Below are 64,769 nucleotides of genomic sequence, written 5' to 3'. Positions count from 1 at the left end.
CTCTGCCAAGAAGCTCTGAGGACTGGTGGACCCACCCCCAGCTACCAGCCTGCTGAAGGCTCAGGGCTGCATTCCTCACTGGGAACTGGCTCATGACTTTGTTCACCTCTGAGGGGAGCTGCTTGCCCAAGGTTCTGTCTCTTCCCAAGGTGCAGCTTGTAGCCAATGACTGGCTAATACTGGGATACCAGGTCGCAGCCTCCAGTTCTCCATTTGGTCCAGTTCTGAAGGGCCATCCCAGCTCCAGAGCCCTACATAAGATCGGCTAAGGCCTCCACTGGAACTACAGAACGGCTTGCCCTCTCTGCCCACTCCTGCTTGTCATCTCCTAGGAGCACTTCCAATCAACCTGCAGGCAGCTCTGTCTCCATCTGTGTCCAGGGAACCCAACCTAAGACAATGACACAGGTTTGTCCAGTCTTAGGTTCAAATCCATGCTCTGATACATCCTCGCTGTAAAATTGGGGGGCAAATTCCTTAACCTATCTGGGTCTCCATTTCTGCAAATGTGGAATGAAGAAATCAGAGGAAATTATTTCTAGGACCCTTTGAACCGCTTATGTGTGTGTCACACAGAAGTATCATGAGGCTTCGGAGATGCTGGCCCTCAAATAAATGGCTTAGGTAGGCTTTTAATTCCACCGTGTCCTGTGTTTTTGCTTAATTGCCATCAAACTGCTGTCATATGAGTGGGCTTGCAATAGTGAAGACTCTAGTGTAATCCTTTATTGATACACTCTTCAAACCTATTCAACAGCACGCAGGAAGTCAGTTTTGAAACTGCCTGTTCCAGGGTGACTGGTTCACTGGGGATCAACATTAAGGTAACATGAATTTCGTGGTTCTTAATATACAAATATGCAAAATACACACTCCTCACATATGGACCAGCTACCTCGGTTCACCAAGGGTGCAACAAGCTGCACCCACCCATCAACTGGTGGTTCATTTCAGTTCAATGTAGTTGCTCAGTCGGGCCCAACTCTTTGTGACCCCATGGACTGCAGCACGCCAGGCTTCCATGTCCATCACCAACTCCAGAGCCTGCTCAAACTCATGTCATCAAGTCAGTGATGTCATCCAACCATCTCATCCTCTGTCTCATCCTCTCCTCCTGCCTTCAATCTTTCCCAGCATCAGGGTCTTTTCCAATGAGTCAGTTCTTCTCATCAAGTGGCCAAAGTGTTGGAGCTGATCAGCTTTAGCATCAGTCCTTCCAATGAACATTCAGGACTGATTTCCTTTAGGACTGACTGGTTTGATCTCCTTGTAGTCCAAGAGACTCTCAAGAGTCTTCTCCAACACCACAGTTTAAAAGCCATCAATTCTTCGGTGCTCAGCTTTCTTTATGGTCCAACTCTCACATCCATACATGACTACTGGAAAAACCATAGCTTTGACTGCTATGGACCTTTGTTGACAAAGTAATGTCTCTGCTTTTTAATATGCTGTCTAGGTTGGTCATAGCTTTTCTTTCAAGAACCAAGCATGTTTTAATTTCATGACTGCAGTCACCATCTGCAGTAATTTTGGAGCCCAAGAAAATAAAGTCTGTCACGGTTTCCATCGTTTCCCCATCTATTTGCCATGAAGTGATGGGACTGGATGCCATGATCTTAGTTTTTTGAATGTTGAGTTTTAAGCTAACTTTTTCACTTTCCTCTTTCACTTTCATCAAGAGGCTCTTTAGTTTCTCTTTGCTTCTGGTGGTGCAACCTTCCAATTTCAGATAACCCCTCCCACCACTTCCCAGTAGCGCTAGTGGTAAAGAACCCTCCTGCCAATGTGGGAGACATAAGAGCCACTGGTTCAATCCCTGGGTCGGGAACACCCCCTGAAGGGAATGGCAACCCACTCCGGTATTCTTGCCTGGAGAATTCCATGGACACAGGCTACAGTCCATGGGATTGCAAGGAGTTGGACATGACCGAGCGACTAACACATTCCCACCCCTTCACAATCCACAAGCTGCAACCCTTCCATGTCCACAAAACATGTGTGTTTTTCAAGGTAGTGATACAGTGGTTGTACTATCTGTGTATTTAACATGTGTACAACTGTACACCCATTTAAAAGTGGTTACCATCAATACTGTACTGGTTCACTGACAGCGTGAGCACTCCCAACCTATTACTTTACACTGATTTCACAGTGTAAAGATTTTTAGGCAAGCGTGTGCCAAGTTCTAGCAAAACTGACTGTACATAAAGCAGGGGAGGGGTGCCGGGGGGGGTGGTGCGGTAGCATTGTGCCACTTGGGCAGTATTTTCCACAATGTGAACTTTTCATATGTTCTCAAATGAAGTTTTACACCCCCTCCAAGACACCAATCTAAAATACTCTAAACCCAGTTCCAACTGGGAGAACATGAAGGTAGCGTTAGCTAAACCAATTTTTAAGAAACATTTCAATATGATGCTTTTCTTTTGGACAACACTAAAGTTCTCCTCCCTCTCCCAGCAAGCTCTTTACTTGTATTCTTGTAGAATCAGAGGAGGAAGCCAAACTTCAAAAACGCCCTTGCTTTCTTTATTCCTGTTGAGAACAGTAAGACTATTAAGAGAGTAAATTTAAGTCACAGAAGTAACTAAAGCTGAGGGGCACTGCTGAGCAGTCATACAAGGTAATTGCCTAAGTGCATTAAGACTGGTTGGGCAATAAAAGCTGAGTGTGTGACTATATGTTGCACAAATTGTTAAGTTAAGAGCACCCCTGTAAGCTTAAAAGAATTTTAGATAAATGCAGAAATAAGTATGAAACTTTAAGCCACCCCCAAAATTTAGCTCCATGAGCAGATGGATAGTTTAATCTCCCCAAATTTAAAAGGTCTCCTAATTTGACTATGTCTATGCATGTAGAATATATTGAGACATGTTTACAATGGTGATGTCAAACATGTTTCTTCCTAACTAAGGCAAAAACAAGGATGGAGACATGAGAAGATGAAGTTGGAAAGTGCACAGATTAATAATTTAGCAGCTGCAGGAACCAGAATCCCAAACCAGGGACAGGGTGGGAGGTGGCAGGGAGTTGAGAGACCAAAAAAAAAAACAACCTCAAATTCCAAAACACTGCAGAGAAAATGACAGCAGATCCATCTGGAGGTAGGAGCAAAATGATGGTCTGCAAGTCTAAGCATTCAGTTCCCGGATCCCTTTTCCTACACTGCACAGCTGGGCAAGAGCCCACTCATTCATCAAGACTGGAGAGTCCTTGTCTCAAGAGGGCAAATAGGCCTCTGGAACAATGGACACGGAGCACTGCTGGGGGCAGGGGTAGTCCCCTACTGCACACTAAACACAGAAGCCCAATACCTTCAACCCCACTTGTCTTCTAGAATGCTGGCAGATGGCCCATTACTCCTCCAGCAGGGGATATGCAAAGTATTCACTGAGAATGGGCAAAGACTTCAGGGTGACGTAAGAGGTTTCCCCGCAGCTCCACTAGGACACAGCACATTGAGCTGACAAGCCACACTCATGTGCTCAGAGCTTCCTATTAGCTTTGTAGTCCCCACTCAGAAGGGTTACTACACATCTGAAGAATGCCTCTAATGATGAAAACATAACAGTCCAATCCAAAAACAGAGACAAAAAGACTATGTAGGACTGGGTTAGAGGGGAACTTATGAAATTCTTGGAGGCCATTAGCTTGTAAAAATTTCAGAGGTTAAAAAATAAGACTTGGAATATGGAGCTGAGAAAATCTCACAGAAAGTAATTTAAGAAACAGAAAATAGATGAGAGGAAATCAGTGAAATCCAGAGAATTAAAAATTTTCTGAACTTTAGCTCAGTTTTGTGTCCCCCCTTCCTCTGCATACTGTTGCTAAAAAGTGAGTGGTGAGAGCTGTGGGCACAGGCACACAGGATGGAGTCTGGCACCGTCACTTAGGAAAAGCTTTAACTAGAATCTGGGACTAAATTTAATCAAAATCAAAGCCTGCTAGTTCACCAGAGGATCTTCTCTTGCACTCTTATGCAACTCCTTTTCTATTGCCAATGCATTATCCCTTCATCTGTTAGTCAACTGTGGATTAACTTTCCAATTTCCCATAATTGACCCAGTGCTAAATTTCTCACTAAGCCATCAACTGCAAAGGGTTTTGACAGGCATGAGCAGTAGTATGGCAGAACTGGGATTTGAAAGATCGTTAAAATATAACTGCTTTGAAACTGAAGCCATACAGCTCAAGGAATTAAGCAGTCAGATGGTGCTTACCTGCTCCAAGCATCATACAAAAGCTGGGAGCTTATTCCTTTAAGTAGGAAGAGATCAGCCTCCAGCAAAAGCTAGACTACAACTAGTCGTGGTTTGTTAATCGTAAACCAGGTTTGTTCCCACAAAAGCCTGCAAGTGCAAGGACTGTACACCATACTTCTATTCCTACTTCAGGATGGATGAAGCAGGGATTAAAGTATTTGCAGGATTTATTCACAACCTGAATATGGAAAACTACTAAGAAATTTTTTCTTTCACTCTTCCAAGCCAATTAAGCAAGCATTCTTCACTATATTATTGGTCAAGTTACCTACCTGTTAACTACTGTGAGGAAATTGAGAGTAACTCCCCAGAAAGGGACAAAAAGACAACTGGTGTGACTTTTTAAATCTAAATTTGCATTCAATGATATCAGTGCCCATCTTATTTAGAAGGAATACCTAGCTTAATTTATACAGAACTATTTAAGTCTAAACACTGTTCAGAAGCTGGTGAATTAATGTGTCTAAAAAAATGCAACCCTAGAAAAATCTTTGTGACCACATATATATATTGATTTTATCAAAGACTTCAGTATTCCATATGTAATACCCAGAATCATTTTATCAGATTCAATTTGTTACTATGTAATAAAGTAAGTAAGATTCTGAAAGAATGCTTGCAAGTCAATGTACACAAAGCTGATAAGTAAAATTTCAACTCTTTCGCAACAGAAGCCAAAGCAGAACTAAAACATAAGGAGGAATTAAAAACATTTTATCTGTGTATTCAGAATCACACACAAGTTACCTTTACAGTTCAATTTACTATATAGAAATCATTTGGGTTTTATATTTTCAGTTAAATTCTGAACTTACAATATTGATTAAAAAAAAAAAGATTGTTACATTAATTCAGTACTTTTTTTTAGCATATCAAATTGAAATACATTAAGATCAAACTTTAGATTTATGGCAAACAGTCTTCAAATACAACACAAACATTTTTTAAAGTTACCGTATCGTTCACATGTGGTACCTGCAACTCTGAGCTGTTATACACAGAATAGCTCTCCTTTAAATACGGCAAAACTGACATGCCATGAAGCTCAAAGTTGTATAGTCAAGCCAAGGACTCAAAGTTGTACCATCTCTTAAAAGATTTGGCATTTCTGAACCAAAAAGCACAACATGTAAAGAAGGTTAGGAGCAATTCCTCCTCCTCATTACAGTTAAAAAAAGTTGCATGGTAGCTTGGAATTTTGCATAAAACCCCACATTATACCTTGGAAAATTCCAAGGGTAATTAGATGACAATGGACTGGAGTCCTTTTTCAATTAATAGAACCCATAAAATTCAAATGGGAATTAATCAAATCAAAAATATTAAGCACCTACTGGTTTAAGAGATTGAAATTTATTAGATTCATGATCAATTTCTTTTCACCTTGAAATCAAGGTGTAAAAACCAGCTATTAAGTGCATTCCAAACTTCTCCTATGTAACACATGCAGAATTTTCTGTCCATTGGCACCAAAGTGAAGTCACATTTCCTCTTGGAAGACAGAAATTCCGCATCTGAACATAGAACAAGTTAGGAAAAAATGACCCCTGTTGTTTACTTTATTACTATTGTGATTCTGAGATCTAGGATTACTAATATACTAGCCATGAACAACGCCTGGCAACAACTGTCAGGTTAGTGACTCTTAACTCACTTCCCCAATCACCATAAAATTCTAGTATGCAAAGAATGAAAACTAATTACACTAAGCTGCTGAACAAATGGGAAATAACAGGAAACTAAGTGAACAACAAAACAAATCCTAAGTTTGAAATCACTGCAATCGAGAAATTGAAAATAGGTGTGCTTCACCCCATCCCCCTCACAACTCTGAATTTAAATAATATTCCGTGCAAAGGAGCATCAGGTTTCTGGATATAGATGTAGCCCTTCTTTAAGATTTAGTGCGCAGCAGAGTTTTCTGCATTTCCCTCCCCAAAGTTTATTCCAAGTATTTAATAGAATCTTCCATTTCAGCCAAAAGATTTGCGACTCAAAGATTTACTAAGGTACTCTATGCATTCTATCTATACAGAAACACCTATTAATTATTACAATTGGTTTATGCAGGATTAACATTTTTGGTGTTAAAATTGTTAAACATCATGCTTACTGCACATCAACTCTCCATAATGAATCTGAACATCACAATGATTTACCAAACATTTTACTTAAATTACTAATTAAATAACTGAAAAATGTACTAAGCCAAACTAAACTTAAATGGGCTATAAAGGAAAATAACCTTCGAAACAGCCCAGATACATATCTATTTCAAAACTACCTTTGCTAGCTAGCCCCTTTCCCAAAATTTTAGCCTGAAAAAACAGTAAAATCTACACAAAATTTTATTGCAATCATACAAGGGTTACATTAGGTCAAATACAACAAATACTATGATGCAATTTTACATTTATTAAACTACAGTTCAAAGCACAAATTTACACATTCTAAATACACTAAACGTATCTAATGAAGTTACACTGGTCTTCCACTGACATTTGATATATCTGGGTGAAAGACATTAACTTTACAAGACTTTTTAACACGAATCCTTAGTATAAAAACTGTGTACTTGTATGTAAACGGTTTAATGGGGAACCCAATTAATGGGCTTCCATCTCCACTAAGTCATCCATTTTGTTGCATATTTTATTTTAAACGCTTAAGGGGTAGGGCAAACTGGTAGGTTTAAATCTGATTACATTATCTTAATCTCCCAATTACCCCCAGTGAATTATAGAGCTGATTTTGTCTGGTCCCAAATAGCTATTACTAGTAGTTTTTGTTTCCAAGAGAATTAACAGAATAAGATTGTTCAAATTTTTTCCACACTGGAATGTAGACCAGACAAGCTTATTAACCTGCAACTTCAGATCTACAGAAGCGTTAACGCCTGCTTAAGCTTCAGTGGGAAAGTTGTCTTCTTGGCTCAGCTGAATGCAAGAAGGCACAAAGAAAAAGCTCTTCATTGTTGTGTCTGAAGTTGCCCCAGCGTCCTGCATCTCATACCTAAGGGAAAAATCAAGACATCTGAGTTTAATCACAAAGACCACACAACAGACAATGAAAAGAACTATAAAATAACTAGTCTTCCAATTACGCTTAAAAGGTCATTCTGTTATTACTTTTAAGTTGTGCATTCATTATAGAATTAAAACCAGCAAACCCTGTCACCTCAAATATCCAATCTGCTTTAAAAAAATAATCCGTCTTACCAATCACTGTAGGACATCATGTAATAAATAGCTGGCCTCTGAAAATCATTGAAAGCAGATGGTTCATGGACAGAATCTGCTCCCATGTTATCAAAGATAAGCCAATCTCCCACATTCAGCTCAGGAAGAAGACAGTTTTCCACAATTTGATCAAGCTCATCACAGGATGGACCCCAAAGGCTGCTTGTAAACAGAGGCTCATCTGCCTTGTATTTCTGTAGGACAAAAAAGTATTTTTTTGTTAAGCTTTTAACTCAAGCAGGCAATGAACTTGAAGGTGGATAAGAGCGTTTTTTCACCATTTCAAATCAAATGTGGCCCTGAAGAAAGGCCTAGAGCCAAGGGCAGTGATACTCCTCCTTAACTCCATGTAAGGCAGCAATTTAGAGAACAAAAGACTTAATAGGACTCAGAGAAATACAAACCCTCAAAAAAGGGGCAACCTTCCCCCATTCTAAAATATTTCTTTGAAATTGGGATGAGGGCTTCCTGGTGACTCAGTGGTAAAGAATACCGCCTACTAATGCAGGAGACACGGGTTTGATCCCTGATCTGGGAAGACCCCATGTGCCACAGAGCAACTAAGTCCGTGCATCACAACTATTGAGCCTGTGCTCTAGAGCCTGGGAGCTCCTGGTTGCCACAGCTAGAGAAAAGCCTGTGCAGTAACGAAGACCCAGCATATCCAAAAATAAATACAATTTTTAAACTGGGATGCATCCTAAAAATAACAGCTCCATTCAGAAACTGCCAAATAAGCAGGTTTTATAATATTTGTAATAAAACTTGCCTTATGAACCTCTGGAATGGTATTTAAGTCCTCAGACAGTTTACTTGCAAAAGAACCATAAACACCATCATTCATATAATACATGAAGGCTGGTTCATCACTTCCGGTCTTTCCTACTGTTTAAAAAAAAACAAAACACAAAAACAGGAAAAGCAAAGATGAACTTACAGTAAAACAGCTAAAAGGCACATCAAAGTCTGAATTAGTATTTATAGAATTGACTCATAGGTTTCACATTCTTCAAAATATACTGATATATACTGACATAACTTAAAACTGTTAACTTAAAATATTGAACACACTTCACCAAGGATAACCAATGAACACATTAAAAAAAAAAAAAAACGGCTCTACATCATTACTCACCAGGTAAATGCAAATTAAAACTACACTGATACACCATAATACACACCTACTGAGTGGATAAAATTTAACAATGACCAAAAAAAGAAATTAGCAAAGGTGGGAGCAATCAGAACTTGCATATATACATTGCCAGCAGAGGAGTAAAATAGCAACACCATTTTGAAATCTTTGTGAGCACCTACCCTCTGACCCAGCAATTCTATTCTTACATCATTCACCTAAGAAAAATGTCCACAATACTTGTAGTACTGTATAATAATGTAGTAACAGTAGTTCTGCCCTTAATAGCCAAAAACTGGAAACAATCAAATATTCATGGCAGGAGACTGGAGACAAAGTATATGCATTCAAACAGTGGAATATTAATTGGCAATAAATGTAAAATGAAATGCTCTACCAAATATTATACTGAGCTGTCTTAAACAGAAGAATATACATGATCCCACTTACAAGAAGTTCAAGGGCAGTCCAAACTAATCTATGCTGCAAAAATAATAAAAATTGAACAAAACTAAAATAAATTTTAAGATATGAAAATTATTTTATTTTGATAGGGATAAGATTGTACTGGTTCTTAAAGGGAATCAATCACCTGGGGAAGTTTATCTAACATAAGCCTATCTAAACATCAGCTTTGAGGAAAATTATTTTATTTTGATAGGGATAAGATTGTACTGGTTCTTAAAGGGAATCAATCACCTGTGGAAGTTTATCTAACATAAGCCTATCTAAACATCAGCTTCGAGAAGAGTCTGATGGAGTGGAATGTTAGCTATGGCATTCAAAAGCTATAGCTTTTTGAAAAGCTCCCTAGCTCCTCCCTACAGATGGATGAAGAACACCCATAACATCAAAACCCATCAAATGTCCAAAATTATATTTACATGTGATAGTATCTAATGAACTCATCTTCAAACTAATTGGAATTATTTACTAACAGAAAACTATAAACTTTGTAACTTACCTCCAGAGGAAAACTTATCATTTTCAACAACTTTCTTTGCAACGATATTAACTGCAAGTGTAAATGCAGAAGACACAAAGTAGCTTCCAGGTTCAGAAATTATCTTGATGCCAGATCCTTCAGGAAAGTAGACATCCAACAAAGGGCTGATAACATGATTAACCTATGGATTTTAAAACCCATATTATGGTTTTAATATTGGATTGGTTAATTCACAACATTAAGAGATTAACAGCAATTAAATTTTTTAGGAAAATTAAGTAGCTGAATTATAGACTATGACGCTTAGAAATAAAGCAGGCTTTCAAGTCATCCAAGTTGATTTTCTAACTATCAGAATGGCATTAATTTAAAAAGTTATAATTCCAGTGGCAAATGGCTCCTGGTGATTGAAAAGTCATTGTTTATAGCTATATTCAATAACTAGTGATGAAGGAGCAAATTTCCAATCAATTTCTATACCAGAGGAAGGTGAGAACTGATGTGTACATGGATAAAACAATTCAAGCTCTGTAAGTGATGAATGAATGAATCATTGTCATCAAGCACTGAAAACACACTTTCCATGATAAAATTATGCTACAGAGTTTAAACTTTTCCAAGGTCTTCCATTAGCTCTTCATTTTCTTACAAATTTTACACAATGTTACAGCTTTAGTTCTGCTCTGAAAACTCTAGTCTACATATCCACCATGTAAGTAGAAAGGAAAGAGAGATCAGTCCAGGATGTCGACCCACTGAACAATGTTTACCTCTTCCAGTTGAAACTCAGTTCCTGTGAAGCCCCCACCAATGTCTAACATGTTCATCGTGAAGCCAAATTCTCCCTAGAGATGCAGGAGGGGAAAAAAAATCTTTAAACGCTTTTCCAAATTGTAATGCATATAGGGACATCACACACACACAAAAATCCTCTAAGGGAGGTAAATAATCTCTGTTCTGACCTTTAGTAAATTTATTGCTTTCTACTAACAGAGGCAGATTATTTCATTGTATTTTCCTGCTATTCTCTGTACTGTCTTTAGACACATACAAGTAAGTTAACTATTGCCTCTCTCTACACCCAGGTTTTAAAATGTGCATGTCTTAAATAAGTACAATCAGAATACTTTAGAAGTAGAAAAGAAGCTGAATATTTGTCTTAAATAACATCTTGGCTTAAATATCAAAATAATTTAAGCGAAAAACTTACAGCCATGTCAAACACACATCGCGCATCAGATAGAGCATGTACATATACTTGAGATTCTTTGCAAGCACTTGAAACATGAAATCTGAAAGACATAGAGTAATAAATTTGAAGCTGCAGCAAATTTTAGAGGCCGTTCCTTTCTAACTCACCATATTCACACAAAAAAGTATTCACATTAACTTTACTCAATATTTAAAGCTTTAGAAACATGAACCTCTAATTACCCAAGTTACAATACCAGCCTTTTAGAAAAGGTAGTGTTTGGGTAATAATTTTTTTAATAATAAGTTATCAGTTATATTTCACAGCTATCAGACAGGGACACGCTTTTCATATGGTAAAGTAACGATAAATTGTTACTTTACTAAAAGTAACAATCACCCAATAAAACTGGGTGACAAAATCTTCAATTTTGAATGCACAATATTACCTGAAAATATACAAATCTATTGTGGGACTTCCCTGGTGGTCCAGTGGTTAAGAACCCACTTGCCAACACAGGTTTGATCCCTGGTCCGGGAAGATCCCACATGCCACAGAGCAACCAAGCCCTTGAGCTGCAACTACTAAAGCTCACGCGTCTTCTGTGCTCCTCAAGAGAAGCCAGAGTAACCTCCACTCTCCAGAATTAGAGGAAGCCAGCTTGCAGCAAAAGACCCAGTGTAGCCAAACAAATCTTTTTTTAAAAAAGTATCTATTGAGAAATAAATACAAGTGAACATTAATTCAGTTGAGCAATACTGATAATTGTTAGTACTGCTCATTAATAGTGGTATTTATCAAAGATTCGGACTATTTAAATTTGAGGGAATTCCCTGGTGGTCCAGTGGTTAGGACTCTGCCCTTCCACTGCAGACCCTGCAGTGGAACCCTGTGTTTGAACCCTGTCGGGAAACTAAACTTTGACAAGCCATGCTGCAAGACCAAAAATTAAATAAAATTAAATTTAAAAGTTTAATTAAAACATCGTCCTTTCCGTATCAATTGTGGCAGTGGTTACAAAAACGTTAAAATTCACAGAATACACCTCAAATCAATTGTCCTGTGTGTTAACAATAAAATTAACTGAAATATGAAAACTCTCAAATACTGTCAATATTGTCAGCTAAGGTAGAATTAAGTTTAACAGTGGTGATTCTTTATCCATCTTTATGAACAATTTTAAAATCTGGCAGTCACTGCTCCAAATCTGATTCAGATTATGGTTCAGAAACTATTATCAAATCATTAACTCTCTGGGTCTTAGTTTCCTCATACATAAAAACTGAGAGGATAAAATAGTCTACTGATTTTTTGAAGTGCCTCTGAGGGATTAAACAGGGGAAAATAAAAAGTCTTGGGATGGGAAAAAGAAAAACTGAAATGACATGTCCAACAACCATTTTGGTATTCATCAGAATTCTAGTAAATCCTTCCATTCAACTTAAAAAGAAGTGATTTAAATTACTAACTGAACTGTTATTTACTATTTCCTCTCTTAACTAGGTGAAGGAGAGGTACATACAAGTACAAAATAGTATAAAGATAAACATTTATTTTCCTAAACTAAGAAAACTATGTATCGTAAATCAGAAATTTAATCTATTAATGTTTATACAAAAGAAAACTTAAACTGGTAAACAGAAAGACTAAGATTATCACAACAAAATGAAGTTTAAAACAACTACTCACTTAACTCCAATAATTTGGACATCAAGTTCCTTAGCACATTCCAAAAGATGCCTACAGTTCTTCAGGGTAGTGCCAAACTTCATGTTACCCTCTCCACCTCCAATACTATCTTCTGTTGCAATATGTAGTAAGACCCTAAGAGAAGGGGAAGATGATTGGGGCAGAGTTGGTTTACATCATCATCAGCACATGTGAAGCCTGAAGATTGTAGGAAGTGTGTTGATAATGTTGTCAGTGCTCCATAATCCAGCGTCGGATGAATCAAGTGAACCTAATGAGAAACAATCCTGTATAGAGAAAAAACTAGCAATTAGGGACTAAAGCATGACGCTTACAAGGATGGGAATTTGGAAAATGCAGGAAGTTAAGACTCTGTTGTAGCAGCAAGAGTTGGTTGGGCTCTGTAATGAAAGACGACATTACTTTCAAATGAAGTCCATCAGTCCATAAATCCACCTAGAAAGACTAAATTGAATAGCAATGCCATTACTGTCTTTCAGTAAAAACGATCAGGGCTTTAAACGCTTCAAACTTCCTAAAAAAGTTCTAGCTAGCTAACTTTCTACCACTTATTCGGAACCATTCCTCCAATTAATCATATAGATCTAACAAGAAAAAAAAATTTTTTTAACGTATCTTAACAGCAGCCTTTTAGACTACTGATTCAAATATATTTGGTATTTCCTTCCAAACCATGACAACCATGACAAAGTGATCAAGACTGTCAGGCAATCTCTGAGTAACCACAAATCACTTAAAAAAACAATTATACAAAACTGTTATTTGTAAAAGCAAAATTATTCTACCTATAGAATACCTTTCAAAGAATACCATTAAAGTCAGTAAGAAAATTATCAATATAAGGAAAATATGGACATGATACACATTTTTGGTAACATATAACACACAGTAACTTATTAAAAAGCAAACTGTGTACTAGTATACTTTTAGCATAGGCATATAAAATCTTCTTGATATACCAGTTCATGGTAATATTTATTTTGCCTTAAAATTTGTTTTTTGTTTAAAGCATGGCGAACTTACATTTTATTTATGTATTTTTTGGCTGCACTGTGTGGTACGTGGGATATTCCCCAACCAGGGATTAAACCCATGCCCCCTGCCTTGGGAGCTCAGTCTTAACCACTGGACCACGAGGGAAATCCCAAAGTTTTGTTTTTAAACAGTAAAGTTTTTAGTTGCAAAATAATCTTGGGACCCATGTAGGATACAAGTAAAAACGTTAAACTTCCTGTTTGAGGAGAAGGGACTTAAGGACTAGTTTCCTAAGACACTGACACAAAGGACAACCATCTAAGAAACCGAGGCTAAGGGCAGATTAAACCCTCAGTTAAAAGGAAAAAGGCTGAGCAGAACATATTCTGTTCCTAATATGACAAATAACTAGAATGGTTCATATAATTGTGAAAATATAGCCATAGCTTTAATTTGATCATTCTACCAACCAGATTTTCCTCCTTGAATTAAAGATTATACACAATATCCCAACATATCCTTATCTCATCCTAGTTGCCCATGAAGGATCAGAAGTAGCCAATAAAAATGCTAGTAGTATTTTCCATGTAGTAAGTTGCAATAATTACAACATATAACCACTGCTCTATATAAATGCCCCCTCCCTTTCCCAGACTAAAGACAACCCCAAATCCTAGGTAAAAAAATATGCCTTTGTACCTAATTTTTACACTTACTTGGCATTTGGGTGGTTACGTGCAATTTTCTTCAATTCAACTTCATTGTCACATGTCATGATATTAACTCCAACTTTTGCTGCATACTTTATCTGAGACACTTGCTTGCAAGGACTTATGTAAATGATGTTTTCTGGAGATACACCCAATTCTTGCACTAAAGCCATTTCAGTCTAAAAACAGATTTTAAACAGTGTCATCTAAAAGGTAAGCTTTCTATTACTTTTCAATCACTGCCATATACCTTTATTTTCTGATTAAATTCAAATTATGTAAGATTAAATTAGGATTACGTATATCACAGTTCATATTCTGGTAATGCTTGCTATATTACACTCTGTTAAAAACCTTTTAAAAGGTATACAGGCATATCTCATTTTATTGTGCTCTGCAGAGAATTCCATTTTTAAAATTGAAGATTTGTGGCAACCCTGTGTTGAGTAAGTCTGCAGGCACCCATTTTTCTCAACAGCATTCTTTTTTGAGGTATGTACATTATATTTTAGACATAACGCTACTGTATACTTAATAGGCCACAACATAGTACAAACATAACTTTTATACGAACTGGGAAATAAAAAAAAATTCACGGGACTCGCTCTACTGCAGTTGTCTGGAACTCAATCCACAGCATCTCTGAGGTACGCCTGTCACTACCATCAGAGAAATCTCCCAGTTTAGGATATTATCTTGCTGTCATCAGAAGTAACTTGATCAAACTAGCTCTAGGCTAAGAATGAGGAACAAATAAAAGTTTCTGATTAAAGATAAAGCTTATAAAGTCTCATCTCACCGTAATGTTCCTTTCATTGGTATACTTGAAACTTTGTAAATTTCCAGTATTAAATGGCAAATTTAAACAAGTTAAAAAATGCATCCACAAGTCAAACTTCCTTGCAATTGTTCTCCTACTGCTGCTGCTGCTGCTACTGCTAAGTTGCTTCAGTTGTGTCCGATTCTGTGCGACCCCATAGACAGCAGCCCACCAGGCTCCCCTGTCCCTGGGATTCTCCAGGCAAGAACACTGGAGTGGGCTGCCATTTCCTCCTCCAATTCTCCTACTGCTACTGGTGACCAAATGTTGTTTTTAGTTGCTAAGTCATGTCTGACTCTGCAACAGGCTCCTCTGTCCACGGAACTTCCCAGACAAGAATACCGGAACAGGTTGCCATTTCCTTCTCCAGGGTATCTTTCCAACCTAGGGATTGACCCCAAGTCTCCCGCATTGGCAGGTGGATTTCTCTGCCACTGAGCCAATAGGGAAGCCCCACCAAACACGGTCAATTTTAAAATGTTGCAGTTCAATAACAAAGTAATGAAAATGACTTACTTTACTAGAACAAGCAAATCCAGTTCCAAGAGCTGCCAAAATCTCAAGCACAGCTGGAGTGGAGTTGCACTTCACCGTATAGAACGGCTTTATCTGAGCCACTATGTTCTGCCATTGGCTGTGCTTCTTCACAATCTTTCCAAGATCTCCCACAAAAAATGCATTTTTCCCTGTCTATTATAGTTATGAAAAAGAAACATAAGAACCACTGAAAACAGAGTATTGTTAAGTAGGAAAGAACTCCCCTTTTCCTCCACAAATGAGCCAAGATAAATACTAACATACCATCACATTTAAGGCTTGTTTCTTTTTAAACTTGACTGTTTGCTGTGCTATGCTGACATAGAAAATATTCTTTTAGATTAAAAAAATAAAAAAAAACAGTGTCAATTAGAGTGACTTTCTACTTCCGAACTGTTCCAATTTTACTTCTGGTGAGTGGAAGGGAAGGAGATTACTTATATCGTTCCATGCATTCCTTAATTGTTTAAACCTACTTTAACAGTACAGGATCTAATTCCCTAAAAAGGTGAGTAGAATGAGGAATGCTAAACAAAAAGCTGTATCCCCAACATGAACTGCAGTTAAAGACAGTAAAAGGGAACAAAAGAAATCAATTTTTAAGGAGGTAAGTTGGTAGTATTTGTAGAGGTGACAAAACTAAATTTAAAAATACGGAAGTACACTAAATGCCAGATAAATCCAAGTCCAGTGTTTAGGACTCAGTTTTCACTGCCATGGCCTGGGGTACAATCCCTGGGTCAGGGAACTCAGATCCCACAAGCCGTAGAAAGAAAGAAAGAAAAAGTAAACTGATTTTAATTATGATCTGGGAAAAGATCATGATTGATTCTGAAGCTGGAGCTACCCTGGAGGTAGAGAGATGACTACACATACCATCCAGAGAATAAATTACCCAATGTTAGATGGCAGACAAAATAATCTTTATTTAAAACATACAACATTCAGATATTATTTGAAATGTCATGAAAATATTACTGTTTTCTATAATCCACATTATTAGAATATACTGACCAAAGACAGGCTGCCACCCTAATGTTCTGACCCAGGAAATGTACAATTGACTAAGACTAGTGACATGAGAGGCTACAGAATAGACTGAATGGTAGGACAAGTGTCATTCTTCCTCACCCCCCAAAAAAAGAATTCCGATGACAGAAGAGAGCAGCAGGATTTTGCTGGTGTGAGAGAAGACTTAAACATACCTGTAGAGGTCAAGAGAAAGCTTTTTGGGTATCCTGCTACTGAACATCACTAACCTGGAAACTTCTTCAAATTTGGGGAATATAGGAAATTAGCTCCAACAAAAACAAATTCTTTCCGTAAAGCAATAAACAAAAATTACTGTATCAGTAAGTACAAAACAAAAATGATCTTAAGTAGCAGTAATGATGCTTCATATTTCAGAAATTATTATAAACACTGTATTTTAAGAAATCCAATATGACACACTTACCAGGGTATGTTCATAAACATAGTTATCAATAACATTTCCAAGGTTTGTTCCTTCATCCAACAGGCCAACGGAGTAGTTTGCATCGTCAATAAATCCTTTCATCTCAGCCGTATTCCACAAAGCCGAAAGTCATAAACCAGGAAAAACAAGAGACGGGCCACCAAGCCTTACGTCTGGGTCCTTAGAATATGCAACAAACTGTCAAAATAGAAGTTATTTCAAAGTCTGTATTATTTCATTAGTTAAACCTAATATATGAGCTGTCAGTTGGAGTGTGCTAATAAGAGGAACCTAATTTAGTGAAGAATCTGGGTAATCACTTACCATTTTCAGAAACCCTAGATCACCAAAATCCTTTCCTTAGTGCCCATTTTAAAGCAAATGTGAATTTATACATAAAAAGACAAGCTTAACATGACAGTTTCTTGGGAAGGTAGCTGAAACATGCAGAATGTTACAAATCAACACCATCACCTTATTTACATAGAGTTGCAGAGCCAGTCTTTTTATTCATCTTGTTTGTGGTTCTCCCATATAACACAAACAACTTTACTCATTTTAAGTAAAGAAAGCTAGCGAAATAAATATCTGCAGCCAAGCAATCAAAACAGTCTGAACTTCAATACACTGCCAGTCACGTAACCAGTGTGATACCAGGTAACTGCAGATAAACGTCTTCTAAGTAAAATTCTAGAGTAGGTGATGTGTAAGCAACAGGAATGGGTAAAAGTGGAGGCTGACTTCAGGAGGACATCTGTAGCTCTGATCTGGATCCCACACCACAAGCTACAACAGAACTAGTTCAATCAAGTTAACAATTAAGTCTCTTTGAGGTAAGCTTATTTGGTGAAAATGTTTCTGGAACATAAGTCAGAAAACCTAGTCCTGGCTTTGTCATTTAATAGCTGTGCAATCCAAGGTCAACTACTTCAAAAAACTGCTGTTAAAAAAAAAAATTACAATCACTTGTTTAAGTACTGACTTGAAAGAGCTAACTGCCAGAAATCCAAGAATGTCACGGCAATTTGAAACTAGGTATAAGTTAGGGACCTATATATACATCATGAACATTTATTTACTAAGAACTCTGATTTTTAAAAAGGCATCATACTGAATCCAACTCTTCCCCAAATAAAGTTTCCCTCTTTCCCCACATCACCTCTGGAGCAGCCCATGCCTAAGTCTATCTTCTTTGCTGAACTTACTGGTCCTTATCCCCCGGAGAAGGAAATGGCATCCACTCCATAACTCTTGCATGGAGAATTCCATGGATAGAGGAGCCTGGCAGGCTGCAGTTCATGGGGTCGCAGAGAGTCAGACACGACTGAGTGACTGACACACACACACATACAAGGTTACTTTAGGCAAAGATTTCTTTTAACATAAAGTCTATAAACCTAACAAGTTCTCGAGACAGATGCTGTCGTCGCTCCTTGTCTGGGACTGATTTCTGGGTGCCACATTAATTTTAATGGACTTAGACCAGATCCTGGCAACATACACAGCTTTTCCTGCCTCTTTGATTACCCCCTTTCTCTTCCCCTCCCCATGCTCTATGCCAGAGTTCACCTCAAGTGGAGGCCCTTGTCCTAAAAATATACTTCATTTCAATGGTTCTCAAAAGTATCAGCTTTTTGGTTGCACCAAAACAATTCGTCAATAAGCCACAGCATTAGTCATTTTCATGAAATACACACAATATTTTAAAAACAGCAACAGCTGTATTTCCAAGGAGTCAACTATATTCAGTTTACTGAGAAAATCTTAAAATTGTTATACCAGAAATGATTTAAATCTGTGCCCATAAAGTAGACATTTAGGCTTGAGGATACATGTTTATTTTAAGCAATGTAAGACCAATCAGAACATCAATTTTAGGGGGATATTCAACTGCACTAATGCAAACAGAACGATAAAGGTTACACATTAAAAAAGATCACTTATCCTATTAATAATGAAAAATACTTAATCAAGATCTTTAGCCTAGTGTTTCAGCTCATCAGATTCCTAAGGAGTTTCTACTCTCTACGCAGTATTTACCTGGGAACCTTATCAACTATGGACCATCACAGGCAACTGCTACCAAGTAAAGTTCTAGTTTTTAAAGTCAGGACAAGAAGAACCTCAATTTCCTTCAGCTAGAGATGGTTGGATGGCATCACCGACTCAATGGACATGAGTTTGAGTAAACTCAGGGAGTTGGTGATGGACAGGGAGGCCTGGTATGCTGCAGTCCATGGGGTCGCAAAGAGTTGGACACAACTGAATGACTGAACAGGCTAATTTTCCTCCAACATTATGATCCTAAATAGTCACAAAAACATCAGGTCCATTCATCCCAGTCTTATCTGCTGAATGCCCACATTCTTCACAAATTTTTGTAGATTAAGTAAGGTTATGGTTATGTGAGTGAAAGTTGCTTAGTAGTGTCCAACTCTTTGTGACCATCTACACAGTCCATGGGATTTTCAGGCCAGAATACTGGAATGGGTAGCCATTCCCTTCTCCACGGGATCTTCCCAACCCAGGGATCGAACCAGGGTTCTCCTAAGGACTTTTTCAAACTATTTTCAAACTATATAATCTACAGATTCAGTCAAATCTCACTGCCTGCTAAACTAGCTTAATCTAAAAGCAAACATTTTTTATAGCAGTGTGCCAAAAACTTTGTACAATATTCTCTTAACCCTCAAAAACCACTATGACAGTATTATTCCATTTTATTGAGGCACAGAAAAATCAGGCTAGCTTGGGAGATGCTGATGACAAAATTACAGGCATATCTTGGAGAAACTGCAGGTTTGGTTCCAGACCATTATAATAAAGTGAGTATATCATTAAAGCAAGTCACATAAATGTTTTGGTTTCCCCATTCATATAGAAGTTCCGTTTATACTATTCTATAGTCTATCAAGTGTGCAAAAAAAAAAAAACAAAAAAAAAAACCAACAACAAACCCCACCAAAACCCCAATGTACATACCTTAACTAAAAAATAATGCTCTTGGAAAAATGGCACCAACAGATTGCCAAAAACAAGGTTGCCACAAACCTTTAATGTATAAAAAATGCAACCTTTGCCAAGTGTAATAAATCCAACACAACTCTCAGGCTCTTTGATAGAGACAATGACATCCCCAAATCAATTAACCATTTCTCAGACATATGAACTCCCACAGTTGTTAATAAACTCTACACTATATTCATATATGGTACCAAAACAGCCTATCATGCCTTCTTACAGTCTTCACACCTTTCTTAAGACTAGTTCCTACATAACAACCTTGTTCCTTCTATATCACTTGCCTAAATTCAGGTAAACCCTAAACTTTTTCCTTTTTTTAATCTTATCAAGAGTTTACATGCAATAATGTACAACCTCATTCTGACGAATGTATATACCAGTATAATCACCACTATCATAAAGATAAATTTCTTCATGTCCTTTTGTCCACCTCAGGCAAACATCTGCTATCATTACAGACTCTTGTAGAAGTGCAATAATTTCAAATATAAATAGTAAAGGTCAAACTAAAACAGCTGACAAATAAATGTACTATTAATACAAATAAAAATATGTTAAAGTACTCCTTGCTCTAAAGGAAAGACTTAAGAGTGCATGTAGAGTGGCTGTATTCCCATCACTGAAATAGAACTCTCACTTCTGAAGTAACCATAGGGTTAGTTTACCAATCCCAATCTGACTCACAAAAGGACTGTGACAAAAAAATACAATTTGCCACATTGGCAGGACTGACAAAAAGGATTTGGGGACTAACACACTTGAGACCACTAAAACAGGTGTTAACATAGTATTTTTTACTTCCTTAATTATACTGAGCGCTGCAGTAACAGTTGATTAAAACCAATCTAATAACATCTATCCTTAAAAGATGGTACATGTGGAGCTCCATCTTGGTTTAATCTTCTCAGATGCTCCCTAGGAAGGTCTTGAGATTCCTGGCGCATGGTAGGTGCTGACAAACAGATGGACCAAGGACAACTGATTCTAAGAATGGGAGTTTTGAAACTTAAAGTTTGTGGTGGCAACAGCAAGGAATGCCCTATAGTGTGTTGGAAAAAAAGGTCCATCTCTCACATCTTAAAAGGAGCCAAAACCTTGATATACACAAGTGACCCACATGTAAAAGCAAAAGTCAGTTAAAAACTAAAAGCTATGTCCGGAAAAAACTGTTTCCTCAAAAGAATCCACCAAACACAAAAACCTTCAGGAAAGCTAGTTTCTAACAAATTTTAAGCCAACAAACCCTGTGCTCAAAAGAAACATTCACTTGGAAGCCCAGTATTTCCAACAACTGAAAAGGCTTAAGTAGGTGGATAAGCGTAGGCTGATCTTGCTTGAGTCTTTCCTATGCCCAATCTCACTGAAGCAGTCCTAAAAAGCAGTTCATAATCATACCCTCAGAAGTCTATGCTTGCAATTTTCTTCACATGTAAGCAAAAATAGTTTAAAGTTCACTGCTGCAAAAAGGCTTACGTGCTACATTTCTGCTTTACAAGACACTGAAGTAAAGAAATATTTGACTGAAATATTTTCAAGAGGCATATAGTTACTTGGTGATAACATTAAACCAAAAATCTGACACAGCATGTTCTAGGGAGTTAGAATGAAAATAAGTCTGTATGTGCTGGGGGTGAGCAGAGTTTACTCTATGCCAGATCGGCCAAGTTAATCTACAAAACAGGGAATTTATAGGAATCTCTCTGTTAAGAGTGCAGACTTAAGGACTTTCCTGAGGACCCAGTGGTTAGGACTCTGTGTTTCCACTGCAGGGGGCCTCGGTTTGATCCTCCAAGCCAGGTGCAAGGTCCAAAAAAAAAAAAAAAAAAAAAGCAGCAGACTCAAACCCAAGTGATACCAAACTCCTTCACCTTGATCCAACACAACTTACTGTGCCATTTTTTAAAATGCTGTATAAATCAGAAATAGAACTGATTTACTCATTTTAGCATGTTATAGACCACTATATACTACAGCCTAGTGTTGCTGGACATTGATTTATTTTCACATTAAACTTTAGGAAATCTACTCCATTTAAATCTTAGGTTCTCCTTAAAATGCTTTGTAACTTAATAGCAAATCCATTTTTAATAGACGCTCCCAAATTTATTATTATCAACAGACTCTAGAACGTGCTCTCTACTCACAACAGCCTTTAGGCTATTTTGACAAGCAAACATCTTAATATATGGTGAAAGAAAGCTCAGCTTATTTTACACCAATACAACTGCTGCAATCACAATACTACATTTATAATAAGTAATTTCCTCTTGGACATCATAGCTGGGAAGAAAAAAGTGTTTAACAGTCCTTATTTACACCTTTATATTGGTGTTTTTTGATAATACATTTTTTAGGCAAAGAGCTGCCAAGGAAAGAAAAGGCTCCCAAGAACCACACTGCTCCCTAGAGCCTTCATGACTCCTCATGTCATGGAGAGGGAAACTCCAACAGGAGTGGCTGCAGCAGCTGGGCACCTGCTTTGTTACACACCTGCTACAAAGGCTTCTACAGTTGATTGTACTTCAGAAGAAACTGATACATCTCTCAAATAATCACAAGATAATTCTGGCAGCAACAGCCCACTTGACACCAAGCTGGATGAATATGAGTCTCGGATTTCTGAAGTGAAGACCTCCCTGGAAGTAGAACAGGGAGAGCTGAAAAGTTGAGAGTACTGTTTCAGAGACATCTAAGCAGGAAACCCAACCTTAACACATCACCAGTTTTCTAAAAGGAGTTTTACTCATTAAAAATGAGAATGTAAGATATTTTGAAATTTACACTACTACTATTACCCTGGAGAAGCCTAAGGCTATTTCTACCTTTTTAATTATTTTTTGCATAGGCATTTGATGACTTAGCACTCAGCTCACAGCTTTAATACTAGACACAATGCAGGACTTCCCTGGTGGTCCACTGGTTGAGACTCCACACTTTCACTGCAGGGAGTGTAGGTTCCAACCCTAGTCAGGAAACTAAGATCTCTCTTGCAAAAAAAAAAAAAAAAAGCTGTCAAAAATCACCTTTGCCTTCTACATCCCACAAAAAAATGTTACTTATCACACAGCATACCTTTAGAAATAACTGGTCACAAGAGCAGAAGGATGACATTGGCACTAAAAACATGAGATCTGGAGCAGGCCTCCAGGAAGGAGCTCCAGGAAGCCACACACCAGAACTGGTAGGTGAGAAGTGCCAATAAATCTGTGTGATCATAAGCCCATATAAAAATTTTCCATGCTGGATCAAAAATAAGTGATGGATTTAAAAAAAAAGTGATGGATAGTAACAGCCTATTTTGAGTACTTAAGATATCAAGACAGGGGTTGCTTTCATTGACAGTTAAAGAGGAAAGCCAGTAATGACAATAAATACCCTTCAGTTTTTCAGGTGATAAGGATGAAAAAAACTTTAGAGTAAGAACACTAAGGTGACTGCTGAAGAATTACTTAAAAAAAAAAAAAAAAACAAAACCCAGAAGACAAGAACAAGAATGAACAGGAGGTAGATAAAGGGGGAGGTGACACACAAATCCTAAAGGAAATTAGCCCAACAGGCTAAGTTTGAAATGCTCAGGTAAAGGCTGCTCAATGCAAAATGCTTCCCATTAAATTCTATAATACATCTTAATGAGAAAAGAATTTCACAGCAATATACTATTGCAAGTGATTGACAAGATTAGGCTCCCTTAATAAAAAAAAGTGTCTTCACTATTTGATGTGAAGACTAAATTTTTTTCTAGAGCAAGTGTGTACCTGCATGGAAGTAAACTATGTAAATCCTTACGGTAATTAAAATGTAGTAACACTGCAAATAACTATTGTAATGCAACATGAACAGCACCAAATACATAATCATTTTAATTCCGAGCTTTCTAGTTTTCCTGCTGCAGCACGGGGAAATTCCCTTTAAACAAATGCACTGAACTACTGTTTTGAATACCCAAAGGCAGATCTCACTGCCACCTCACCCAGAGGAAAACTTATTTTTATTATACAAAGCACATGTACATTACAATTACTGCACTACACACCAGGCAGAGGACTGAATACCTTAGAAGCCCCTGTACATCATTACTGGGTAGTTGTGGTTGTATCCCCTCATCTCCTATAGAATAAACATGTTCAGACTTTTCTAATCATCATTCCCCTGTTATTTAATCTTTTTATTCCCCTATATGCCCATAAAACATTGGCTTTATTGGTTTTGAACCATGAATGGAATCACTGTTTTCCTACTATAACTTCTTTTGCTCAACTTGAAGTTTCAATTCCTTCACACAGACAGACAGGACTGGAGTCTGTTAATTTTCACTGCTGTGCACTATTCTTTATAGATGTACAACAGGACCTATGGGCTATATTGTCTATAAACACCATACGTAAAGTAGCTCAGTTGGGTCTGACTCTCTGCGACTCCACGGACTGTAGCCTACCAGGCCCCTCCGTCCACAGGATTTTCCAGGCAAGAGTACTGGAGTGGGTTGCCATTTCCTTCTCCAGGAGATCTTCCCGTCCCAGGGATTAAAGCCGGGTGTCCCGCATTGTAGGCAGACGCTTTACCAGGGAAGCCCTAAACACCATATAATCTCTTGCGATTATTTATGTACCCAAGAGGAGCATTACTCAAATTAGAGTCCATAGGACTTCTCTGGTGATCCAGTGGTTAAGAGTCTGTGCTCCCAATGCAGAGCATCCAAGTTCAATCCACGGTCAGGGAACTAGACACATGCTGCAACTGGCACAACTAAGACTCGGCACAACAAAATAAATATTAAAAAAAAAAAAATGTTACCTGCAAACTAGCTGGTCCACAAATTAACAGCCAAGTAGTGTGCCACCTGACATTCTGCAACAAGAGTCTATGTTACCGACTGGGAGTTTAGGGAGCATCAGTCTAGGTGCTGCAGTCTAGGGCCACGTACCTGGGAGTGAAACTGCTAGTCTGTTACAGAAAAACTGTTTTTAAGCCTTTTGTTCATTTTCCTATTTGTGTGTGGGGTGGGGGTGGGGGGATGTCTTTTTCTTTTCTTCGCTTTTTCTTACTGACCTATAGGAGCTCTTCCAGAACTTAGGATAGCAAATCTCACTTTGAGTTTTAGTTTGCTATCAGTAGCCATGTTGAACATACTAGGACATCCCATCCTGCTTTTGGTCATGTCAAATATCACATGGCAATCATACTGAACCCAGATGATTTGCTAAGATATACTAATTTAGCAGCTCTTTACAAACTGGCACTGAAGGATCTTTGTAATAAAAAACAAGAGATAGGGAATTTCCTGGCAGTGCAGTGTTTAAGACTGTTTCTACTGCAGAGGCCATGGGTTCGATCCTTGGTTAGGGAACAAAGGTCTCGCAAGAAAAGTGTAGCCAAACAATAACCCATAGTCATATATTTAATGTAAGCCTAATATTAATTTCAGTCTGATGAGCACATGAAGGCAGCAGGGAGCTTGATTTTAAGAACATGCTAGGCAATGCAAGAATTCTTCAACAAGAATATGAGACTGAAAAGCCTCTACAGTTGAGGAATAGCTTTTTACTAGACAAATCTAAGGAGAAAGATGAGAGTGTGTAATTCCTATGATTCTTACTAATAGATATTTTAAGATTAATACAACTAATACTACTCAATGATGCTGTCCAATAGAATTTTCTGTGATGATCTGTCACCATCCAAAACAATAGCCATTAGTCATATATAGTTCCCAAGCACTCAAATGCATCGAGCATCTGAACAACTGATTTCAATTCACAAGTTTACAAAACTAGACAATAAAGGAAAAAAAGTCAAAACTTCACACCAAGTAAATCCTAGAGAAATGAAATGCATGCTTACATAAGATAATAAAGGTGGGAAAAGTTTAGAGCAGAGCATTCCGGAAGAGTTTATCATCTTGGGTCCTGCTACAAGTCACTCAGATACAGGCACTGAAGACCTTGTGGTGGCTGGGTATGGTTTGGGCAGACTGAACATCATCGGCCTAATCCTTCGAAACTCAGCATGCTGTACAAGTATTTTCTATTCATGCCACAATGTTCTTCACATTATTCACTGGATTAGAAAAAAAGGATGGCCAAATCGCTGTTTCAGTTAGCTTGTGACAAATTGCTTAATTAAGTGTGCACAGATGACCCTGGAATGGAGGTGAAGGACAAAAGGATCTGTGTTTTCTAGTAGGTGAGAGCATTTCACTTGCAACAGCTCCTTATGCTGGTCTGAACAATTGGCCAGCCTAAAAGCAGCCTACAATTTACCTAGATTTTATAGTTTATAAGACACAGTTTACAGTAACAATATCTTATTTACTCCTAATCAGAAGAATTAAGTATCTCAAAATGCTTTTTTTCAGGGCAAAGAACCCCGAACTCAAAAACTCTGAAATTAAGACTAAAGAGAATGTAATGGAATACACAGATTGGTAGTGACTTTAATTTTCTCAGCTCAACTATCTTCTGTAATAAATGCAAGAACCTTTTATTCCCTTTTAAGAATGGTCTACACTGCCTGCTGCTCTATTTGGCCCTCCCAGGAAAGTCTAAATTTGCCTAAAGAAAGAGTACCATGTCCCCCAAACCCTGTTTTATCCAGTAACAGGCTATTATTCCCACTGGGCTTATACAGAATGCTTTTTTGGGGGCACTACTTTACACAGGCAATAAGATACCACTGAATACTGCTGTTTGCATGCCAAGGGGATACACTTACTTTAAAAACTAGTCCCTAAACTAGTGTGTTTCAATGATAGCTTTATTCATCACTGTGATTGTTGATGACTATCAACAATCATTAATAAAGATTCTGAATTGACTTGCATCACAGAATCTTTAAATTACCCTATCTATTCTCCATAAAGAGCCAAAAACCTGCCCTTCCTACTGACAACAGTAAAACACAAAGGAACAGGTCTACACAGTAAATTCATAAAGAGCATTTTATGTCCCTACTTAAAATAACTTCAATTTAGGTAAGGCAGCCCCTTTTAAAGCAGGCAGATATTAACAAACAGAAAGCTCCATCTAGATAAGTCAATTAATCAAATCCCTTTTCCATTCTTATCAACAGGAACAAAACATTAAAAGGAATATACTAATAATTTATCTGACTTCGTCATTAGATCTGCTAATAGAAGCTGCTGGTTAGGAGAATTTGGTTTTCTGAAATAGTCTTTAGAATTTTTGCACTGGGCTAATCTATTAATCATAATCAGAGCTCTAGTTAAAATAACTTGAAAAATCTAGCCCACTGAAAAACTACTGCAGCATAGAGTCTAAGAAATTTAAAAGGCACCCCACAAAGTTTTTCTACAATTTGAGCCCTTCATTAATCAGAGATATTAGTTAAGCATTAAGATATCTTTACAGTGCTCACACATACCACCACACACTATTCAAAAAAACACTTTACTATGTAAGCAATTTATAAAGTTTCTAGATACTTAATTACTATCTAAAAATTCAGATGACTTGATTTGAAAACCTGATTTGAAAACCTAACTCTAAAAGTCAATCCTAGAGCTTAGACCACCTGCAAAGAAATCCTATTGGAATATTGGGAGTATGTGCTGCTGCTGCTAAGTTGCTTCAGTCGTGTCCAACTCTGCGACCCCATATACGGCAGCCCACCAGGCTCCTCTGTCCCTGGGATTCTCCAGGCAAGAACACTGGAGTGGGTTGCCATTTCCTTCTCCAATGGATGAAAGTGAAGTGAAAGTGAAGTTGCTCAGTCGTGTCCGACTCTTCGAGACCCCATGGACTGTAGCCTACCAAGGCTCCTCCGTCCATGGGATTTTCCAGGCAAGAGTACTGGAGTGGGGTGCCATTTCCTTCTCTGATTGGGAGTAAAATGCAGTTCAAATAGAGCTTATTTAACTATACACTTTGCAGTGCTATGTGCCAACTGTTTTCCACAAAGGCCAGTGTGTTAAGTCTTTTGAATGACTTAAAATTTTTCAAATAATATTGTTGCTCCACAGGAGACATCTCAGGATTTCAATGTCTAGCACCTCAAAACTGCTATTGATATCTAAGGACATTTCTGGAATGTAAAATTTCTCTTGCCATCTTTACTAATTCTAGTCAAGAAACCTTTGGGGATAGACAGCTTTCTGACTTCAAAATTTCTCAGATTTTAGAATAGCAATTTAATCTATATACTTTTAATATATTATTTAACAGTCTCCATGAGGCTACGAGTCAACATGCTTATCAGAATACTTCTGCAGCAAAATTCAGGAATATTAGCACTAAATGGGATAAGTCAAAATAAAAATAGCTTCAAATTCAGCTCAGATTCAGGTCAACTTTTTGTTCCCAAATCAGGTTAGGTCATATCAAGGAAGCTATAAATTTTTTTTTAACCTTTTGATTTTAGAATTGTATGATTAAGAGATGGTGGCTGTAGCAAAGTACTATGAGTTAAAAGTTTCACTTAATATATACTGTACCTGGGCAGAATGAATAAGCCAGTCACTCTGGCTGCCAGAACCTGCAGAATGAATACTGTTAGCATTTTCTATCTGTGCCTATAACCACAACACCTCCACATATAAAAAAGCAGGAAATTATAACTTTCTGAATTCTACAGTATTAATTACCCTACAGACTTTTCCTTAAGCTGAATCATTTATCAATGTATGAGCTCAATGATATTGGTTTTTCAAGTCTAAGAGGAAATACCACTAGAAATATGACATATAATGCCAAGTTAAGTTTTCATTAACAGAGACTTGAAATAAAAGAAGTCATCCTTTAATATGGTCTTGCTTAAAACAAGAAATTTGCTATGAAATTTCCACTTTAGAATCTACTTCTGACTATGGAATCAAGTATATCCCACCCAAAAAAGTTTTAAATCTTCAAGCCAACTTAGGAGAAAATATCAGATATGCTGGAAGTAGAATAGATGACTAATAAAATGTAAGAACTAACTGGCTTGGCACTGAATTGGTGACAACTATACTTTTTAATATGCATACAAGCCACCTGGTTAAAATGCATATTTCTGATTCAGGTCTGGGTGGAATCCAGTGTCTGCAGTTCTATTCTAGGTTATGCTAATGTTCCAAAGACGAGACTGCATTAACAAAGCATGATTAAAATACTCAAAGAAAGAGAAATCAACCTATTTAGGGTTAAAGGAACTGTTCTAGTTTGATTTTCTCAGCTGTGATTTAAAAAATAAGCAGTTTGCTCAAATTCACACAGCTAGAAGACCAGTATGGGAAACCCCCCAATCTGGATTTTAAATCAGTAGAACTTTTCAGAAATCATTTTTCTCTCTGTATAAGACTTAAAAAAAAAAATCTAAAATTGTAATTTGAGGTTAACAGTAAATGTGTTGAAAAGGTTTCCTTTAACATACTCTATCCAATTAGATCTCTTTCTTGAAATTTTCTTGTGTTACTCCCTCCAGGTTCTCTAGCCCATTTAAAAACACCCAAATCTCAACACCTAAACCCAAATTTCAACAGCTAAAAAAATCTACAAATAATAAAACAATTTTAATTAATGACCCACACAAATTTAGCAGCACACATTCAAACACTTTACTATGAAACTGCATTCTGCACCGAGGTTTAATTCAAAGTTAAATCCACACACAGAAAATCAAGTAAGCAAAGTCAAAAACTATTCTTAAAAATCTCTTGGTAAGGCAATATGCTGGGAGCTAAGCATGCATCATCACCTCTCAGTAAGACCTTTGAAAACAACCAGTTTTTCCACCAGATGAGTAGCATACAGTCATTTTGTGAAAAAGAATATCAACTCTAGAAATCACATTGTATCTGGCAAGAAGCTCATAACCAGAAAACAAGAATTAAGATTCATCTCTTAAATGCAATGCTTTAGGCCAGTGCTCTGGTGAGTAGAATGGAGAGTAGAATCTTTTACTATATTTAAAAATAAACTTTCTTTTCTGACTTAAGCCCAAATACTTGAATCTACCAAATTAAATGGTTGAATGGTGTGATAAGTTACCACCCACATTTAATTAAAAAAATAAAAAACCATCTCTCCAACTTATATTAAAATCTGGACTAATAAGATTTAATTGAAATTTAGCCTGCAGTATATACTTAAATATAGTAATAATGTGCACAACTGAATCAACTATATGGGTAAGTAGGGAAGTTCCTTGGTAGCCTAGTGGTTATGATTCCAGGCTTTCTCACTGGCGTGGCCTGGGTTCAACCCCTTGTCAGGGGAACTGATACGGTGCAAGCTGCAATGTATGGCCCAAAAATAGTTGGGGAGGGAGTAAGTGGTAAACACAATTTAGAGTTCTGAAAAGACTGAACAACAACTCTCCTTTACTTCTATAAGACCCTCCCTCACCCTCTGCACAGATGTGAAAATACTTACATGGACAAGTTAGGAGATGGAACCCCCCTATCATCAGCTAGGTTCCCAAGGTGGCTCAGCGTTGAAGTCGAACTGTTCTCTATACAGCACTTCTCCTAGGCCCTCTGGGTAGTTGTATACTTGGTCAGAAAGTTCGCCCTAAAGAAAATAAAAATATATAAGTCATATGTTAAAAAATGCTAGGTTGTGCTTCAAGAAGGTTAAGTTGATGTAAAGATTAAGTTCAGGAAGAAGTTTCAGTTTGAAGTGTTTCATTAAAGCACATTACACAAAATGAGGTTTTCAAAGGGTTTATCATAGTATCAAATGCTGTTTTTATACAGTAAGCATTTCCAAGCTGCAGGAATACAAAACTGAATTTGAGACCATGGTCACCTTACAAGTTGCTCTATCTACCTCACTCAGTTTCCAGGCTTCACCCAATTTCAGTTTTGCTTTTACTTACTCCAAAACCCATATTTGTAAGTGGCCTAAAATTTTTAAATGTACAAGTGCTGTCACTAACCTAACATGTATGCAAGATTTTATGTGTATCTAATAATCTGAAACTAACCAGAACCTTTCCTTTACAAATTCCAAGTTTTTCTTTGCTTAAGTATAAAATCCTACTACATATTAAAAAGAAAAACATTTTTTGTGACTTAGCTAATATACTATGTGTACCTGTGAAATAACTTTTGAGACCTGCCTTACATATCTGACAAGTAACAGATGTTTACCTCCTTCTCATTCCTAACCTTCTACATCTAAGTCACTCTACTATCACTAGGAACAACATATGAATGTAAACATGCTTGGCCCTCTACAAAATGATAATTAAGTTTTAGAAATGGTTTTTACCTATTAAGATTTGACTGAACAGACTTATCACTTCTAACCTAAACAACTAAACCTACACTTCTACTTGTACTTCAGTCATTGCTATTTTAAAGTAATATAACCTGACAGTATTTCTAGAAGATAGGGAGTAAGAATGAAACCAGAAAAATGATGAAACGTAGGAATCATAAGAATCCAAGATTCCAGAAGCACTCTAGACACATCTTCAGCATATCTCATATCTCAACCAGGATAGAGGCACCCTTAGGGGAAGTAAAATGTTCTTCCAATCTACTAGGGGTATCCTGATCACATACTCAATGACACTTACGGATAATTAGAAAAGAATCCTATCAACATGTGACAGTGATTATTAACATCACATTAGATTCCAACTAAATACTCCAAAACAAAGGTTCCAATTCTCCCCAAACCAACGTAATTTAAGTAAATTAAAAGCCATAGCCACTGGAGACAGAGTTTATTCTCAACTATTCTTTGGAACAGGATAATTATCCTAGGTGAGATATTCCCTCCCCCTATATATCAGTTGTTGCTCAGCACAACTGAAGAGCAGTGCTGTGAAATGTTAATGACATTAAACTTCAGAAATTCATGAATGTTCTTCAGTAGTATCTCTAAAACATTTCCATCTAACAGAAAAGACACTAGTAGGAAATGAAGGCTCTGAATTTCCAAAGGCACATTTTAATATAAATAAAGGGGGCACAGGGTCATTTATTTACAGGATAAACAGAATGCTCATTTGTACAGTCAAGATTAACCAACCATAAGAGGAGGTTAAATAAAAATATGAGTGGGGGCATGGAGAAGACACAGGGAACGCTAAATTTTTCTCATTTAGAGTGGTGTTTATATCAGTTGGATCATGTACAACACTGCAATCAAATCTCTTAGCTGATTGAAGAGAATGTCCCTTGCTACACTATCTTGGCAAATAGCACAGAAAGAACTAGAGTTAACTGAGTCAGCAGGTGACCAATAAAAAGCACTAAAAACCTCCCATCACTTTGACAGTAACTACCCAGAAACTTAGTATCCCCAGTTATCAGTATGTCTCACCTTACACGCCTTTATCAATGACTTTGGTATTCTTTCCAAAACTCCAAAACCCCAGACTAATCATGAGAAAAATTATCAAACAAATTCAAATGGGGGACATTTTATTGGATATTTGGCTGGTACTTCTCTAGACTGTCAAAGACATGACAACTAAATGCAATGTGGCACCTGAGATTGGCCTCTACACAGAAAGGACACTAAAAACTGGTGAAATCCTAAGAAAATCTCGAGTTTAGGTGGTAGGCATCTGGTCCCGTCACTTCATGGCAAATAGATGGGGAAACAGTGGAAACAGCGTCAGACTTTATTTTGGGGGGCTCCAAAATCACTGCAGATGGTGACTGCAGCCATGAAATCAAAAGACGCTTACTCCTTGGAAGGAAAGTTATGACCAACCTAGACAGCATATTAAAAAGCAGAGACATTACTTTGCCAACAAAGGTCCGTCTAATCAAGGCTATGGTTTTTCCAGTGGTCTTATTGTATGGATGTGAGAGTTGGACTATAAATAAAGCTGAGCACCAAAGAATTGATGCTTTTGAACTGTGGTGTTGGAGAAGACTCTTGGGAGTCCCTTGGACTGCAAGGAGATCCAACCAGTCCATCCTAAAGGAGATCAGTTCTGAGTGTTCACTGGAAGGACTGATACTGAAACTCCAATACTTTGGCCACATGATGTGAAGAGCTGACTCATTTGAAAAGACCCTGATGCTGGCAAAGATTGAGGGCAGGAGAAGGGGACGACAGAGGATGGCATTACCGACTCAGTGGACATGAGTTTGGGTAAACTCCTGGAGTTGGTGATGGACAGGGAGGCCTGGCATGCTGCAGTCCATGAGGTCACAAAGTGTCGGACAGGAGTGGCCGACTGAACTGAACTGAATGTATCAAAGTCAGTTTCTTAATTTTGACAAAGGTACCACCTCTTATAAGGTAAACTAGGTGAGAAGTATGAAGTAATAACTGTATTATCTTTGTAACTTTTCCACAAATCTGTAATTATTCCAAAATAAAGTTGTTTAAAAAAAAAAAAAGGCAAGGTATTCATATAATGGACTACTATTCGGCAGTTAAAAGGAACAATTTACTGGTGAGTGCACTATGGATGAATATCAAAAACACTCTGAGTTAAAGAAACCTTTCACACAATATATAGTTTCATTTATATGGAAGTTCTAGAATAAACTTCCATAATAACTAATCTATGGTTAATAAAAAGAACAGTGAATGCCTTTGTGGGTAGTAAGGGATGGAGCTTAAAGGGGCAAAAGAGAAGTTTCTGGGTTTGATGGCACTTTTCTCATCTTTGATAAAGGTTTGTATTACACAGCTGTATTTTTGTCAAAACTCGTCAAAGGGTATATTCAAGACATGTGCATTTTGCTGTTATGTAAAATTTACCCGATTTTAAAGAAATACTTAAACAGTGTTAGACTAATGATATGTGCATACTGAAGTTGGAGGGGTAAAGTGTTCTGGTGTCTCCAACTTACTTTGAAATACACAGAATAAAGATTGATAAATGAATAGAGCAATTACAAGCAAAGCAAAATGTTAATCGTTTACTGAATCCAGGTGAGGGTACAATTCTTTCACTCCTTCTATATGTTTGAAAATGTTTAAGTCAAACCTGAGTGGCAAGAGGGACGGCACTGATTACTTGATTACAGTACCTTTCACTACCACCTATGACCATCAGGAGCCTATATCTTTCCCACTAAACTCTTCAGGGCTTATTTGCCTTCATAACCAGTATCTGCACTCTCCTATATTTGTAAAAGAAATCAACGGGTTGGCAGGGCTCTGCCCTATAGTCATTCGCCGTATTTCTGCCAGGCTCATCTGTAACAACCTTTCCTCATCACATATCGACTCTCTCCCTTGAGCCTTCAGGTTCCCATCCAAGCTGGAGGCTGAAGGGTGGAAACACGACTGGACACAAAATATCTTACTGTGTCCACGATGCAACCACAAAATCCCGTTAAACCTGCTAAAATATCATGGGGCCGTTAACAGTGCGCCCGACCTTTTCAGGCTGCCGAACCAGTAGCTTAGCCTAAGAAACACACGTTTCAGATATACTCTGGGTAAGGCTATTAAAACACCACCGTTGGTGGAAATTGTTAGCCGCTCAGTCGCGTCCGACACTTAGCGACCCCAAGGACTGTAGCCCGCCAGGCTCCTCTGTCCATAGGGATTCTCCAGGCAAGAATACTGGAGTAGGTTGCCATTTCCTTCTCCAGGGGATCTTCCCGACCCAGGGATCGAACCTGGGTTGCCTGCATTGCAAGGCAAATTCTTGACCCGTCTGAGCAACCAGGGAAGTACTGAAACACCACCGTTAACTGCCAAAATAGTACTTGATAAGCCATCCAAGCCTACTGCTCTCCCTCTCTCGGCCCAGGAATCGTGGCGCGGACGGGAAAACGAAGCCATCGTGACTAATTCTTGGGCTCCAGGAGGCGGCCCGGGGTGAGTGAAGGCGACTCGGCCCAATCGCCAGCGCCGCAGGGGGCGGGGCGGCAGCCCCGAGGCTTCCAGAAGGGGCCAAAGGCCTCTTGCTCGCTACCTGACACCGGGTTTCCCCGCCGCCAGGCCCCTTAGCGGCGTCAACTTTCCTCCGGCAGAGAGGGGAGGGCCGCGCTGTCCCCACCCTCAGGCACCCGTCCTCCCCCGGCAGCTGTCACAGGAGGCCGGCGCCGGGCCCGCCCCGCTCCATTCATAACCTAAGGCCGCGGCGGTTGCAGCCAGCCGCGCCGCCAGCCCAGGATCCCGAGACGAAGGCGCGGCGCGGCGCCGCTCAGGGCCGGGCGGCGGCACCAGGGCCCCTCGGGGCTGCAGCCCGGCCCCCTCCCCGGAAACAGCAATGCACCACGGGAGCGGGGTGGGGGCCGCCTGCCGCCGGGAGGCGACGCCGAGCCCCGCGGCGGCGAGACCCCCGAGCGCGCCCCCCAGTCCACACACACACACACACGCACACGCCCCCTCGCCCCAACCGCGGCCGCTCGGGGCTCGGCTCGGCTGCCACCCGAGGCGCGCCAGCCGCCCCAGCCCGCCGCGCCGCCGCCGAGCCACCGGCCGCCGCCGCCACACAGGCCGCCAGCCGCCATGTTCGAGGTGGCCGGCCGCGGGGACGCTGCAGGGGAATGCCGGCCGGTCGGCGGGGCCCAGCCTGAGGCGGCCGACAGCTCCCCGAGGCCGACCCACCCCCCGGCGCCCCGCGCCCCGGCCCCGGCCCAGCCCGCGCCCCTAGGGTCACTACTCACGTGAGATAACGGCCCAAAGAGTCGGGTAAAGCGTCTTCTCTTTTTCGGCGGAATTTTTAAAGAGGGATGTGGTTACCTTGAGCAGAAATACCCAAGGCGGCCTGGGCCATAGGCTGCGGGGACGACGTGGGGGGAAAAGCGCGGCACCGACACCAGCTGTGCAGCAGCGGCGGCGGCGGCCGAGGGAGAGAAATGGAACAACGGCACGGGCAGAGGAAGAAGAAAGGCGAGAGGGCTGGGTGCGGAGAGGATTCGGCCTCGTCACACCGCAGAGCCGGAGAGCGAGAAAGGATGAGAAGAGGCGGAGAAGGCGGAGGAAAAAAAAAAAAGAAAAAAGGAAACACACAGCAACCCAGCGAAGAGCCAGCGAGTGTGGGAAGGCGGCGCCGGCAACGCCAGGCTTTATATCGAGGGGCGGGGCTTGGTGACGTCACAGCCAGCCGCGCGAGCCGGACTGCGCGGGGCCGCGGCGCGGAGAGGAGGGAAGCGGGCGGAAGAGAGAGGGGGCCGGCTCAGGGCGAGCCGAAGGGGGCGGGGCGGGGCGACCCCGCGGTGCAGGTGCCTGTCTCCCCCGCCCCCAGCCCTCGGCCACTTCCCGCCCTCCGCCGCTTCCCCGGCCGGTGGAGGGCCCGCTGCGCGGACGTGGGCGGGCGGGGGAGAAGGGAGGTGACCTGGACAGAGCTCGGCGTCGCCCGCGCCCCCGACGCCCGGGCGCCTGCGCTCACGCCCGAGGCGGGCCGGGGCGCTTTGGGAGCTGGGCCCGGCGGCCGCGGCGCCAAGCGCGGTCCGGGCCCGAAGCTGGCGCGACGCCTGCACTGCTTGGAACCTGCTCTGCCTGGAAGAGGGTGAAAGAGAGGGGCCACCCCCGGAGCTTCCCGCCCCCCTACCTTCTCGAGAGCTCTCCGCTTTGTGCGGCCTCTGTAGGCTACGCCTGGGGACTGCCCTCCCGGGGTGACGCTTCAGCCCCCGCGGGATGCGGCGCTCCTTTTTTTGGAAGCGAGTTCCTAAGGGCCAAAACGGCTCGGCCCAGTGTTCGGGTGGTTGCAGGGGCTCGTGACCGCGTGGGCATGTCCCCAGTGTTCGCACGTTGCAGTGTGGTGCAGTAGGGATTTTTTTTTTTTAAGGCGTGTGGCTTTTATGTCTTTCTTTTTAGAAGGGTTGAGGCCGGCCGACCCGGTCCTTATTCATGAAGGACCTGTATTGGAGAGGGCATTACCGACGTTACAAGGGCACAGTACTTCAATTCCCTGCGTCTCATTGCGCGGTCATTTTAATTTTACAACTCCAGAGCAAACTTTTTTTTACTGGGGAACCTAGGACGACCTACATGGCTTTTAGTTTATTCTCATGTTTTTAAAATGTCTTCGCGCTCCCCATCAGAAACCCTGAGTCCTCCCGTGCTAATGTCTTGCAACTCAGACGCAACGGCACAAATGAAATATATATTGACACACACTCCAAAATCTTTGCGATAAAGACTGAGACTTTTTTCCACTGGCATTTCCCGACCATCTGTTTACTTTGTAGCACTGTGGTTGCTACAAATCAGATATGAAAGAGAGAGCTTCCCTGGGTAAGAAGGTAGCAATGCTGAATATAGGTTCTGAGGTGAAAGTACTAGGTAAAAACTAGAGGCTGTGGACTCTGTTCCTGATTTCATATTTCCATATTTCACTGTGCTGTCTCTTGGTTTTCTCTTTCATTCCTTAAAAAGTCTTTTCGTTTCAGAACATTTACAAGCACTGCACTTTACTGGACCCCCTGCTGGAGGGAAGAAGGCTAGAAATGAATACACTTGGAATCTTGATAACAGTCTAGCAGGGGAACTAAGACTACATCAAATAACTAAGTAATTGTTGTAAACAGAGAAAATGCTGTGTGGAATCTAGTGAAAGGGGGAAATAACCGCAGCTCAGTGAGAGAAAGGCTACTGGAGAAAGGTAGAGATTTTGAGAGCAGACACTCCAGACATGGGAAATAAGTGACTTTGAGAGCAGATATTCCAGGCAAGGGAACTACTTTAAGAAAAGGCACAGAAATGGGCCAGTTCAAAGAACTGTGAACTAGCTTTCTGGCTCCAACATAGGTACGATTGCAAATGAGATTGAAAAGGAGGGTGAGGTGAAATGTAGGGATCATAGCTTGGATTTCATTTCGGTACCGTTTAATTGGGGACATGATATACTCAAAGATTTTTTTTAAGATTTCTCTAGCATCAATGGGATTGAAAATAGAAAGTTTGGAAGAGAGGAGACCATGAAGGCGACTGTTATATAGTTAAGAGAAGCAGGAAATGTGGAATAGAAGAGAGGAAGGCATAGATGAAGGCATAGAGAGAGAAGGGATAATTTTGAATGTTAAGGGAGAGCAAGTGAAGTGAAGCCGCTCCGTCGTGTCTGACTCTTTGCAACCCCACCAACTGTAGCCTGTCAGATTTCTCCATCCATGGGATTTCCCAGGCAAGAATATTGGAGTGGGTTGCCATTTCCTTCTCCAGGGGATCTTCCCGACCCAGGGATCGAACCTGGGTCTCCAGTACTGCAGGCAGACTCTTTACCATCTGAGCTATAAGGAAATCGAAGTGAGAGGAGAAGTTATCAAATGATTTGGGGATATGAAACTAATCAACAGGGAGAATTCTGGAGTCACAAATGGAGAGAGAAATAGAATGTCCCAGTTTGGGGGGAAGACTATGAGCCTTCTTTGAGCATAGTCCAAGCTGTCGATAGGATATTCATGTAAAAATGGTCCAAAGGCCCCTGAAAACACAGAGATCTGGAGCCCTTTTGGCTGTAAATTTGGGACCCTCTCCTTTAGACATGGTAATTAAGGAAATGTTAAGGTCTAAAGGAACAGGGATCTAAGCACTGGACTTAGAGAAATGACAGAGAGGAGAGAAAGAGGACCAGCCCAAGAGTAGGAGAAGAATCACAGTAGTGTGAGGTCAAGCCATTCATGGAGGGTGTTCCAAGATGGAATGAATGATCGGAATGTCATATTCCTGAAAGGGATTCTTCTGATTTGGGAAAATGGCATGTCATCGGTAAACTCCAAACTCATGTTAAGAAGTTTGGATTCTTAGCCAAAAATGTTTGTCATAAGAGTGAATTGAATTTTAGAAAAGGGGAGAGTGTAAGGGTGAGAAGAAAAGGGACTATATATTTGTGGCAGGGAGAACACTTGGAAAGCTATTATAAGGATCCAGTAGGAGAATGATAAGGGCCTGAAAAGAAGTTATGCATGACCTTTAACTGAATAATTTCAGTGCAGTGAGAGGTACAGACGCATGGCAGAGATTCGAGTCAAGAGAAACTGAGATGAAGTCAGCGAATGTCCACTCTTTCAACTGGACTAAACCCTACTCCATCATTGTTTATACAGTGAAGCAACTCAACAATTTATTATTCAAACTATGTACTCTCACAATTAGTATTTTGTGTATTCAAATCTAAATCATACTAGCTTTGATTGCATATAACAGAGCATTAAAAACTACTGCAATGAACTAGACAGCATAGTAACTTTAACAGAATGATAGCTGCCTAATGAGAACAGCGTGTTTAATTGTGTTTCGGGTTTGAGGTTTGGGGTTTTTTGCCAAGTCAGGTTACTCATACACAAATCACAGGTAGTGCCAGAGAAAGTATTATTATTAAATAGAGAGCCTTAAGATAAAATAATACCATTCACACTTAGATCATCCTAGTTTATTGATTCAAACTTGTTTGCTTTTGTGCCAATAGATGTAAAAGACTGAATGAATTAGATCGTTGATAAAGACAAGTCACTCAAAAAACAATGGGTAACCCTAAAATTATCAGCCTATAATAGAAACATCTTGTAGTCACATATGTAAATGTGACAAACAGTCCAATGGTAATTGAGCATGAAAATCATAATTTAATTGGAATGTTTGAAAAGAGCTTAATAAGAATTTTTATTGTGATACCATGCAGGGCCCTGAGGAGCACCTGGGCACAGAGCCTTTCTGTGTCCCTCATTTCTTTGATTATGGAAAACAGCCTTCATTTAGCCTCCATAACCTTGCCTTAGTGTGCAGGAGGCAGATTCAAGCTGTTGTTAATTAAGGAAGGGAGGGGAATGCAAGACCAGGGAGAAATAGTCAAGAGTAGCCTTGGGGCAAGGTCTTATTTTCCCATCAATGGATATGAGTGAGTGAGTGAAAGTCGCTGTCCTGTCTGACTCTTCGAAACCTCATGGACTATAGAGTCCATGGAATTCTCCAGGCCAAAATACTGGAGTGGGTAGCCTCCAGGGGATCTCCCAGGGATCAACCCAGGTCTCTCACATTGCAGTTGGATTCTTTACCAGCTGAGCCACAAGAGAAACCCATCAATGGATATACACAGCAATATCTTCAAGCTATTTTGTAGATACTGAAATCCCTTCCGGGAGGGAGAAGTTACCGATATGTAAACCCCAGACCTGTTGGACTTGAAGGTGGATCATGCCGACTCCTAGTTAGCTCACTGCCAGCCCATCAGAAGAATGTCCACAAGCTGATCATGCTCTCTTTGAATAATTACTATAAAAGTTGTCACTATTTTCCCCAAGTTGGGACACCTAGTTTGGAGGGCATGAGCCCGCTGTGTCCCTCTTTGCCTGGCAAAGCAATTACGCTAACTTTTCTGCTTCACCCAAAACTCTGTCTCTGAGGTTTGATTCAGCACCAGTGTACAGAGAAGCTGAGCTTTTGTCACCAACTGCTAAGATACATTCTTAGAGTACACTTTATTTTATAGAAAACCAAAATATATAGGTTTTGAATAGTTGACACATTCACACTTTTTCAGTTGTCCACCACATCTTTTTGTACACTGATAATCTTCCATGAAAGCAACTTGCTTATCAAGAATCTGGCACTGTGTCTTTTATAGACTAGTAAAAATCCAAAATCACTGCAGATGGTGGCTGCAGCCGTGAAATTAAAAGACACTTGCTCCTGGGAAGAAAAGCTATGACCAACCGAGACAGCATATTAAAAAGCAGAGACATTACTTTGCCAACAAAGGTCCAATAGTCAAAGGTATGGTTTTTCCAGTAGTCACATTTAGATGTGAGAGTTGGGCTATAAAGAAAGCTGAGCGCTCAAGAATTGATGCTTTTGAACTGTGGTGTTGGAGACGACTCTTTAAGAGTCCCTTGGACTGCAAGGAGATCCAACCAGTCCATCTTTAAGGAGATCAGTCCTGAGTGTTCATTGGAAGGACTGATGCTGAAGCTGAAACTCCAATACTTTGGCCACCTGATGCAAAGAACTGACTCATTGGAAAAGATCCTGATGCTGGGAAAGATTGAAGGTGGAGGAGAAGAGGACAACAGAGGATGAGATGGTTGGATGGCATCACCGACTCGATGGACATGAGTTTAAGCAAGCTCTGGGAGTTGGTGATGGACAGGGAAGCCTGGTGAGCTGCAGTCCATGGGGTCTCAAAGAGTTGGACACGACTGAGCGACTGAACTGACTGAACTGAACTGAAAAATGAGTAATTAATCATTTACTTGCTTTGTAAATTTCTTTGGGAAGACAGAGTTCAGATTATGTACCATTCTCTCTTCAAATAGAATTGATATATGCTATCCTTTATTTGCTAAGCATCTGTTGTTATAATCTCTTAAGAGTTGTAATTCCTTTACCTAGGTTGATTTTCACCTCCAATGAGGACTCACTTAATTTGGAAGGAGACTTTATTGTCATGTTTTTGTTTTCTCACAAAATTTAGGGATCAGGTCAGTAGGGTTTTGTGGCATCCCAAAACAGGCATCCTGCATTCCAGCACTGGTATCTTTGATATCACCCAAGTCTTTGTCCTTTGAGTTTCTCCAGTGGCTCAGAAATAAAGAATTCGCCTGCAGTGCAGAAGCCACAGCTTCTATCCCTGGGTTGGGAGGATCCCCTGGAGGAGGGCATGGCAACCCACCCCAATATTCTTGCTTGGAGAATCCCGTGGACACAGGAGCCTGGCGGCTACAGTTCAGAGAGTTGCAAAGAGTTGGACAAGACTGAAGCGACTTAGCACACACATGCATATCGTTGTCCACAGGATAATTTGAACTATACAGTGGTAAGCATGGCAAGCAAAGGATCATAGAGTCCAGACACAAACCCAGTTTAAGGGAAAGAATTTCTATTTTCATGTCAGTGGCTATGTATGTCATTAGATACAGGTCAGTGTATCTCCCAAGTGATTCTGGGTGGTTTCTAAGATAAGCAAGTCATAAGCTGTACACTAACATCTTTTATTACTTTGAGAAATAACAAACTATTCACCGTTAATTTAAGAGGACTGTTTTGAAACCCATAATAAAGGGCAAAGCAGTAATCCAGTTTTACAAATTAAATGAAACACACATGACTAGAATAATCAATGGGCTGACACATGAGTTTGCTCCCTCATATCTTCCTCTAATCTTTGGGAGTTAGGAAATCCTTGGAAAATTAATCTCATTTTCACTTTACTGTCAGGTGTTATCTGATAAGTGTTTTGTTTGTTGGGTAATACATAGCAAGATAGGCTTGTCTCCAAACAACTGCCTGGCAGATACCCTAAGCTTTTTGGTACAGGTCATAGAAAATAGGAGCTCTGAAATGTATTTTTGTCCAATTTAATTATGATATGCTCTATTTTTTAAAATAAATAGCCTAGGTGCTGCCACATAAGCACCTAAATGATTGTTAATAGTGGTAACTGCAGGCTACATTTTGTTCCTTTGTCATTTAAAATTTGAACTTTTGCAAGTTCTGTGATAAACATATATGGCTATTTAAATTCGCTCTACCTAATACTAATGAAAAGGAGAAAAACTCATGCCATAAAAACAAAAAAAGATTAGTTGCTTCTTTACTAAAATAGGGAGAAGAAACATAAATGGTTTGATTTCACAAAAATAACTAATATTTTTGTGTCATTCAACCATCTGTAACAACCTTCATTGTTGCTAGTAGTAATTTGAAAACCTTCTTTCATCTTGGTCCTTCTTAGCTAAGTCATTTAATTTTAAGCCACTGCTTTTATTTTTTTTAATCTTTTGGCTGCAGTGAATGGCTTGCAGAATCTTAGTTCCCTGACCAGGGTTAGAAGCCATGCTCTTGTGCTCACAGGGTCCTAACCACTGGGCCACCAGGGAAGCCCTGCTGAAACCATTTACCACAGACTGGGACTTGAACCCCTGTGCTGGGACTTGAACCCACATGGCTGGGACTTGAACCCAAGCCAAAACCCTGCTTGGGACTTGAACCCACGTGGCTGGCACTCAAACCCAGCCAAAATCCACAGCACCTAGTTTCATGTCCTCAGGTTCTTGATGTCTCATCACAGAAGGTACTGAAAGCACAGTACCTGAAACCACAGTAGGTACTGAAACCACAGGTACTAAAACCACAGTACCTGGTTTCAGGAAGCTCAGGTTCTTGATGTCTCATCACAGAAGGAATTTAGTGAGAGACAAAGTGATAGGTAAGAAGTGGATTTATTTAGATTCAGAGAGAAGCACACTCCAGACAGTGTGGGCCATCGCAGAGGGCAAGTGTGGCCGTGAAATGTGGCATGGTTAGTTTTTATAGGCTGGGTAATTTCATACGCTAATAACTGGGAGGATTATTTTAACTATTTTTGGGAACGGGTGGAGATTTCCAGGATTTTGGTCACCACCCACTCCTTGGTCTTGGCACCTCTGGGTGTGTCATTTCACTTGCTGATTGAGGATCAAGATTGAGTCTTGTCTGCTGTCTTTGTCCCATTAGATTCTAATCAGTTTATATTGTGTCCTTGGGCTGTGTCATTCTTTTGAAAGTTGTGCTCTGCCCTCTTCCCTCCTGTCACACCACCTCCATTGCTTACAGAAAATGTATTCCTCATTCCTTTGGGAGAACATCTTCCCTGCCATACCCTGAGCTCTGCTGGGCACTACTATCTTTTCAACCCTCTGACTTCCTGGGACGCAGTAACTGGTTTACAGGTTGATAGATTCTCACCCTATCTTGATTGTAGAGGCAGCTCAATAACGATTGGTACATATTTGATTCAGACCTTGGTTGGAAGAAGGAGGAGTGGATGAGGGAATCATTTCTTCTGTTGTGATCTCATGACAGTATGAACCAGGAGCTGCTGGCACAAAAGTCCTAGGAGAAAGCAATGTGAGAAAATGAAGCCACCGCTCATCTTGAAAAAGGAATAGTCAACAATCCAGTTGTCCCATTTTTCTTGTTCTTCAGCTATACCAACAGAAAAATTTGTTTTTTCTTGCCTGAGTTCCAACTAGTTTTCTCTTAGTTGCAACCAAGAATCCTGGCCTACACAAAAGAATGAAAAGAAAAGATCTTCATTTAGAGTCCAAGAATCAATTGCATAAGTACAAGACAGGAGAGACCTGATTGTTGATTATCTAAATACTACCTAAAAAAATAAAAAGAAATGCTAAAAGATAGTTGACCACAACTGGCCATGAACCAATAAGGCATGGGTTGAATTGCTAAAAACAAACCCAAAACTAAAAACACCTGAATACAATAATTTGGGACATTCAATAAGTTAATGCATTGACAAATTACAGGTCAGAAGGAAGGTAACAGTTTGGTTTACTGTTTTGGTCAGAAAATAGTAAATTTGGGAAGGGAAGGTTTTACTGTTATAAAGTTCTAGCTAGCATAATATACAGGAGAATGAAAACTGGATAGTTTGGAGGATAACCATAAAAATGGAGGCTTCCCAGATGTCGCTACTGGTAAAAAACCCACCTGCCAATGCAGGAGACATCAGGGATGCCGGTTCAATCCCTGCGTCGGGAAGATCCCCTGGAGGAGGGCATGGCAACCCACTCCAGTATTCTTGCCTGGAAAACCCCATGGACAGAGGAGCCTGGCGGGCTGCAGTCCCTAGGGTTGCAAAGAGTCGGACACGACTGAAGCAACACAGCACAGCACAGCACAGCCAAAAAGATGAGGAGGTCTAGACAACAGCATACTAATAGGAGTGATAAAAATGTTAGACTCCAGAGAGACCCCAAGTCTCTTGTGCCAAGTGAGGATACAAGAAGTCTGCCCCCTGAAACGGAGCCATCAGCCAACCATGTTGGCACCCTGATCTGAGACTTCCAACCTTCAGCACTGTGAAAAATAAAGTTCTGTTGCTTGTCCATTTTATGATATTCTGTTATTAACAGTCCCCATGGAATTAACCTAACATTTTCTATAGATCTGTTCTGAGCCAGGCATTGTATAGGCATTAAATTTAATAGTCAAATATAGTTTAAAAAATGGGAAAATCAGAGGGCGGTTGGAAAAACAGAAAAGCAAACAGCTATGATTTTTTTATATACCCGGTGCCAGGCACTACTCTAAAGTCCCTTATATTATCATTTAATTCTTCAATAAGTTTCTCAGGTAGGTCTTACTATGCCCATTTTACAAATTAAAAAACAGAAGTACAGGGACTTCCCTGGTGGTCCAGTGGTTAAGAGTACACCTTGCGATGAAGGGAATGCAGGTTCCATCCCTGGTCAGGGAACTAAGATCCCACATTCCAAGGGGCAACCAAGCCCCCAGGCTGCAACTAGAGGGAACAACGGGCCGAAACAAAAGTCCCATGTGCTGCAACTGAGACCCGACACAGACTAAATAAATAACTAAATATTTAAAAAAATAACAAACACTGGAAGTATAGTGAGATTATGTAACTTGCTCAAGGTGACGCAGCTAAAAAAGAAAAGGTCCAGCTTCATATCCAAAGATGTCTAATGCCCTAGACCCAGCTTCAGGCTGCTCAACTACATTGCCTCTTTGACTCATCTATAAATATGTCACCTGTACACATGGACAAGAGAAACCACAGTGTCAGTCCAGACAGCAGAGCTAGGTCCAGTGGGTTCCCTTGGCTATGTTCTACCTCATTCCTAGCCTTGAGTTTCTAAGAGGTTTGGTTTGTGCCTTTCTATGGCCCCTTTAGATTCTTGTCTTATGTTATTGTAATTATTTTCTGAACTTTGCCAACAGGGTATTAAGTTTCTTTATGGCAAGCATTTTATTCTTTTTTCTTTAATCTGATGGAACACTCAGCACAGTGCCTTGAACATAGACCTCTGATTACTTCCTAACAACATACTAACTGGCAGTGCCCTGGGTTGTCTCATGGCGCAAAAGGCTGTCTTGTGACTGGACTAGCTCGGAGATACAGATGGGATTCTGCCCTGGGAGGATATTGGAGAAAAGGGACCTCTTAGACACTTCCTTTAATGACAAAGTAAAAGTGAACATATTCATTACTACTCATTAAATATTATTTTTTAAAAACCAGCAAAATTTAGCATTACTTTAACTTTAAATATGATGGTTACATATTAACATATAAAGAAGTTCTATTTCTTTATAATGCTTTATTTACTCGTACTAAAATTAGGATGTGTTTTATCTGTGATTAGCCATTACTGATTCCTTCTCTTTTCCAAGAAAATCAGTAGTCTGCAATAGAGGAGGAAGAAAAGAAAATGCCTGTCTAATTTGAGAGAACTGAATAGTAGGGGTTTTTTGTTTGTTTGTTTTATTTTGTTTAATTTTAAATGGTAGTCATAAAGTAGAGATAAGCTGTCCAAGAAAAACTGGGGTGTGTTTTTTTACTTGTGTGCCTAATTACCAAAAAAAGAGTGTTTGCTTTTCAAAGAAAGTGAAAGAATGGAAAATGTGGGTTTACTATAATAGTATAACATCAAGAATGCTTAAAAAAAAAAGTCAGTCATTGTTCTTTGTGCACAGAAACAATGGTGCTTAACAGCACCATTGATTCCTAAATCAAATTTCCAGCTGCCAACCCTTGAGTGGAAGATTGCTTAACACAGAGGGTCTGTGTTGTGGCATGCCTCTTACTTCCCAGGCACTGTACCCACTGGCAGCAGAGTTATATGACTATCAAACACTGGGATCCAACATTTGGTGGCTAATACCACAGTAAAATGATGATCCAAGGCTTTTAGTTGTTAGAGAACAATGGTCATAAAAAGCAAAATCAATATTCTTCAAATATGAAGAGCTGGCGTTACTTAGGGCCTCTGATCACTGCTTGTTCTGCCCTCTGGTTGCTTTGGTCTGGGGAGTCAGATTGGATTGGACCAAAGCTTGGGTGATCAGAGAGCCCCGAAGAGTACTCCAGACTTGCAGGGAAGAACCAGGACTACGTATTCTACAGTGACAGCTCTAGTCATGAGGAGAGAAGTCCTTGGAAAAGCTCCTTGGCTTCTGTCATTTTTGCCACTTTGGGAAACTGCCAAACCAGCTTACTTGACATTCAGTCACACATAGAGAATGTGTAGGTGAAGAAAGCAAGAAGGCACTAGAATGTGTCAACCTTGAGGGCCTCCAAAGTTCACAGAATTAGTAAAGTCAACAATGAAAAACAAAACTAGAATTTCAATTTTATTGTAATAGAGTAATAGCATTGAAAATGGGAGGATAGCCTTTGTATTTTTCCTAAGAGCATATTAATTGTAACCTTAAGAAAATTTCTGAACTATTGCAGGCAAGTTTTTCAGTTGCACAGTGTTGCTTCAGCAACAATCCTTCCAATGAATATTGAGGGTTGATTTCCTTTAGGATTGGCTGGTTTGATCTCCTTGCTGTCCAAGGAACTCTCAAGAGTCTTCTCTAGGATCATACTTCGAAACCATCAATTCTTTGGCGTTCAGCCTTCCTTTTTAGTCCAGCTATCACCTGATGAACTCCTGCTTATCCTTTAAGAATAATGCAAGCATAATTTTTCCTGTGGAAATTTCTGTGGCTTTTCCTTTTAGGCAAAATTGCCTTCTTTGTGCACCACCTGTACCTGTGCCTACCTCAGTGGATTCAATATTTATTGAGTCACCAACTTGGGTGAACCAGCTACAATAGTAGAAAACAGTCTAAGAATATAACTGTTAGATATTATGGCAGGCAGTCACTAAAACAGCCTCCAATAATCCTGCCTCCTAGTATTCACACCCTTATATTACCCTTCCCCCTTAACTTGTTTCTATGAATAGAATTTGGCAAAAGTGATGAGATGTTAGCTCTGAGATTCGGTTGTAAGAGACTGGGACCATCTCTCATTCACTTACTTTCAGAGACAAGTTAGTTGCCATGTTGTAAGTGACCTTATAGAGAAGCCTACATAGTAAGATAACGTTGTCCCAGCTAACAGCTAGGGACCAGAGGCCATGTGAGTGATCTTGGAAGAAGATTCCCTAGCTCTCCCAACCCCCTTCTATTAAGCCTTGATATGACTGCAGTCTGAGACCCAGAGGTCAATAAATTGTCAAGTTCCTATAGCTAACAAATAGCAAAGCCAAAATTCCTGTCTCTCATCTACCTCTTGATTCAATTCTCTGCTGTCTTCCCTGTGTCTTTAGTCTCCTCTTCTCTTCCCACTTTCTGTCCTCTGCCTTGGATAATTTATTCATTCCTACAGAATTATTTGACAGGTATATGCCTATGGCTCCAACATTGTTGTGACTAGTTTTGATCTGTCATTAAAAATGCATCTATGAATGGTCAACTGCCTCTAGGACACCTTTTCTAGGATATCCTCTGTTATCTCAAACTCAAGATTTCCTTATCTGTAAAACATGAAACTTAGTTGTTCCATGTGGTTAACTGCAAAGTCTCACTTAGCTGTAAGATTCAAATGAATCTAGGTCCCAAACTAAATTAATCACCATCCATTCCATCCCACTAAACGGATCCTCCTCTTTCATGTCTCCCCTGCCCATGCTTGAAAACTTTCAGTTCCTTCTTTTCTTTATTTCTCCCATATATAAAACAAGTTCTGTTCATCTTTATTTTGAAATTATTATTATCTCTTCATATTAGATAACTGCAAAATCTGTGGCAAATCTAATTTTTCCTGTCCCAATCCACTTAGTGTAGCTATTTCTTATACTGAGTGAGTGAGTGCTCAGTCGTGTCTGACTCTTTGTGACCCCATGGACTGTAGCCCACCAGGATCCTCTGTTCATGGGATTTTCCAGGCAAGAATACTAGAGTGGGTTGCCATTTCTTACGCCAGGGGATCTTTCCGACCCAAGGATCGAACCCACTCCTCTTGCACCCCCTGCATTGGCAGGTGGATTCTTTACCACTGTGCCCTCTGAGAAGTCCATTTGATGTACTAATCTTCCCTAGATGCTGTTTTCGTGGTAAAAAACTCATAATGAAACTTTCTTACCAATCCTGTCTTGACTCCTCTGCTGGCTTATAAAGCTCTTCAGAATCTAGCCCCACCCTTGAGAGCCAGTGTCTAATCCCCCACACAAACCTGCAACTTCAGTCTGTCTGGTTTGCTCATGGGCCCTCAAGAGTTATCCACGCTGGTGTCTGCCTCTGTGACTTTGTACTGTTGTTTTATTGTCTACCCAAATTTTACTGTCCCAGCTGAAGTCCAATATCCTGTTTGGATCCCAGGAGACCTGTTTCACTGTTACTAAACTTGACATCACAGGTCTTGCTGGGCCTTAAAGGCCTATTCCTCATTGAACTATGCTATTCCCATACCACATAAATGCCAAAATGTTAATGCCTCCTGTCACCCATCTTATCCTGTGCACTGGTCCCCAGGCTGCCTGGTGCCTTCCCACACTCATTCCCCAGCTGCTCCTTTCCTTCTCACATTTTTCTGTTTTCTCTGGAACCCCCACTTCATGATGAACAAATCCTTCCACATCCCCAGTCTGCCTCCCATTCCTGCCTTGACTGAACCCTTATAAGAACTTATAAGAACATAGCCTCCCTTGCCTCAGTCTTGAATGGAGAGGTGTTTACCAAGCCTCACATACTTCTGGGTTGGGAGGTGGGATTTCCCGGCTCACCAGTATTACTGCCAGACTAAAGAAGAGATGAAGCCAGCTGGCCCACACATACCCCTACCCATGTGTCACATAACACCTTCCTGCCACTCCCACGATGATTTTTTTTTTTTAAAGGGACTTAGGTCATTGTCCTCTTTTCCTCAATTATAGTTCCTGTATCATAGCTTTTCAAAAAGCTTTCAGTATTCTCTTTAAAAAGATACCATTGACATAATAATAAAATTCCCCTATAATCCCAGCTGTCCCCACCCGACTCCTGTGATGACCACCATCCCTAGCTGGGCGTGTATCCTTCTGAAGTTGCAGTCTTTTGGCTGTGCTGGGTCTTTGTTGCTGCGTGGGCTTCCTCTCGTTGTGGTGAACGGGGGCTACTCTTTAGCTCCTTGTTGCGATGGCGTCTCTTGTTGTGGGGCACAGGCTCCAGGGAGCGAGGGCCTTAGCAGTTGTGGCACACGGGTTCAGTAGTTGCGGGCTCTAGAGCACAGGCTCGATTGTTGTGGCACACGGGCTTAAGTTTCTCTGCAGCATGTGGAATCTTTCCAGATCAGGGATGGAACCCACGTCTCTTTCATTGGCAGCTGGGTTCTTTACCACTGAGCCACCAGGAAAGCTCCTGAAGTTGCTGTCTTGAATTACCTTGTGAAGTCAGGGTCTTTGTAGATAAGCTTTGGATCACCTTATCCATTTTTACTGCCTAACTCCAGGGGCCCTCACCAGCTCTAAACTATACAGTACTGGGGCCTTTAATCCCAACATTCCTCCCTCTGATCACAACCTCCTCTACCTTCCAGCTGCCTCATGCCACATACATACCTGCTCTTCAGATATAATTGCCCAATCTTTTTTTTTTTAATTGAGCTCAAATTCACATAGGATATAATTAACCATTTAAAAGTATAAATTTCGTGACATTTAGTACATTCAAAATGCTGTGTAAATACTACCCAAAGCAATCTGCAGATTCAAATGTAATTGCTATCAGTCTCAATGACTTTTTTTTGACAGAAATAGAAAAATCCATCCTAAAATTCGTATGGAATCTCAAGAGAATAGCAAAAAAAAAACCTTGAAAAATAACAAAATTGAAGGACTCACACCTCTGGATTTCAAAACTTAACTACAAAGTTGCAATAATCAAAACAATATGGTACTGGCATAGGACAGACATACAGACCAGTGGAAGAGAATAGAGAACCCAGAAAGAATGATTTTTAACAAAGATGCCAAGATCATTCAATGAGAAAAGGACAGTCTCTTTAACAAATGGTGCTAAGAAAACTGTACATCTATACGCAAAAGAATGCAGTTGGACCTTACTTTATCCCATAGACAAAATTAGCTCAAGGGCTCTCCACTAGGATGCCGGGGGGAAAGAAGGCTGAGGGGCAAAAGATAGACCAGGCCCCTGCTGTCGTGAAGAATCAGGAGGCTGAGAAAGTGAACTGGACATCCAGCCCCAAAGGGACCTCACCCGCTTCATAAAGTGACCCTGCTGCATTCTGCTGCAGTGACATGTAGTACCTTATATAAGCGGCTGAGAGTGCCTCCTGTGATTAATTCAATTCAGCCAGGTCTTGGACTGCCAGACAGCTACTTAAGCTAGCCCACAAGTGCAGACCAGAGATGAAGTAAGAGAGGAAGCATAAGTTGCTGGCCTCAGCCGAGACAAAAACTGCAGGCCAAGGGGACGTCCCCACTAAGAGCCACCTATCTTTTGAGCAGACTTTGATACTGTCCCCACCTTGGAGGAGAGCAAGAAGGCTCAGCTGGTGGTGGTTGCCCATGACATGCATCCCATTGAACTGGTGGGTTTCCTGCCTGCCCTGTGTTGTAAGATGGGGGTTCCCTCCTGTATCATCAAGGAGAAGGACAGGTTGGGTAGGGTGTGTGGTCCACAGGAAGACCTGCACAGTTGCCTTCACACAAGTCAACTCGCAAGACAAGGGCACTCTGGCTAAGCTGGTGGAAGCCATCAGGACCAGTTACAATGACAGAAATGATGAGATCTGCCATCACTGGGGCGGCAACTTCCTTGGTCCAAAGTCAGTGGACATTGTGTTATTTTGTGTCATATCCAACTCTTTTGCAACCCCAGGGACTGTAGCCCACCAGGCTTCTCTATCCATGGGATTCTCCAGGCAAAGATACTAGAGTGTGTTGCCATTTCTTTCTCCAGGGGATCTTCCCATCCCAGGGATTGAACCCGCCTCTCCTGTATTGCAGGAGGATTCTTTACCGCTGAGCCACCAGGAAAGCCCATTGCCAAGCTGGAAAAGGCTACATAGAAGTAATAAAAATTCTCATTCAGTCAAAACACACAAACACAAATTAGTCAAATGGATCAAAGACCTGAATGTAAAATTTAAAACTAAAAAAAGAAAAACTTAAAGAAAAATTAGGAAAAATCTTCATGGCAATGGATTTAGCAGTGGTTTCTTGCATATGACAACAAAAAAACAGGAAAAAAAAAATAAAAACACACAGACAAATTTGAAAATTAAAAACTTTTGTGCATCAAAAGACACTATCAACAGAATAAAAATTAACTCACAAAATGGTAGGAAATGTTTGCAGATTATATATCTAATAAAGGATTCATATCCAGAATTTACAGATACTATTTTAAAAGAAAAATCTTGTCATACTGTTTTTGTGAGCTAAAAGATGATTAAAATATAAATGTTTAACTCTCCTGTTATATACTTTTCTGTATGTGTGTGTGTGTGTGTTATAAAATATATAGAGGGAATTCCCTGGGGGTCCAGTGGTTGGAACTTGGCACAAGTGCCAAGTCCCTGGTTCAATCCCTGGTTGGAGAAGTAAGATCCAGCAAGCATCATGGCACAACCAAAAATCAACCAGTTAATTAAATTAATTAAATATGTATGTAGAGAAAGGCATATATAAGCTATATTATATACACACAGAGAGAGATTGTAAATTTCATGAGATTTGGTTAATCCTAAACATTTTCCCCATGGGTTTGGTGTATAGTCTTGTCCCACAGGAAATTTTCAATATATTAATTATTTTTAATTGAATGAAGGAGAGAAAAAGTACTGTATTTAATTCTCCCATTACCAGTAGTATTGTTTTTCTAAAAGTCAGAGGCAATCATGCCATTCCTTGCTCAGAATTCTTGCATGACTTCCGTCCCAGTGCCTCCAGAGTTGAGTGTGGACTGGTTACCTGGTGGACAACTTCCCCTCATCTACTCTCGGCCATCCTCTCCCCCTCGCCCTCAGCACTGTATGAAGATGGAGAGAAGGTCTTTGGCCTCAGAACCCTTGATAAGATAGCGGCAATAGGCGCCACCTCAAGGACTGCTGAAAGGACTAAGTGAGGCAACATCTGAAAACGTCTGGCATACGCTTGAGAACAGTCAGCTCATCCTGGCTTCTTTTTCTCCCTCCTGCACCCTGCTCTTCAGCCACATGAAAGCTTTTGCCCTCTCAGAACACTCGTAGTTTCACTCCTCCAATTATCCTTTCCCACTGCTTCACGTGTGTCCTCCTGACCTCTGCCACCTCACTCTGTAAAAATGTAATGAGCACTTCAAGACATATTTTAAACAGCACTTACTCAGGGAAAGTTTGCTGCCTCCCCTGTGCCTGTTTCTGCTCAATCGTGTCTGACTCTTTGTGACCCCATGGAGTGAAGCTCACTAGGCTCCTCTGTCCATGGGATTTCCCAGGCAAGAATACCGCAGTGGGTTGCCATTTCCTCTTCTGGGGGATCTTCCCAGGCCCAGGATCGAATCCATATCTCTTGCATCTCCTGCATTGGCAGGTAGATTCCTTACCACTAGGAAGATTCCTTGCCTGGGAAGCCCCTGGCTCCCCCAGGAGTTATAAAACTGCCAGAGAGGAGGAAAAGCTTAACTCTACCCTGGTCTAACAATGAGATTGACGTAAAACAGGAGAACAAGATAAAATAATATCTTAACTTGTACATACGGAAACCCCACATCCAGGAAAGGTTGAGACAGAAACACAGAATGAGGCATAAAGGAGCTGAGCAATGGAATAGGAACTTCCAAGGAGAGGAGGGAGTTTCCAGGATGATAAGAAGAAGAGTACATGGCTGGGAATTAGTTGTCTACTCTGCCATAGAGATAGGGCCACTTAGATAAAATTTATCTTGGTAATAACTGTTTTTCTGGGAAAAAATCCCCGATTTTAATTCTTGTAGGTAGTTAAGTGGAGAAGGAAATGGCAACCCACTCCAGTGTTCTTGCCTGGAGAATCCCATGGATGGAGAAGCCTGGTGGGCTGCAGTCCATGGGGTCTCGCAGAGTCGGACAAACTGAAGCGACTTAGCAGCAACAGCAGCAGCAGCAGGTAGTTAAGGGAGGGGCAGTAGTTTCTCTTGAGCCTGCAAGGTCTCCATTGCCTTTGGTGCAAAATAATCCACATGCCAAAGTAGCACACCTTAAAGAAAGGCTGTCATTAACCCCTACAATCCTTTTTTATGCTTCCATGTACTTTTGTAAGTTTCTTAAAAGTTTTTAAAGAGGCTTTCATAGACTGTCTTGTGTTACAGTTATTTGTGGCCATATCTTATGGACGTATACCTCTATCTTCGGAGCCCAAAATGATATTAAGATGAATTGTTTGGTTGTTTTTTTGACTGTGCCATGTGGCTTGCGGAATGTTAGTTCTCTGCCCAGGGATTGAACCCAGGCTCTCGGCAGTGAAAGTGTGGGTTCCTAACCACTGGACTGCCAGGGAATTCCCTTGAAACGATTTTTTTTTTTTTTGGACCAGGAAATTTGGGTCTTCTATTTCATAACCGAAATACATCATAATATCATCCCAAGTACAAGTCTCCCTATAAATAGTTCCTTTCTTTATGTGATAACATCCAGCCAGGCAATTTAGCACCCTTGCCACCCACAGCTCTCCGGATGATAGAGCTGCATGAGATAACGTAAGATCATGGGACTGCTAGGGAGGTGGAGGTGGGGAAACGCACAGCTGATTGGACCTGGGATGGCACACACCGGAACCAGCAGGAACAAACCCAGTCATTTGCTCAGAAATGACTTGTGTGCCCAGGTTCTCTCTCAGAAGAGCCAGGCTAGTCCCTTTCTCCCTGAGGAACTTCAGTGGGTGTTTTTAGTTGAATCTGGATCCTGGAGCTTAGTGGCCATGGGGGAGGTCCAGGGTGAACAGCAAAACAGTGAAGGGAAAATGGAGGAAGGTGAAAGCTGGTGCAGAAGCAGAGACAAAGAGACATAGGGAAGAGCTACCCTGCTTCTCAGGGCTCCTCAGTTCTCTGGCCAATGTGAATGAAGCCGAGCAACAGTTTGCTTTCTGTCCTTGGGGCCTGTGAGATCTCTGTGTACTCTTAGTGAAGTGGTGAAGTGAAGGTGTTAGTCATTCAGTCGTGTCCGACTCTTTGTGACCCTGTGGACCGTAGCCCACCAGGGTCCTCTGTCCATGGAATTCTCCAGGCAAGAATACTGGAGTGGGTAGCCATTCCCTTCTTCAGGAGATCTTCCTGACCCAGGGATTGAACCCAGGTCGCCTGGTCTCTAGGCGATTCCTTACCATCTGAGCCACCTGGAAAGCCTGTATACTTTTAGTAAGTACCCCTTTTTACCTCAGTTAGATGGATGCTTCTTACAGTCACCCACATCCTGGCTACAAAAAGGAAGTTGTTTTGCTGAACTAACTCCAACCTGTAATGTGTCCAGTCACCTGAATTTATATCTATCTTTGACCCTCTCTTTTAGCTCATTATGACTTTGGGGAAATTTTATGCTCACTCTGTGTCTCCGTTTCTTTAACAGGTAAAATGTAATAACTTCATATCGTGTTTTACCACTTAACAAAAACTTTCTATACATTCTCTCATGTGAATTTTTTTTAAAGTTCTTAGAATACAGACAAGGAATTTTTCTTCAAGTTTTACAGACTTTCCCAAGATCTCTATCTACTCAGGTCACTGTCAACTTTACCTCAGATAATACAGGTATTTTTTTAAAGGATAATAAATTGAAGATTGAGTGAATGAATACATTCTAGATCTCTTCTGTAAGAATACTTGATGAAAAACCCTCTGAAGTCATTAGAGGCAATAGTGACTTCGTATTCTACTTTTATGAGTCCCGTTTCAAAGTACACTGATACTGAGTTCAGTATTTGGACTGCCAGATTGAAAGCTTATGGTTGTGTTGAAGTGCTCTATTTCTAAAAATATGTGTAATATTCCTACCTGTGGCACATGCTTCATGAAGGATTCCTTACCATCTGGAAATTTAATTTCGAGGCTATAGGCTTCAGACCTTACCTGGACCCATGAACAATACCTGGTACTTTCCCACTTTAAAAATATGCTATTACGGATCACAAAGAACTTTCAGTACTAGGATGATGCCACATGGTCCTGTTCCCCAGAACTTCCTCACGGGATCCCCGAGGCCACAGATACAGCCTGACCAGGTCCCACCACAGACAAGCTTCTTGCTCTCCTTACTCCCCGCCAAGGCTGCCTGTCAGGCTGGTTCTGCTCAGACCTCTCTCAGCCCCCATGTGGCTTAGGGGAAGCCGACTATGATGCTCCTCAGAGCTGCCTGCGCTGTTCCACTCAGAGCCCTGCTGAGTCACCACCCTCTCCTTCCAGCTGTGGCCACCAGACCACATGGCTTCTTTCTCAATTCAGCCCCAAAGAGAAGAGAACGTTATGCAAACTAGGTGCGAGCACAGAAAACCCAACCCCCTTCCTCCCTCACACCAAAAAGCACACGGAGGGCTCCTTATGTAATACAGGGATTAACCAACACAGCGTGTTGTAATTGCACCCACCTGAAAAAGACATTACTTTGCCAACAAAGGTTCATCTAGTCAAGGCTATGGTTTTTCCTGTGGTCATGTATGGATGTGAGAGTTGGACTGTGAAGAAGGCTGAGCGCCGAAGAATTGATGCTTTTGAACTGTGGTGTTGGAGAAGACTCTTGAGAGTCCCTTGGACTGCAAGGAGATCCAACCAGTCCATTCTGAAGGAGACCAGCCCTGGGTGTTCTTTGGAAGGAATGATGCTAAAGCTGGAACTCCAGTACTTTGGCCACCTCATGTGAAGAGTTGACTCATTGGAAAAGACTCTGATGCTGGGAGGGATTGGGGACAAGAGGAGAAGGGAACAACAGAGGATGAGATGGCTGGATGGCATCACTGACTCGATGGACGTGAGTCTGAGTGAACTCTGGGAGTTGGTGATGGACAGGGAGGCCTGGTGTGCTGCGATTCATGGGGTCGCAAAGAGTCGGACACGACTGAGCGAGGATCTGATCTGAAAAAGAGAGGGAAGGAGAAACCAGTTTGGAGTTGGTTCACAGCTGAAAGGGCTGACCCTCGGTGGCACCTGTTCAATATGGTTCCAAAGAAACACCAAGTGTGTGGATTGGAAGAGAGCCTAACTTTCTGCTCTTTTGCTATAATAATAACTCCCTTTAAAGTGATGTGTAACAATGTTAGTAACACTGACATATACCATGTTAATTCCTTTATGAACATTCTTCATATATTAGCCTTTAACATAGTGTCTGTCACAAATGTGTTCAATGAATGACAGCTATAGAAGTAGTAGTAGTATATTATGTTATTATATTGTATATATATTATTATTGCAGTACCCGTAGTAGTGTCTCCAGTTCAGTTCAATCACTCAGTCATGTCCGACTCTTTGTGACCCCATGAATCGCAGCACGCCAGGCCTCCCTGTCCTTCACCAACTCCTGGAGTTCACTCAGACTCACGTCCATGGAGTTGGTGATGCCATCCAGCCATCTCATCCTCTGTCGTCCCCTTCTCCTCCTGCCCCCAACCCCTCCCAGCATCAGAGTCTTTTCCAATGAGTCAACTCTTCGCATGAGGTGGCCAAAGTACTGGAGTTTCAGCTTTAACATCATTCCTTCCAAAGAAATCCCAGGGCTCGTCTCCTTCAGAATGGACTGGTTGGATCTCCTTGCAGTCCAAGGGACTCTCAAGAGTCTTCTCCAGCACCACAGTTCAAAAGCATCAATTCTTTGGTGCTCAGCCTTCTTCAAAGTCCAACTCTCACATCCACACATGACCACTGGAAAAACCATAGCCTTGACTAGACGAACCTTTGTTGGCAAAGTAATGTCTCTGCTTTTCAATATGCTATCTAGGTTGGTCATAACTTTTCTTCCAAGGAGTGAGCGTCTTTTAATTTCATGGCTGCAGTCACCATCTGTAGTGATTTTGGAGCCCCCAAAAATAAAGTCTGACACTGTTTCCACTGTTTCCCCATCTACTTGCCATGAAGTGATGGGACCAGATGCATGATCTTTGTTTTCTGAATGTTGAGCTTTAAGACAACTTTTTCACTCTCCACTTTCACTTTCATCAAGAGGCTTTTGAGTTCCTCTTCACTTTCTGCTGTAAGGGTGGTGTCATCTGCATATCTGAGGTGATTGAGATTTCTCCCAGCAATCTTGATTCCAGCTTGTGCTTCTTCCAGCCCAGCATTTCTCATTATGTACTCTGCATATAAGTTAAATAAGCAGGGTGACAATATACAGCCTTGATGTATTCCTTTTCCTATTTGGAACCAGTCTGTTGTTCCATGTCCAGTTCTAACTGTTGTTTCCTGACCTGCACACAGCTTTCTCAAGAGGCAGGTCAGGTGGTCCGTATTGCCATCTCTTTCAGAATTTTCCACAGTATATTGTGATCCACACAGTCAAAGGCTTTGGCATAGTCAATAAAGCAGAAATAGATGGTTTTCTGGAACTCTCTTGCTTTTTTGATGATCCAGCAGATGTTGGCAATTTGATCTCTGGTTCCTCTGCCTTTTCTAAAACCAGCTTGAACATCTGGAAGTTCATGTTTCACGTATTGCTGAAGCCTGGCTTGGAGAATTTTGAGCATTACTTTACTAGCATGTGAGATGAGTGCAATTGTGTGGTAGTTTGAGCATTCTTTGGCATTGTAGTGTTTTGCTGCTGCTGCTGCTGCTAAGTCACCTTAGTCGTGTCCGACTCTGTGCGACCCCATAGACGGCAGGCCACCAGGCCCCCCCGTCCCTGGGATTCTCCAGGCAAGAATACTGGAGTGGGTTGCCATTTCCTCCTCCAATGCATGCAAGTGAAAAGTCAAAGTGAAGTCGTTCAGTCGTGTCCGACTCTTAGCGACCCCATGGACTGCAGCCTACCAGGCTCCTCCATACATGGGATTTTCCAGGCAAGAGTACTGGAGTGGGTTGCCATTGCCTTCTCCATTGTAGTGTCTTACCCATCCCCAAATCTTTGCTGTGCCTGCACATCCATCAGTCATTCCTTCAGGAAACATCTACTGAGCACGTACTGCTTACCAAGCCATGTGTTAGGCCCTGAGCATACCCAGAAGAATAGGCCCAGGCTCTTTCTGGCATGGGTTCCAATCTTCCTTAAGCGTTATCTCTCTGGGTGATGTTAGGCATGCTCCTTAAGCTTTCTGAGATTAGGTTTATTCAACTGTTAAATGAGTACAATAATTTCCATGTCATAGGATTCTTGATGGGATTAGAGGCACATGCAAAAGGCTTAGCTCAGCATATTACTCATAGAAAGAGCAGCTCTTAATATAATCTTAGCATCACTTAATATGGAATTTTTATATATCACTCTTAAGCATACTAGGAGAGAATTCCTCTTCAGGCTCACACAGAGATCAGTAGTAGGACCTGGGATTCAAACCTGCAGGCCACGTAACAGGCCCATTCGATTCCGAGTTTGAAATCAGGATTTTCTCTGAGATACCCTGGTGTCTCTAGATTCCACACGTCCCCTGGACAGATGAAGCACTGATATACATGGAAAGGAGATTTTTAAAAATAGAGGACTCTTAATTCACACGTAAGTTCAAATTTTTTAGAACTCTTCAGACACCTGGCGTGACATGAAGTTAAATACAGCAGAGTCCCTGTTCCGTGATGTTTCTAATGAAAACGTAGGAACTGTGAAGCTGCAGAGCCAAACAAACCTCAAAAACCCTCCAGAAAAGAAATTTTTCCCTGTTGATCACCATCCAGAGCTAACATTTTTAGAAACTTTGAACAGAATCAATGTGCAAGAGTGTAGCCCTTGCTCCTACCCGCTCCCCCACCCCTCCACACTTAACCGTATCTTATCCTCTGAGGTCCTTAAAAAGTGATAGTGATAGTCACTCTTTGGGACCTCATGGACTGTAGCCTGCCAGGCTCCTCCATCCATGGATTCTCCAGACAAGAATACTGGAGTGGGTAGCCATTCCCTTCTCCAGGGGATCTTCCTGACCCAGGGATTGAACTCAGGTCTCCTGCACTGCAGGCAGATTCTTAATGGTCTGAGCCGCCAGGGGAGCCTTAAAGTCTGAGATCATTAAAGTCTTCAAATATGAATGATTTGCAGTCCCAGTGGAAAAACTAAAATCAAAACTGATTTGGGGAAAAACAGCAACTTGCTGACCTCTTGGTACTCATCCTTCAGAGCATTTGTGTATGCTTGTTTATTTTCTTAATGTCTCTTGGTTATATGTTTTTCTTGTTTTGGTTTCATATATGAAATGTCCCATCTGTGTATTCATTTTCTGGATTTATTCCCTAGAATTTTAAGTAAAAGATACTTTAGAGCCACGTTTGTCAAGCTTTTTTTTTTTTTTTCCCTATTCAATCCATAATAAGAAATATATTTTATATTTTAACCCAAATACATATGTATTTACAAATAGCTAAAAGTTTCATGAACTAATATCCATGCTATGAGGTATGCACTATGATTTGTTTTTTATTCTCTTCTATCTTGTGTGTAAAAAATTGAATTAGAGGTCCAGGAGGAATGGGGAAGGGATGACTAGATGGCGCACAGGACAGTTTTAGGGCAGTGAGGCTATGCTGTATGATATGGGAATGATGGACACATGACACTTGTGTACTTGTCCAAACCCATAGGATACCACAGTGAACCCTAACCTAAGCAGTGGACTTTAGTTAATAATCGTGTATCAGTAACTGTTCGTCAATTAACCAATGTCACTTCTGTGAAATTTTTGTTAACCTAAAACTGCTCTAAAAGATGAAATTTTTAATTTCTATTAAAAATATCTTTAAAAAAAAGTTAGTTGTAACATAAAATTAATTTTACTACCTGTTAGTGGCTTATTCTCCACAATTTGAAAAATTGTGACCTATAGGAAGTACCCTGGCCTTCTAACCAGCTCTGTTGCACCATGGATCCCGGCCTTAGACAAGACACATGATATTGTGTCTTAACTTACCCATCTGAAAAATGGGGGTCTTGATCATAAAAATGTCAAGATCCTGTCTAGCCTCCAAATGTAAGTCTAAAGTTTAAGAATCTTAGAATGAAAAAAAAAATCATTAAGCATGAATTGTAAATTATGTATGACTTAGCGACTGTACATTATTTATGCCCATCTTATTTTTATAGGCATCTCATGGGGACTCTTATTTTGTCTCTTTAAATAACTAAATTAAAAGTAATGGTTCCCAAACAAACTATGTAATTACAGTTTCCTCTAGGCTCCTGATTCAAGATCCTTATGGAAGAAGCAAATGATGAGCGTTTAGAAAAGATAAAATAGTACTTGTGGTGTGGGTGTTCTGCTGTACTGCCAAGGCCTGGCTGCAGCTTACCTGATCACAGCTCTCATTGGCCCCATTCAGTGTTTGCTGGGAGCTGATGATGCCAGGCCCTGTGCTGGGGTGAGGAAAGTGCTTTCCCACCTCTTGTAGCTTGGGTCAGGAAATGGAAATCCGACTGTTTGCAACCCCATGGACTGTAGCCTACCAGGCTCCTCCGTCCATGGGATTTTCCAGGCAAAAATACTAGAGTGGGTTGCCATTTCCTTCTCCAGGAGATCTTCTCGACCCAGGGATTGAACCCAGGTCTCCCTCATTGTAGGCAGACGCTTTACCATCCGAGCCACTAGGGAAGTCAAAATGGAAATCAGGCTACCTCATTTCCAGATCTTTCTTGCTTTCCCTACCCCAGAACCCCTATGGCAAAGGCAGCAATCTGGGGGAAATGCATGAAAGCTCTGGCTCAGGCTGACCTGGAGTGAATCTCAGTGCTCAGTGCTTCTTGAGAGCTCTTGAACCTTAGGGAAGTTATCCAATCACTCTTTCAGCTTTTAGCTTGATTGCATGGCAAATATAGCATCCTAATTCAGTGGTCCCCAGCCTTTTTGGCACCAGGGATCAGTTTGGTGGAAGGCAGTATTTTCACGGATGGAGTGGGGGGTGGTTTTGAGATGATTCAAGCACATTACACTTATTGTGCACTTTAATTTTATTATACATTATGATATGTAAGAAGCTTGTCCACCACGCACCTCCTGCTGTGCAGCCTGACTCCTAACAGGCCCCGGACCAGACTTGTCCATGGCCCTGGGTTGGGGACCCCGATCTAGGTTATTTAATGCATGTCTATAATTTGTAGGCCATGTGCTAACCAGTCTACATAAATATCGCCAAACCTCACAACCACCTTGAAAGGCTGGGTTTTCCTTGATATCCTTTGAGCCTCTCCATGAAGCAGCAACATGAGCTTGGATTCTAGGTCTATTTCCCCTGAGATCAAGGAAAACCCAGCCTGACAGTGAGGTGTGGGGATGGCGGAGGGGGAGGAGCGGTTGCTTTAACAACCATCACAGAAGTCCCTGGGAGTAGTTACCAGGGTGAGGGTACCAGCCCAAGGAATACCCAGGAAAGACCAGCCCCCAGAAGGCAGGGGGCCACCCCTACTTGTGTCTGGAGTCCAGCAATCCCACTGACTGGAGGTGGTGAGCCAAGCCCGTGTCGGGCCTCACTGATGCATGGCTGGGCTGAAGAAAGAACTCATTGAATTGTTCATGGAAAAGAGTGGTGCCTGAGAGGCCAGAGCCGGAGAATGAGGCCGCCTCAAGCACAGGGCTTGGCAGGACACCAGGCTGAAAGGTACAGCAATGGCCTCTCAGAATCGGTTCTCGGAGCAGGGTTTTGCGTCACGAGCTGGCTGGTGGCTCCAGGGAAAGATGTACACTTGCAGGTTTTGTCTGCGAATTTGAAGTTCAGTGCTGCTGGACAAGTCAGAGGGTGTCTGAACTTCGGCTCCACCTCCGTGTGAGAGGGGAGACCTGGACCAGCTTGAGCTGCCTGGAGCTGGAGGAGTCAGGCTATGTTAGGGCTTTGTCAGCAGGCCCTGGCTCCTTGCTTCCTCAAATCTACCTGCACAGTCCGGAGCCAGAGTCCTTGGTGGCTGGATAACTTGGGCCTAATTCTGGCTTGCCAGCTAGGCCAACAAGGTGGCAATGATAAAAACTGTGTGCAAACACTGCCCTAAAACATTTTGTGTCTATCTCCCTCTTTGAAGCAACTCCAGGTGCTAATATTATTAACCCCCCATCTACATGAGGAGATCAAACCAGTCAATCCTAAAGGAAATCAATCCTGAATATTCACTGGAAGGACTGACGCTGAAGCTGAAGGTCCAATTCTTTGGCCACCTGATGTGAAGAATGGATTCATTGGAAAAGACCCTGATGCTGGGAAAGATTGAAGGCAGGAGGAGAAGGGGTTGACAGAGGACGAGAGGGTTGGATGGCATCACCGACTCGATGGACATGAGTTTGAGCAAGCTCCAAGAGAGAGTGAAAGACAGGAAAGCCTGGCGTGCTGCAGTCCATGGGGTCACAAAGAGCTGGACACGACTGAGCAACTGAACAACAGATGAGCCTGAAGCAGGGGATAGTTAGGTAGTTTGCCTAAGGTCCGCACTGACAAGTACTGATGGAGTCAGGATTGGAACCTGGCTAAGTGACTGCAGAACTTCACCTTGGGCCATTATCTTACCCTGTCTCTGATTCATGAATTGTAAAATGGGCTAAACAGGGTGTGGTGATAGTCAATTTGGGATAATCCGTTAGCAGCGTGGGCACAGTGCCTGCAGGGGAAACAATGTGAGCTGCTGTTGGTGTGATTCATCATGGCCCTCTGCAGTCTTGTTACTCTTTCTGTTTCTTCTCAGATAATGGTTATTTACTTATGGCTGTGCTGGGTCTTCATTGCTGTGCACCAGCTCTCTCTAACTGTGGCGAGAGGGGGCTATTCTCTAGTTGCAGCGCGCAGGCTTCTTATCATGGTGGCTTCTCTTGTGGAGCAGGGTCTCGAGCTAGCGGGCTTCAGTGGTTGTGGCCCACAAGCCGAATTGCTCCTCAGCACATGCGGTCCTCCCAAGCCAGGGATCGGACTGGGGTCTCCTGCATTGCAAGGTGGATTTTTAAGCACTGGACCACCAGGGAAGCCTCTCAGATAATTTTTTTTTTCGAATAATTTTTTGATTGAGCTTCACGAGCCTTTCAGTTTCTTGGGTTGGGACACGTTGTCTATTTGGCATGTGTGGAGGGGCCAGGCAGTTCAAAAACCCTGTGGGATAAGTGGGGATTCTGTCCCCACCTGAACAATATTCCAAGAATCCTTCAAGGATTGAAGTTGAAGTTTGGTCCTCTGAGCAAAAGTTTTGGAGAAGTTCTTCTATGCCCTTGTGGCTGTTCAGTCGCTAAGTCGTGTCTGACTCTTTGCGACCCCACGGGCTGAGGCATGCCAGGCTTCCCTGCCCTTCACTATCTCCCTGAGTTTGCTCAAGCTCCTGTCCATTGAGTTGGTGATGCCATCCAGTCACCTCATCGTCTGTCACCCCCTTCTCCTACCCTCAATCTTTCCCAGCATCAGGGTCTTTTCCAATGAGTCACCTTTGTTTGCCTTTGTTTAAATGTAAAAAAAAAAAAAAAGGTTTCATAGCAATAACAACAAACTTCCTGGTTTGGTTATGTTCTGGCTCCTAATACTCACAGAAAAAGAAGAAATAAATTAAAGCCACCTGTGTCCAGGGGTCCCATAGGTAAGAGAAGGAAAGCTTTCTTCTTGTGTGGGAGCAGATACACGGAGGCAGGGGAGGAGTTTCACACCATTCTGGTGCCTCTTCTCCAAAGCTGAAGTTGAGATGCACTGAATGACCCAGGAGAAAGTGAAGTTGCTCAGTCGTGTCCGACTCTGCGACCCCATGGACTGTAGCCTACCAGGTTCCTCTGTCCAAGGGATTTTCCAGGCAAGAATACTGGAGTGGGTTGTTTCCTTCTCCAGGAGATCTTCCTGACCCAGGGATTGAACCCGAGTCTCCTGCATTGTAGGCAGACACCTTACCGTCTGAGCCCCCATGGAAGTCCCAGGGAAATTCTAGATCTTGCTTCCCTGCAGGCCAAGGGGATTCTGGAGTCTCCCCTCAGGGTAGGGAGCCCTCAGATGCAGCCCAGCCCCTCTATGAGGAGAGGTTTCTACTTTGTAGACCATCTCTTAAAGAAGGTACATGTTGATGAAAAATTAATCAATCTAAGAAA

At 41.1% G+C, this 64,769-nt stretch overlaps 1 protein-coding gene and 1 pseudogene across 4 annotated transcripts; one reads left to right on the top strand and one right to left on the bottom strand.

The window, feature by feature from the left end:
• Positions 1 to 4,830: 4,830 nt before the first annotated feature.
• On the bottom strand, positions 4,831 to 35,942 carry AZIN1 (antizyme inhibitor 1). Of its 4 annotated transcripts, none has more exons than XM_027561399.1 (12): positions 35,542 to 35,942; positions 30,374 to 30,511; positions 16,983 to 17,180; positions 15,506 to 15,679; positions 14,176 to 14,348; positions 12,464 to 12,598; positions 10,793 to 10,874; positions 10,353 to 10,427; positions 9,601 to 9,763; positions 8,271 to 8,386; positions 7,481 to 7,695; positions 4,831 to 7,274 (listed from the first exon to the last, which is right to left on the bottom strand). In XM_027561399.1, the coding sequence occupies exons 3-12, from the start codon at positions 17,082 to 17,084 to the stop codon at positions 7,163 to 7,165; spliced, it is 1,347 nt and encodes a 448-aa protein (XP_027417200.1). In that variant the 5' UTR covers positions 17,085 to 17,180; positions 30,374 to 30,511; positions 35,542 to 35,942; the 3' UTR covers positions 4,831 to 7,162. The 4 variants fall into 4 exon arrangements, with proteins under 4 accessions (XP_027417200.1, XP_027417201.1, XP_027417203.1 ...); XM_027561402.1 differs by having other exon boundaries at positions 4,956 to 7,274; positions 12,464 to 12,750; positions 35,542 to 35,913; XM_027561401.1 differs by having other exon boundaries at positions 4,956 to 7,274; positions 8,271 to 8,383; positions 35,542 to 35,913.
• Positions 35,943 to 50,748: 14,806 nt separating this feature from the next.
• LOC113904015 lies at positions 50,749 to 55,187 on the top strand (annotated as a pseudogene).
• The last annotated feature ends 9,582 nt before the right edge of the window (positions 55,188 to 64,769 follow it).

The sequence above is a fragment of the Bos indicus x Bos taurus genome, chromosome 14 (genome assembly GCF_003369695.1).
Source record: "Bos indicus x Bos taurus breed Angus x Brahman F1 hybrid chromosome 14, Bos_hybrid_MaternalHap_v2.0, whole genome shotgun sequence".
Classification (NCBI taxonomy): domain Eukaryota; kingdom Metazoa; phylum Chordata; class Mammalia; order Artiodactyla; family Bovidae; genus Bos; species Bos indicus x Bos taurus.
This window is presented reverse-complemented; position numbering and strand designations above follow the sequence as displayed.

What these genes read in the sequence shown, in the direction of transcription:
- AZIN1 (XM_027561399.1), bottom strand. Translation starts at nt 17,084, where the DNA reads ATGAAAGGATTTATTGACGATGCAAACTACTCCGTTGGCCTGTTGGAT. An exon ending in GATTTGCTTGTTCTAGTAAA is followed by an intron (nt 14,349 to 15,505) that starts GTAAGTCATTTT and finishes ATCTGTTTTTAG; the next exon opens with ACTGAAATGGCTTTAGTGCA. An exon ending in CTGAGTTTCAACTGGAAGAG is followed by an intron (nt 9,764 to 10,352) that starts GTAAACATTGTT and finishes TAAAATCCATAG; the next exon opens with GTTAATCATGTTATCAGCCC.